Source organism: Balaenoptera borealis (genome assembly GCF_965194805.1).
Source record: "Balaenoptera borealis genome assembly, chromosome: X".
Lineage (NCBI taxonomy): Eukaryota > Metazoa > Chordata > Mammalia > Artiodactyla > Balaenopteridae > Balaenoptera > Balaenoptera borealis.
Window position 1 is genome coordinate 67,044,725 of NC_138881.1, and position 72,089 is coordinate 67,116,813.

General features: G+C 36.5%; 1 protein-coding gene and 1 pseudogene across 2 annotated transcripts; both read right to left on the minus strand.

The window, feature by feature from the left end:
• Positions 1-39,942: 39,942 nt before the first annotated feature.
• HMGN5 (high mobility group nucleosome binding domain 5) lies at positions 39,943-47,282 on the minus strand. The gene is made up of 6 exons (XM_082377449.1): positions 47,126-47,282; positions 45,350-45,379; positions 44,775-44,804; positions 44,473-44,526; positions 42,536-42,673; positions 39,943-41,215 (listed from the first exon to the last, which is right to left on the minus strand). The coding sequence occupies exons 1-6, from the start codon at positions 47,138-47,140 to the stop codon at positions 40,520-40,522; spliced, it is 963 nt and encodes a 320-aa protein (XP_082233575.1). The 5' UTR covers positions 47,141-47,282; the 3' UTR covers positions 39,943-40,519.
• Positions 47,283-50,323: 3,041 nt separating this feature from the next.
• On the minus strand, positions 50,324-50,783 carry LOC309620757 (small ribosomal subunit protein eS26 pseudogene; annotated as a pseudogene). The gene has a single exon. The product of its transcript is annotated as a small ribosomal subunit protein eS26 pseudogene (transcript).
• Between the last annotated feature and the right edge of the window lie 21,306 nt (positions 50,784-72,089).

The window sequence follows — 72,089 nt, forward strand, 5'->3', positions numbered from 1 at the left end:
ACCAGTGAAGGCATTCTATTCTCATGTGCATGACTTGCAGTTTCAGTTTTAGATGCACCTGCTTCTATATCATATCCCTAAGATGCTGTGTGAATTACATTATTTTCTTTCCCACCTGGGTTACCAGCCTTGAAACTGTTAAGTGCATTCTGTTCCTTTTCTCTTGACAACATAGGTTGCCAAGGATTTTTTTTAAATGTTATGTATTAAGTCATACAGGGATAATTGAAATCTGTCTCTATATGCTTCATTCAAATCCTATCCATAGTTGGCTGAGTGAGTATTAAGAAGTATTAAGGGTACTCTCAGTGGTAGTCCAAAATCACCAGACTTGGTATTGGAAATGCTGAATTCTAGTCCAGACTGACATCTACCATTTCTTTTTACTTTGGACATGTCTCCTAACTTCTCTGATTCTCATTTTATTTATCTAATAAATGAGTTTTAGAGACTACAAATCCCTCACAAGACCTTTGCCAATGCATGTGTATACATACATATGTACTTATTAATTTAATAGTTGTTGATTTCTTCCCCTGCCCACCCCCTCCCCGACTTAACACAGAACTTGCAACAAGTAGAGTTGTAAGGAATTCACACATAGTTTGAGATAGAATTAAAGCGACGGTATCTAGGAAACCAATTACTAGAAACCTAAAATAAAGGCGAGAAGTACCCTTGTGTTTTCACTAATCTCAGAGGTTGTGAAACAGTAGTAGAATGCTAACAATCACATATTTTCAAAGAATGTGGGGAAAAATTAATAAGGCCTTGTCCTTAGGCACTTTGAATACCTGGTAACATAGTCCTTGAGATGACAAAAGATTGTGTTTATTTTCATTGAGCTACCTTTCTGTTTTTTAGAGATTTATAAGGTTGTAAAAATGTAATTTCCTTCTCTAGCAGATTATCAAAATCAGTAAAAATGCACAATTCTCAGATAACAAGATGCTACCTCAAATGCAAGAATCAGTCCTCTGTTATTTCAAACTTGAAAGTTTTTCTAGTTAAATCTGTTTTGTTAACGGATTTTTTTCATGCTGAAAATCATTTCCTCATCTTTGCAAAACATTGTGTCATATTGGCTACTCAGCATGGTAACTGATTAAAAAATACTAGGTGAGAAACTGTGAAATGTCTTTATTAATGACATTAAATCTATATAATAAATTTCAAACTCAGTACATAGGTAGATGGCATATCGTCTCCTTTGCTGATTGGAGAAGACCCATCATGTTATTATTGGAACATATACTAGTCATCAGAGTCCAGACTTAATAAGTGACAGGAAGTGGGGAATTATAGCAATTGGCCATTTAGGTCTGGGAGAAATTCTTGCCTTAATTATCTGGCTATTTCAGATAAAGGATTTTTCCTCTGAATAGTGAGAAAATTACTTCATTTCTCCACTTCGCCCTGAAGGTAGGGAATTAATCTGTCTGAAATTTTAAGTTAGTTCAAATACTTGGTATATGATCTATTAAAACCTAATTTATTTTATGAAAATACTAGATTGGAGGATGGCCACTCTAGTGGCCAGTTATTAAATCAAATGAATTGCATGATGCATCCAGGTTTCTGAGAAATAATTGTTTAGATGAAACAGCCCAAGACTTGGCTGAACAATGTTAAATCATTTATTCATCACAATAGTCATTAATTGAGAGAACAATGGACTGGGAATAAAGAAGTCAGGGTTCAAGTCTCCAGTGCTGCCATTTAAGAGCTGTAGAATCTTGGACAATGTATTTAATCTCAGTTACCTCATTATAAAATAATATATTGAACTAAATGCCTTCAGTCTTAGTCTGTTCAAGCTACTATAACAAAATTCCAAAGACTCGGAAACTTAAGAACAACAGAACTTTATTTCTCACAGTTTTAGAGGCTGGGAAATAAAAAAACGAAGGTGATAAAATCATGGTTGCGTTCTGGTGAGGGCCCTCTTCCTGGTTCATAGCCAGGACCTTCCTACTGTGTCCTCACATGGTGGAAGGGACAAGAGATCTCTCTGAAGCTTCTTTTATAAAGGCATTAATCCCATTCATGAGGGCAGCCCTTGTGACCTAATCACTTCCCAAAGGCCTCCACCTCCTAATATCATCTCATTAGGTATTATGATTTCTACATGTGAATTTTAGGTAGATGCAAACTTTTAGACCATAGCATTCCACCCATGGTCCCCCCAAATTCTTGTCCTTCTCATGTGTCATCAACTCAAGAGTATACGTCCAAAATCTCATCTAAATATGATTTTAATCAGATATGAGTGACATCATTCATCCTGAGGCAAGCTGCTCTCCAGCTATAAACCTGTAAAATAAAGCATGTTATGTGCTTCTAAAATAAAGTGATGTGACAGGCATAGGATGAACACTCCTATCCTAAAAGAGAGAAATAGTATTCCCACCACAAAAAAGAAATGATAATTATAAGATGTGATAGAGGTGTTAGTTAACGCTACAATGCCAATCATAATACAGTATATAAATGTATCAAATCAACATGTTTGTTGTACACCTTAAACTTAGACAATGTTATATGTCCAATATATTTCAAGAAATAAGAAAAAAAATTAAAAAGCACGAAAGGGAGAAATAGGAAAGAGTAAAGGGATAATGATTCCTGAGCAAGTCCAAAACCTTAAGACCCACTGGGGTTGTCGTCTTGTAAGCATATAGGGTAGGGGGTCTCCAGAGGAAAAGAACCAGATATAACTTTCTTAACATGAGAGAAGCCATTTTAGGCCTAAGCCATTTTGCTATCTAAGCATAGCCACAATGCTTGCAGAAGAATATGTCTCAGTAGTTAATAATTTTAAGGGAATAAAAGAAGGTAAAAACAGCTATTACCAGGCCAGGGAGATAACGTAACCATATCGGATACAATATATCAGTTGTAAAGACACCCAGTTCTGTTTCAAAGGTAAAGATTAGCCCAAAGCACATTCTTGAGCTGTTTTGCAGAATTCAAACCCCCTCGAGCACTCAACCACCAGATTAACTGGAAATTAAGGAATGGTAATGCTGACCTTTTCTGACCCTTGTGACTTCAATCAACTAGAGCCTGGACACTGTCAACCTTTGCCTCAATTCTGTGCTGAATTCTCCTTTGCTTAAGCCCCTCCATGAATATGCATACACTCTTAGCTTAAAATTTCCCCAATTATGTCGTTCAGGGAGACACTGCTTTGGGAAATATCCCAGGTGTTCTCCTTACCTGCTGCAAGTAATAAACCCTTCCTTCTCCCACTCTTTGGCTTGGTTGTGTCTTTTGGCTCAACACCCACCAAGAGGCAAATCCAGATTTTTAGATAACAGTCCAAATTTCCAGATACTCTGGGGTGGTGGTGGGGCCCACAAGTTTTGCTGGGTGTACATACCAGTTATGGGTTGTAGTCCCGTGCCTGTGACTCTCCAGGTTGCAATTGCACAGGTGGCTCTACTGGTTTGTGGTCTCAGGGGTTGACCTGCCTGCTTAGCTCTGGATCCTCTGGGCATTGTCCTAGTGGGAGTTCTCTGTGGTAACCCTGTCCCTATAGTGGCCCTCTGCCAGTGTTGTGTGCCTGGAGCCATTTGTGGCTCTATCCTTTGAGATCTAAGATGAGATGGCCACACCCCTGGGCTTTGAAAGCTGCACCTGGGATAATTGAGGCTGGAGCTGGAATTTAAGGAGCAGAAGTCACAATGTAAGGTGGCACCTGGCAGAGACAGCCCATTCTTTGAAATCATTCTGCCCTGCAGGCCCTTGCACTATGGATCTGCGGTAGAAGGGGTAGTCCCAAAGATCTCTGAAATGCCCTAAAATAGGTCATTTTTCCATTGTCTTGGACAATAGGTCCTGGATTCTGTTTAGAAAGCCAGTCAATCTCTGCATTGTCTTGATGAATAGCTCCTAATTTCCACTGAAATGATCAATCCATACCAATCTCTTCATCAAATTTGGCACACCACTTGTGTTCTCTCTGAACAAGTTTTCTTATTTCTTTCAACATGAATAGCTCGAGAATTTTCCAAATTTTTAAAGTCAACTTCCTTTTTGATTAACAATTCCACCTTCAAATCATTTCTCTCTTCTCAAATTATAATATAAGCATTCAAGAGATACCAGACCCCTCCTTCAACACGTTGCTTATAAATTTCTTCAGTCAAATAGTCAATTTTATTGATCACAATTTCTACTTTCCACAACACACTAGGACATGAACACAATTCAGCCAATCTCTTTGCCACTTTATAACAAGGATTGCCTTTTCTCCAGCTTCCAATAACGTATTATTCATTTTCATCTGAGACCTCATCAGAATGGCCTTTACTATCCATATTTCTGTTGCAGGAAGAGGGACCCCTTCCAGGGCCCGAGAGTGGGCTCTTGTCTAGCACTCAAAAATGAATTGTATGAGGATACACACATGCCGACAAAGCAAGAGACTTTACTGGGAAGCGGTGTCCAGGCGGAGAGCAGCAGGGTAAGGGAACCCAGGAGAACTGCTCTGCCATGTGGCTTGCAGTCTCGGGTTTTATGGTAATGGGTTAGTTTCTGGGTTGTCTCTGGCCAATCATCCTGACCCAGGGTCCTTCTTGGTGGCACGTGCATCACTCAGCCAAGAGGGATTCCAGTGAGAAGGATTCTGGGAGGTATGGACATATGGACTCGTGTCTGGAACCAATCTCCTGCAGATATCAAGGAATGACTATACCTCAAAATTCTTCTAGCCTCTGCCCATTGCCTAGTTCCAAAGCCACTTCCACATTTATAGGCATTTGTTACAGCAGCAACCCCACTTCTTGATACCAATTTTCTGTCTTAGCCTGTTCAGGTTGCTATAGCAAAATACCACAGACTTAGTAGTTTATAATAAATAGAAATTTATTTCTTACAGTTCTGGAGGCTAGGAAGCCCATGGTCAAGGTATTAGCATGGTTGCATCCTGGTGAGAGCTGTAAACAAAAAATTTTGCCCACCATTCCAGTTCTACAAGGATCAAGTCATTAGTCACTGCAGTTGCCCACTGAGGGTGTATCCTGAGGGGAATTCAGGATGGAAGAAACAGGATGAAGCATTGTGTGCTTTTAGATATATGGACCCCTAGATAGTTAAGATGCATGTCTAGGGAAGCAATTCAATGACCCCAGATTCTTGCATCTTCCCATACATAGAAAAGCAATAAAATTATTAACTGAGATATCTGATCCTTGTGACTAGCAGTAATATTTTACCAAGATGTATGTTTGACTACATGCATTTCCCAGCCAAAAAAAAAAAAAAATTATATGTATACTAGCTCCTCCCCTAGTTATTTGGAGTGGTTCCTCAGAACTATCTGAGAGACTTTCTCCCAAGCTACAGTCTTCAGTAAGTCCCCAAATAAAACTGAAACTTACAGTTCTCATGTTGTGCTTTTTTTTTCCCGGTTGACAATTTTGAAGATCACAAAGGGACCCGGAGAAGACTTCTCACTTTCGCCTGAACTCTCCGAGGACTCAGAGCCTTGCTACTAGCAAAGAGTCCTTGTGCCTGTCCACCTCCTCAGTGAGTTTGGACAAATATGAATAAAACTCTCCCGGTCTTGGATCTCCCAATTATTGGTTAATGATTCTGAGCTTTATTTGGTGATAAATAAAAAGGTAACTGACTCCTCAGTTGAGAGACACTGAGGAGGATTTGCTCAGTTGAGAGATACTGGAAAGATTTGCTCGGATAAAAGACATTGAATGGTTTCGACTAGGTAAGAGGTTGGCTTAGTGTCTTTCCTCAATTTGGCTACCTTAACAGAATTCGTTGAAATAAAAGTGGAGATACCATATGAGAGCTCTCTGCTCCAAAGAAAAGGGACACAGCTCCTCCTGGCCAGTTACAGATTTTTCAGGCAACTGAGAAATATACAGGAGTGCTGGAAGTGAGTCCTCATACTGTGCAACAGTCCCATAGGGAAACCTACTCATTAATTTAAAACTTACCTATTCAGGGTTTCCCTAGTGGTGCAGTGGTTAAGAATCCACCTGCCAATGCAGGGGACACGGGTTGGAGTCCTGGTCCAGGAAGATCCCACATGTCGCAGAGCAGCTATTCCCGTGCACCACAACTACTGAGCCTGAGCCCTAGAGCCTGTGAGCCACAACTACTGAGCCCGTGTGCCACAGCTACTGAAGCCCTCGCACCTACAGCCCATGCTCCACAACAAGAGAAGCCACCACAACGAGAAGCCTGTACACCGCAGTGAAAGACTGGCCCCCGCTCGCTGCAACTAGAGAAAGCCGGCGCACAGCAACAAAGACCCAAAGCAGCCAAAATAAATAAATAATAAATAAATAAATTTATTCAAAAAAAAAAAAACAACTTAGCCATTCAGGGATGTACAATATAAGAGTTGGCCACTCAGTACTTCGAGCACCCATGGTGATTTTAGACTGCTGGAGAGGGAAGCTGAGACGCATAAAAGAGCTGAAATGACTCTAGGGTGACACCTAGAGGAGTTAAGCTCACAAACCGCACACTGGGACAATTTTATGAGCAATTTTATTCCAACAAACAGACGTTAAAATGGGGAATAGAGTTTCTCAAACAGAGAAATGAGGGGCGCTAGATAACCTCTGACTAATGCCCCAGCCGGGTTTATGTATGAACAGAACTTATACTTGCAAGTACTTACTTAATTGGGAATTAAAGGAAGTCCTGTCCTGAAATGGCCAAGATAGGGCTCTTTTGACATTCCAAAACTCTTTGTGTGTGTGTGTGTGTGTGTGTGTGTGTGTGTGTGTGTGTGTGTGCGCGCGCGCACACAGTTAGAGAAAGCCGGAAGAAGGTAAGAATTCTTACCATGTCAGTCAGTCTCCTGGAACTCTGCCCGCAGGGTCTGTTGGGAACAAGAGTGTTAGGAGTTTTTCATCTTTTCTAAAATTAGATTAGTGGGAGAAAATATTTGTAGGGCTAGCTCCTTGGGCTCAGCAATTCTTGGTTTGAAATTTGGTAGAGTACTCTAGGTTCGTTGATCCTTTTCCTCCCAGAAGAGGTCACTGTTTTTCTTTGTATCTATCTTTTGTGTCCTTTGTCATGAGGAGGAAAACCATTGGTCTGATTAGGTTTTCCTTTTGCCTTGTTATGTGTCCTGAGAACACGACTTATTGACCAGTGAGAATATTCTCTGGTCTCCACCATCTGAGAGGCACACATACTGGCATGCATTTAGTGGTCAGTTGAATAGACTGGGATTCCAAGCTGAGCATTCTTTGTCTGACAGTGTCACTTCTGAGGGGAGTTTGTCATAAGGGCTCTCAATGTATAAGAGGCCTTTATCATCTCAACCTTTGTTGTTTCTGCTGTAAAATGAAAGTCTTTTTCTTAGACTATCCTTGGGAGTGAACTTTCTGCATCTTGTGAGGGCTGCATCCTTTGCACTTTCTTGTGGGACACCACTTACATCCTTGGTTAAGCTATAAAAAGGCTTACTGGTTTGAGTTGCTATTGAGATCCTACTGGTCAATGGCCAAAGAATTGATCCTTTGAATTGCAAAGACTTCTAAATCATTAAAATTTTAGAGAGTGCTCATCTTAAACAATTGTACCTATTTAATTGGTATGCAAAAGCTCCAAAAGCCTTCAATATTCCAAAATAATTTCATTAAAGGATTTGTTATAGAAGGCTAATGAAAGCTTAAAGATATAAAAAGTACCTAAAACAAAAGACGATAAGACTGACATAGCTCTTACTGCTCCACTCTATCCTCCTTTATCTGAGTGCTTATTCTAGTAATCCTCTGTCTGGATTGCCTTTCCAAGCTGAAGAGACTATTAAACAGTTACCTTTAGAAACAGGACCACCTGAGTCTGGTCCTCTTCAGGTCAAAGGCCAAACTGAGGGCCATAATTAAATAATTTCTCAAACTCATATGTTTTCGCCAATGGATTTCCAAGATAAGAGGCCACTGGTCTGATTAAACTTGTGACCATAGCTAATCTTCAGAGCTAGATAGGAATTTTTTGGTCCTCTCCCTTAAACTAAATGTACCCAGAGGGAAAGAAAAACATTCTGACATAGGTGGATTGGTATGTCAGTCCTTCAATATCATTTAGGTGGTCACCCAACTCTTTGCGGAATTAAAAACAGCTGTCCTTGATTTTACAAATCTAGTATTTATAGGACCAAAGACGTGTCTTAAGAAACAATGTGTGTCTACCTGTGTGTGTGTGTGTGTGTGTGTGTTGTAGATGTGTGGTATTGCCAAAATTAATTTGTAAAAGAGCTTTATTCAGTTGGCTTAAAGAAAATTGAGTGCTTGTATAAATTCTCAGAAATATAAAAGAAATTGATAGATGAATGGATAAAGAAGATGTGGCACATATATGCAATAGAATATTATTCAGCCATAAAAAGAAACGAAATTGAGTTATTTGTAGTGAGGTGGATGGACCTAGAGACTGTCATACAAAGTGAAGTAAGTCAGAAAGGGAAAAACAAATACCGTATGCTAACACATATTTATGGAATCTAAAAAAATGGTTCTGAAGAACCTACGGGCAGGGCAGGAATAAAGACGCAGACGTAGAGAATGGACTTGAAGACACGGAGAGAGGGAAGGGTAAGCTGGGACGAAGTGAGAGAGTGGCATGGACATATATACACTACCAAATATAAAATAGATAGCTAGTTGGAAGCAGCTGCATAGCACAGGGAGATCAGCCCAGTGCTTTGTGACCACCTAGAGGGGTGGGAGAGGGAGGGTGGGAGGGAGAAGCAAGAGGGAGGAGATATGGGGATATATGTATACGTATAGCTGATTCACTTTGTTATACAACAGAAACTGACACAACATTGTAAAGCAGTTATACTCCAATAAAGATGTTTAAAAAAATTAGATGAATTTAAAGTTCATGTTATCTAGGAAATACACAGTATTAAATTAATACTTGGTATTAAATTAGTTTAAATTTCTTGGTTTAATACAGACAAGTCTTTAGAGTCATCAACATTAAGTATAATACTTTTATTGTGCCTAGCTTTACTAGAAGTCAAATAAGATCTTATATTTGTTGCAAAATTCGTCAGCAAGAGAAACGACTTGATATGATGAAATGCTTATAAGTAAATTAAAAATGTATTAAGAGATTTTAGCTGAACTCTTTAAGAATAATTATGTTTTATGGTATGTCTACTTAAAAATACTTACACCAGGGCTTCCCTGGTGGTGCAGTGGTTGAGAATCTGCCTGCTAATGCAGGGGACATGGGTTCGAGCCCTGGTCTGGGAAGATCCCACATGCCGTGGAGCAACTAGGCCCGTGAGCCGCAACTACTGAGCCTGCACGTCTGGAGCCTGTGCTCCACAACAAGAGAGGCCACGATAGTGAGAGGCCCGCACACCGCGATGAAGAGTGGCCCCCTCTTGCCACAACTAGAGAAAGCCCTCGCACAGAAACGAAGACCCAACACAACCAAAAAAAAAATTAATTAAAAAAAAAAAAAAGAATAGCTCTTAAAAAAAAAAATACACCAAATCTTTTTGATAACTTGAAACTTTAGAGTTTTGCTAAATTAAGTTAAATGATGAAAGTTTATTGAATAACTAGGTAATTCTCATATAAATGTGATTCTGAAGCATTAATTACTGAACACAGGTTTCCTTTTACAGAGAAACTAAAGATATTTAGGACTAGATATCTAAAGATATTTAATAAATATATTTGGTGCTACACTAAGACATTTTCTATAAGAAAGCATGTTTTTAAAAAAATTATAAATAGTATTTAGAAGTTTGCCAACCTACAGAATGCTAATATAAAAAACAGTTCATAATTGCTTACTTCTTAGTTTTTGCTAGAAATTAAGGCTTTTAAGAGTTGAGAATTGTAATTAAAATACGTAATTAAAATCATAAATATTAATAAGGAAAACATATTTGTATGTAAAGAAAAAGAAGGTATAAAGAATGGAAACACAGGTAAGGGAAGAGAAAGTAATTTTGTCCTAAAGAAAGGTTAAAAAGAGGGAGAGAGAAAAAGGGGAAACAGGACAAAATCTAAAGGTAAAAAAAAAGTGAGTTACAGAAGGTTTGTGGGTAAGAAAGCCTGAGAAAAATGTCCTCTACATGATCAGGACTGGCTAAGATTAGAACAATTTTAACTGAGTAAATGAATTTTAGTATTAAAGGTAAGATGGTGCAAAATCTGAATTTGGTTTTCTCTGTTAAGAGAACAAAGTTTTCATTAGTTATCTTTTTATAGCACAGGGAACTCCACTTCGCTGTACAGTAGAAAGGAACACAACATTGTAAAACAACTATACCCCAATTTAAAAAAAAAAGAGAGAGAACAAAGTTTCTTTTTTTTAATTTTTAAAAATTAATTAATTAATTTCTTTTTGGCTGCATTGGGTCTTCACTGCTGCCTGCGGGCTTTCTCTAGTTGCGGCAAGTGGGGGCTACTCTTTGTTGTGGTGCGCAGTCTTCTCATTGCAGTGGCTTCTTTTGTTGCGGAGCACAGGCTCTAGGCGTGAGGGCTTCAGTAGTTATGGCTCGCGGGCTCTAGAGCGCAGGCTCAGTAGTTGTGGCGCACGGGCTTAGTTGCTCCGCAACACGTGGAATCTTCCCGGACCAGGGCTCAAACCCGTGTCCTCTGCACTGGCAGGCGGATTCTTAACCACTTCGCCACCAGGGAAGTCCAAGAACAAAGTTTTAATGGAATATTGATATGCTCTTGACAACAGATTTTAAAGTTTCTTTACCTTTTAAGTTATGTGTTGTAACATTCTGTATTTGCCTTTAAAGTCTTTTGTCACTTTACTTGGGTGGATAACTAAGTATTGGTTCACAGTGAACTATGATCCTATTTGACCAAGTGTTTCTAAACTTTGATATCTTTGATTATCTTTCCAAATCAAATTCTAAGTGAAGTTCTTTTGACCTCTAGCTAACTTTGGGATGCTACAGAGGGCCCTGGAAACATCTCAAAGAGAGATACTAAACTAATTAGGCTTACTTGTTTTGTCAAATTACATGGGAAACGTTAAATGAATGATGATAAACCTTCTTAGGTTATGTTGTACGGATAAATGTCATTAATATAAATGTTCTAGAAATTATATGAAATTTCTAAAATTTAAATGTGTCCTGATATAATGTCATCAGTCATAATTCTAGTTATTATTTTAATATTGTGTCACAAAAATTACCGAATTTCTTTGGCAATTGCATTGTCATCAGATCTCTAATGGTGTGTTTTTAAGTATTTTGTCATTTATAGACAGTTATTGTTTTACCTCTGATGCTTTTACAAAAATTCTTAATCTTCAAAAACATTCAAGAAAGGACTCTTTGACAAGAACAGATTTCTGATAACTTTTGGATCATACCACTGAACTGGGTAAGAAATTAAAGAATTCTAATGAAAAATCTGATGGCAAGTCCTTGGTGTGGCTTTCCCGGCCTTGTGAGGCATTTTAAAAGTTCAGTCTGAGATTCCTTATGAGAAGTTCCAGCACAGCCAATTCAAAAGAGCCTATATGATCAATTACATTTATAAAAATTATCAGACCAAGTTTATTGAAACCAGACGTTTTGAAAACAAAATAGTCTTAATTTGGCTACATTTGGTAGAAATGAGGGTAACTTTAGAGAGAAAAAGTACTTATGTTTCAGTAGATACTAAGTTCTAGTGTTGTTAATTTCTTTGAAATTTTTTATTTACTTCCTAAGACTCACTTCTAAGATGGCTCTATGTTGCCATGTTACATTATTGTAAAGTTTAATTGAATTATTAAAAGAACATTCTATGTTTCTGAAGCTTATCACAGTAAACTATTTTTTGGATGAAGATCAGGTGTCCCATGTCCTGCAACAAGGAGATTATGCATACTGGAAAAGACATCATTTAAAGTGCTCTCTCCAACCTAGATTGAAGGACAATTATCAGGTATTCTTGACTAGGTCATGCACAGCAAACATGAAGGGAATTGAGTCTTGCATTCATACTTCCCACTTAAAAGGGCCCCTGCACTGTACTGGTCTATAGAGAGGACTGCTGACCTCAAAATAACCTTAAAACAATGGTCAAACAGAGGAGAAATTATACCCACCCTAAGACGAGAGGAAGACATCAGAAGCAGACAGCTATCCCAAGATTCCAGACATGACCTATATAATTATTTACAGTATTTTTTGATATTTTGGACGATTGCACATGAATCAAATGTTTTTCTATCATGGGCACAATCCTATGCAAATTTTAGAAATTAATCCAATTGTTGGGTTTATGGTCAATTACCTACATCCAGTACTTTGGTGTTACCTTGGTGGATTTCTACTCTCAAAGGCTGTAACTGAATGGCACTTAGGAAGTTTTTTCTAGAAGAAAGAAGTTACAGTTCTGTTCAGGCAACTATTGAAATTACTAGATGGGATCCCCCCCTCACCTGGCTAAACAATCATACTTTCTTTGACCATGGCCATATATATGAATTTTCTTTAAAGATTACTCAAGCTCAAGAATATAACTTCCTGATTATGGAAGGACTGTCTCTCAGTTATGAGATGGATTTATATGGCTAAAACCATGCTATGGTTATTTAAGCCTCCCCCCCCCACATGTTGGGAATAATTAAATCATACTAAAGATAATCAGTCCATCAACACTAGAAAATTAGGCTGAGTGCCTTATGAACAATGCCAGTATAGTTGATTTACAATATTGTGTTAGTTTCAGGTGTAGAGCAAAGTAATTGTTATATATAGATATATTTTTCACATTATTTTCCATTATAGGTTATTACAAGACATTGAATATAGTTCCTTGTGCTACATAGTAAATCCTTGTTGCTTATCTATTTCATGTATAACAGTTTGTATCTGTTAATATCATACTCCTAATTTACATCCCCTTTCCTCTTTGGTAACCATAAGTTTGTTTTCTATATCTGTGAGTCTGTTTCTGTTTTGTATATAGATTCATTTGTATTATTTTTTAGATTCCACATATAAGTGATATCATATAACACTTGTCTTTGTCTGACTTACTTGACTTAGAATGTATTCTCTAGGTCCATCCAGGTTGCTGCAAATGGCAATATTTCATTCTTTTTTACGGCAGAGAAATATTCTATTGTATGATCGTCTTAAGCCAATTGTCTGTTAATGGGCACTTGGGTTATTTCTGTGTCTTGGCCATTGTAAATTGTGCTACTATGAACATTGGAGTGCATGTATCTTTTCAAATTAGAGTTTTCATCTTTTTTGGATATATGACCAGGAGTGGGATTGCTGAATCTTATGGTAGCTCTATTTTTAGTTTTTTAAGGACTCTCCATACTGCTTTCCATAGTGGTTGCACCAATTTACATTCCCACCAACAGGGTAGGAGGGTTCCCTTTTCTCCACACTTTTTCCAGCATTTATTATTTGTAGACTTTTTTGATGATATCTATTCTGATAAGTGTGAGGTGATACCTCATTGTGGTTTTGATTTGCATTTCTCTAATAATTAGGAATGTTGAGCACATTTTCACATGCCTGTTGACCATCTGTATGTCTTCTCTGGAGAAATGTCTATTTAGGTCTTATGTTCATTTTTTGATTGGTATGTTTTTTTGATATTGAGTTGTGTGAGCTGTTTGCATATTTTGGATATTAACCCCTTGTTGGTTACATTGTTTGCAGATATTTTCTCCCTTTCTGTAGGTTGTCTTTTCATTTTGTTTATATTTTCCTTTGCTGTGCAAAATCTTTTAATTTTAATTAGGTCTCATTTGTTTTTTGCTTTTTTTTTCTCTTGCCTTGGGAGACTGATCTAAGAAAGTATTGCTATGATTTATGTCTGAGAATGTTTTGCCTATGTTCTCTAGGAGTTTTATGGTGTCATGTCTTATATTTAGTTCTTTAAACTGTTTTGAGTTTATTTTTTGTATGTGGTGTGACAGAGTGTTCTAACTTCATTGATTTACATGTAGTTGTCCACCTTTCCCAACACCACTTGTTACAGATTATCTTTTCTCCATTGTATATCATTGCCTTTAAAGAAAGGGATTGGTATGGGACAGACTGTGTCAGATGACTGGGGATATACTGGGCACACCTGATGGAAGTTCTTGGTTTAAATATTTACTTATGACCTTACAAGTGCTACTAGCTCTATTACTTATACACTGTCTATTTTATAAGATTATTGTTTCTTACATTACCCATTGTGCATATAAGTCTCTGACAAAAGTAATGATGGCTGAATGTATATATGATGAACATATATATGAATGTATATATGATGGTGAACATATATAGTTCTATATATAATTAACTGTAATAGTGCAATTCTAGATATGGAAGAATCAACAAGGGGAAAGTTTCTGGATAACAATAAACTAGTAAGAGAGATGATCCAGATACTTTTTAAGTTATTAACAGGGCTTAATCCAGAAATAGCCCATTGTGTGGCCTATCAAATTAATCCTCATCTGACCTAGGAATGAGCTTTCTTAGCACCATGGGACAAATTAGTCATGAAATGCCTCCCAAATTTCGGTCAAATTTATCACAAACAGGGGGCACTGTAAACAAAAATGTTACCTGCCATTTCAGTTCTACAAGGACCATATCATTAGCCACTGCGGTCACCCACCAACAGTGTACCTTGAAGGAAATTCAGGATGGAAAAAATAGGATGAAGCATTTTGTGCTTTTGGATATACAGACCCCTAAATAGCTAAGATGCATATCTACAGAAGCATTTCGATGACTCCAGATTCTTGCATCTTCCCATACATGGAAAAGCACTAAAATCATTAACTGAGATCACTGATCTTCATTCCTAGCCATGAAATTTTACCAAGATGTATTGTTGACCACAGGTATTTCCCAGCCAAAAGAAACTTCTCTATATACTGGCTCTTCCCTTACCTCTTTGAAGCAGTTCCTCAGAGCTATCTCCCATCTATAGTCTTCAGTATGTCCCCCAATAAAACTGAATCTTACAGCTCTCACGTCGTGCATTTTTTCAGTCAATGGAATTCTCTTTCTGGTTCATAGATAGGGCATTCTTGCTGTGTTCTCACATGGTGGAAGGGAAAGGGATCTCTCTGATGCCTCTTTTATAAAGACACTAATCACACGCATAAGGGCTCCATTCTTATGACCTGATTACCTTCCAAAGGCCCCACCTCCTAATATCATCATATTGGACATTAGGATTTCAACATACGAATTTTGGGAGGATACAAACTTTCAGACCATAGCATCCTCCACTTTTCTTTATAGCTCTAAAAATCTATCTCTAAATACAAAAATGAAATCAAGTAAATGTGTTCCTGAATTCCTGAAACTTTAAACACCTTTGGATTGTGTATCCTCATGCTTATTTTACTCTAAAAGCTCTTTAAAATAGGATGCCATATTCAGTGAGTTCAAAATTAACATGTAGTATGGGCAGTATGCAGTTGATGCTACTCCCATACCTTTAAGCCTTGGAAAAAATAACATTCCAAAGACAAGCCTACACCACATTCTCTATTCCTGCCTAGAACAGAGCCAGAGCAAGTGATACGAACACTCTGTGTTGAGAACAGAGGACTCATTTGACTATAAAATGTCATTGGGGATTCTTTGCTCTACCTTCTTGACCTTCCCAATGCAAGCCTCTTCCTAGCTGGTCCCTGGGATTAGTCAGGTGGGCAGAGGCAGGACTACTTCTTTCCAAAGACAGAATGAACAAGCCCATCAGGCCTCAGGGGCTTGCAGCTAAAGGATGCAGACCCTTTCACTTTTGACGAGAGGGCAACTCAGGCTTCTCTGTCCCTCTGGTTCTTTGAAACCTGGGTAAAGCTGTGTTGTGTTATTCTACTTTCCTGGGAAACCTACCCACCTTTCCAACCAAGCTCCTATTTTTAAATCACCCAAGCTATATCTCCACTGGACATCCCTGGATATGACTTAGCTCTGTATGTCTGGACTTAAAGGGTTAAGTTCACACTTTTCTCTCTTAGAATTACACCTCTCACACCACCCCTACAGGAAATAGCATGTGCCAATAAATGGACTCAACCTTTTTCAAAAAACAAAACTAACATGTAGAATAAATGTGTAAGTACACAGAATTTAATGAATATTTTGATGTTTCAAACACAGTAAAGATTTTTTTTTTCTTTTCTGTTTGGATACTTCAAAACCAATTGTCTCTAAAAGTTATTAATTTTTAAGTCATATAGTATGTATTAATTTCAAATTTACTCATCAGTGAAAACAAATCAATCCGTAACTGTGCCTTGTCAAACAAATGACTGAAAATATTTTAAAATTGAATGCCGAACATTAATAGAACATTGTCTTTATGCACATTTAAGCAAATGTGTTGTAGGTATAAACACTTGTAAAGAGGTAAGACTATTTGAGAATAAGTAATACTGTTAGCATGTATCTCATGGAAAATCTGTGGACTTTCAGAACACTTTTATACTTTTAGTAAGAGTAATTTCAATCTTTATTTCTTTTCCATTTGTCTCCTGCATAACAATTTATTAAGTGTTTAAGCAAATGATGTAAAAAGGCAAAACAACGCTACTGCAGCTTCGTGGATGCACCATAGGATGAATAAATTCTGGTGTCAAAGTACGTTATAATGAAGAGATATCACATTGAGTGTTTCAAAGCATATTATCTATACTAGCACCAAACATGTGGAAACTGAAATAAAATACACAGTAATATACACTTTCACTCCAAAAAATTAAAAGTAGATATCAATCTAATAAAACATGTACAGGATCTGTATGCTGAAAAGAACAAAATGCTGATGAAATAAATCAAAGAAGATAAATGGAGAGGCATATTGTGTTCATAGACTGGAAGACTCAGCATAGTAAAGATGTCAATTCTCCCCAATGTAACCTGTAGGTTTAACGTAATGCCCATTAAAATGCAAGCAAATTTTGGTAGACATTGAGAAGCTTATTCTAAAATTTATGCAAAAAGGCAAAGGAATTAGAATAGCCAAAATAATTTTGAAAAGTAGAATACAATGGGAATAATCACTCTATCTTATGTTAAGAATTTCTTATATTGCTACAGTAATCAACAGAGTGTGATATTGTGGAGGGGTAGACATATTGATCAATGTGACAAAAGAGAGAACCGAGGACTAGAACTATAAAGATATGCCCAGTCGATTTTTTATTTTACAAAGGTGCAAAGCAATTTAATGTAGGAAGGATAGTCTTTTCAACAAGTGGTGATGGAATAATTGGACACTATAGGCAAAAAAAAAAAGAACCTTGACTTCATCCTCACATCTCATACAAAAATTAGCCTATAATGTTTCACTGACTTAATTATAAAATGTTAAACTATAAAACTTTTACAAAAACTGGGACACATTTTTCAGGATCTAGGGCCATGCAGAGTTCTTAGACTTGATATCAAATGGATGATCCATAAAAGGTAAAATTGATAAGTTGGACTTCATCAAACTTTATAACTTTTGCTCTGTGAAAGACTTTGTTAATGGGGTGAAAAGATAAGCTATAGACTGGGAGAAAAATGTTTGCAAACCATATATTCATAAAAGTTCTTGTTTTTAGAACATTTAAAGAACTATATAAGGACTCAAATGCTTAAAAAAAACAATCTAATTAGAAATGGGCAAGACATGAAGAGACATCTCATAGGAGAACATACAAAATTGAAAATAAGCACATGAAGAGTTGTTCAACATCATTAGCTAGAAGAGAATTGTGAATTAAAACTACAATGAAATATCACTGAACTCATATCAGGGTGGCTTTGAAAAAAGAGTGACAACACCAAATTGTTGGAAGGATGTGGACAAACTGGATAACCCATACTTTATAGATGGTGAATGTAAGATGGTATAGCCACTCTGAAAAATAATTTGTCAGTTTCTTAAAAAATTAAACGTGCAACCACCATACAACCCAGCAATCACACTTTTGAACATTTGTCCCAGAGAAATAAAAGCCTATGTTCACACAAAAATATGTATATGAATAGTTATAGCAGCTTGGCTCATAATATACAAAAGGTGGAAAAACATAAAAATGAATGTCTTATTTTTTAAATTTCTATTCAATTTATTTAAACTAAACTAAAAAGAAAAGTTTAGCCATTTCTCCCATCTCCCCCATCACCCCCCCGCAACCTCTTAAAACCACTAATCTGTTCTCTGTATCTATGTACTTGCTTTTTTTTAGTTTATTTTTTTTAATTTCACATTTAAGAGAGATCATATGGTATTTATTTTTCTCTGTATGACTTAGTTCACTTAGAATAATGTCCTCCTTGTTTATCCATGTTGTTACAAATGACAGGATTTCCTTCTTTTCTATGACTGAATAATATTCCACTGTATGTATATGTGTGTGTGTGTGTGTGTGTGTGTGTGTGTGAATATATATATATATATATCACATCTTTTTTATCCATTCATCCATCAGTGGACACTTAGGTTGTTTCCATATTTTGGCTATTATAAATAATGCTGCAATGAACAAGTAGGTGCATATATATTTTTGAATTAGTGTTTTAGATTTTTTCAGATAAATACCCAGAAGTGGAATTGCTGGATCATATGGTAGTTCTATTTTCAACATTTGGAGGAAGCTTCATCCTGTTTTTCATAGAGACTGCACCAATTTATATTCCCACCAACAGTGTACTAGGGTTTTCTTTTCTCCACATCCTCCCCAAACTTTTTTTTTTTGTCCTTTTGATAGTTGCCATTCTCACAAGTATTAGGTGATATCTCATGGTTTTGATTTGCGTTTCCCTGATGATTAAGGATGTTGAGCATCTTTTCATGTGTCTGTTGACAACCTGTATGTCTTCTTGGAAAAAATGTCTACTCAGATCCTCTGTCCATTTTTTAATTGGATTGTTGTTTTTTTGATATTGAGTTGAATGAGTTTTTAACATATTTTGCATGTTAACCTCTTATCAGATATATCCTTTGTAAATATTTTTGAACAGTCAGTAAGTTGCTATTTTGTTTAGTTGATAATTTCCTTTGCTTTGCAAAAGCTTTTTAGTTTGATGTAGTCCATTTATATTTGCTATTGTTGCTCTTGCCAGAGGAGATAGATCTGAAAAAACAAAAAAATAATGACTGATGTTAAAGAGTGTCCTGCTTACGTTCCTTTTTAGAAGTTTAAGGTTTCAGGCCTTACATTTAAGTCTTTATATTTAAGTAATATGATTATAAAAATCATTTATGTGGTCTTTGTTGTTCCATACAAATTTTAGGAATATTTGTTCCAGATCCGTGAAATGTGCAATTAGTATATATATATTTTTTAACATCTTTATTGGAGTATAATTGCTTTACATTTTTGTGTTAGTTTCTGCTGTATTACAAAGTGAATCAGCTATACGTATACATATATCCCCTCCCTCTTGTGTCTCCCTCCCACCCTCCCTATCCCACCCCTCTAGGTGGTCACAAAGCACCAAGCTGATCTCCCTGTGCTATGAAGCTGCTTCCCACTAGCTATCTATTTTACATTTGGTAGTGTATATATGGCCATGCAGCTCTCTCACTTTGCCCCAGCTTACACTTCCCCCCACCCCATGTCCTCAAGTCCATTCTCTATGTCTGCATCTTTATTCCTGTCCTGCCCCTAAGTTCTTCAGACCATTTTTATTTTTTTTAGATTCCATATATATTGCACTGAATCTGTAGATTGATTTTGGTAGTATGAACATTTTAACAATATTAATTCTTCCAATCCATGATATGGTATATCTTTCTATTTATTTGCATTGTCTTCAATTTCTTTCATCAATGTCTTATAGTTTTTGAGTACAGGTCTTTTAACTCCTTGGTTAGATGTATTCTGAGATATTTTATCCATTTTGATGCAATTGTGAATGAAATTATTTTACTAATTTCTCTTTCTGATAGTTTGTTGTTAGTGTATAGAAACACAACAGATTTTTGTGTATTAATATTGTACCCTTTGACTTTACTGAATTCTTAATTAATTATAAAAGGTTTTTTTTTTGCTGGAGTCTTTGGGGTTTTGTATATATAGTATCATGTAATTTGCAAATAGTGACAGTTTTGCTTCTTCCTGTCCAAATTGGATGCATTTATCTCTTTCTCTTGTCTTATTACTGAGGCTACAACCTCCAATACTATTTTGAATAAAAGTGGCAAGAGTGAGCATCCTTGTCTTGTTCCTGATCTTAGAGGAAAAGTCTTTGGCTTTTCACCATTGAGTGTTATATTAGCTGTGGGTTTGTCATATATGGCTTTTATTATGTTTGAGTATGTTCCCTCTATACTCATCTTGTTCAGGTTTTTTTTTTTTTATCTTAAATAGATGTAGAGTTTTATCAAATGCTCTTTCTACATCAGTTGAGATGATTACATGGTTTTACTGAAATTGAAATATAGTTAATTTACAATGATGTGTTAGTTTCAGGTGTGCAGCAAAGGGATTCAGTTCTACATATATACATATATATATATTATTTTTCAGATTCTTTTCCCTTATAGGTTATTAAAAAATATTGAGTATAGTTCCATGCACTATACGGTAGGTCCTTGCTGGTTTTCAATTTTATATGTAGTAGTGTGTATATGTTAATCCCAAACTCCTAATTCATCCCTCCCCTTTCCTCTTTGGTAACCATAAGTTTGTTTTCTAAGTCTGTGTGTCTATTTCTGTTTTATATTTAAGATCTTTTGTATCATTTTTTTAAGATTCCACATAAAAGCGATATCATATGATATTTGTCTATGTCTGGCTTACTTAGTATGAAAATCTCTAGGTCCATCCATGTTGCTGTCAATGGCATTATTTCATTCTTTTTTATGACTGAGTAATATTCCATTGTATATATATATATATATATATATATATATATATATATATACCACATCCTCTTCATCCATTCATCTGTTGAGGGACATTTAGGTTGCTTCCTTGTCTTGGCTATTGTAAATAGTGCTGCAATGAATACTGGAGTGCATGTCTCTTTCAAATTATGTTTTTCTCCATATATAGGCCCAGGAGTGGGATTGCAGGATTACAGTAAGTCCCCTACATATAACGAGTTCTTTTCTGAGAGCGTATTTGTAAATCCAACTTGATTGTAAGTCCAACAAAGTTAGCCTAGGTACCCAACTAACACAATCAGCTATATAGTACTGTACTGTAATAGGCTTATAATACTTTTCACACAAATAATACATAAAAAACAGACACAAAAAATAAAGAAAACAGTTTTAATCTTACAGTTTAGTACCTAGAAAAGTACAGAGGTACCAGCTACATCACTGCTGCTTTAACCCTTGCTTCGGGACATCCTGGGCTTGAAATAAAGATACTGTACTACTGTACTCTATACAGTACTGTACAGTAAAGTACACAAAAGCACAACCACTTGTAGAGGGTACACACACATGACAACGTAAGCCAGATATATGAACTAGCTTATGTGATTTGACATGTGAACGCAGGTTCACATCTTTGAAAGTTTGCAACTTGAAGGTATGTGTGTAGGGGACTTACTGTATACGGTAGCTCTAGTTTTAGTTTTCTAAGGAACTGGATACTGTTCTCCATAGTAGCTGCACCAATTTACATTCCTGTCAACAGTATAAGAGGGTTCCTTTTTCTCCACACCCTCTCCAACATTTACTTTTTGTAGACTTTTTGATGATGGTCATTCTGACTGGTGTGAGGTGATACCTCATTGTAGTTTTGATTTGAATTTCTCTAACAATTAGCGATGTTGAGTGTCTTTTCATGTGCCTGTTGACCATCTGTATGTCTTCTTTGGAGAAATGTCTATTTAGGTCTTCTGCCCATTTTTTGATTAGGTTGTGTGTGTTCTTTTTATTTTGGATATTGAGCTATATGAGCTGTTTGTATATTTTGGATATTAACCCCTTGTCAGTCAAATAGTTTGCAAATATTTTCTCCCATTCTGTAGGTTGTCTTTTCATTTTGTTTATGGTTTCATTTGCTGTGTAAAATCTTTTAAGCTTAATTAGGTCCCATTTATTTATTTTTGTCCTTATTTTCACTACTCTAGGAGGTATATCCAAAACAATATTGCTGTGATCTATGTCAAAGAGTGTTTGGCCTATGATTTCCTCTAGGAGGTTTAGAGTATCCGGTCTTACATTTAGATCTTTAATCCATTTTGAGTTTACTTTTGTGTGTGGTGTTAGAGAATATTCTAATTTCATTCTTTTACATGTAGCTGTCCAGTCCCAGCACCACTTATTGAAGAGACTGTCTTTTCTCCACTGTATATTCTTGCCTCCTTTGTCATAGATTAATTGACCATAGGTGTGTGGGTTTATTTCTGGGCTTTCTATCCAGTTCCATTGATCTGTATTTCTGTTTTTGTGCCAGTACCATACTGTCTTGATGACTGTAGCTTTGTAGTATAGTCTGAAGTTAGGGAGCTTGATTCCTTCTGCTCTGTTTTTCTTTCTCAAGTTTACTCTGGCTATTTGGGGTCTTTCATGTTTCCATACAAATTGTAAATTTTTTATTTCTAGTTCTGTGGAAAATTCCATTGGTAATTTGATAGGGATTGCATTGAACCTGTAGATTGCCTTGAGTAGTATATTCATGTTGACAATATTGATTCTTCCAATCCAAGAACATGGTATATCTTTCCATCTGTTTGTGTCATCTTTGATTTCTTTCATCAGCGTCATATACTTTTTGGAATTACATGTATTTTACCTCCTTAGGTAGGTTTATTCCTAGGTATTTTATTCTTTTTGATGTGACAGTAAATGGGATTGTTTCTTTAATTTCTATTTCTGATCTTTCATGGTTAGTGTATAGAAAGGCAACAGATTTCTGTGTATTAATTTTGTATCCTGCAACTTGACCAAATTCATTGATTAGCTCTAGTAGGAGGATTTTCTATGTATAGTATCTCGTCATATGCAAACAGTTACAGTTTTACTTCTTTTCCAATTTGGATTCCTTTTTTTTTTTTTTTTCTTCTCTGATTGCTGTAGTTAGGACTTCCAAAACTACATTGAATAAAAGTGGTGAGAGTGGACATCCTTGTCTTTTTCCTGGTCATAAAGGAAATGCTTTCACCATTGAGTGTAATATTAGCTGTGGGCTTGTCATATATGGACTCTGTTATGTTGAGTTATGTTCTCTCTATGCCCGCTTTCTGGAAAGGTTTTGTATCATAAATGAATGTTGAATTTTAACAAATACTTTCTCTGCATTTATTAAGATGATCATATGGCTTTTATTCTTCAATTTGTTAATGTGGTGTGTCACACTAACTGAATTGTGGATATTAAAAGATCCTTGCATCCCTAGGATAAATCCCTCTTGATCATGTCATATGATCCTTTTACTGTATTGTTTGGTTCAGGTTGCTAGTAATTTGTTGAGGATTTTTGCTTCTATGTTAATCAGTGGTATTGGCCTATAATTTTCTTTTCTGTGTGGTATCTTTGTCTGGTTTTGGTATCAGGGTGAGGGAGGTCTCATAGAATATGTTTGGAAGTGCTTCCTTCATCCTCTGCAATTTTTTTGAGTAGTTTCTGGAGGATAGGTGTTAACTATTCTCTTAAGTATTTGGTAGAATTTGCATGTGAAGCCATCTGGTCCTGGACATTTGTTTTTTTGGAGTTTTACCTCAGGAAACAAGAAAAATGTCAAATAAACAACCTAACCTTTTACAGCTAAAGTAATTAGAGAAAAAAGAACAAACAAAATCCAAAGTTAGTAGAAGGAAAGAAATCATAAACATCAGAGCAGAAATAAATGAAATAGAGACAAAGAAAACAATAGAAAAGATCAATGAAACAAAAAGCTGGGTCTTTGAAAAGATATAAATATTGTTAAACCCTTAGCCAGACTCATCAAGAAAAAAAGGGAGAGCTCAAATCAATAAAATTAGAAATGGAAAAAGAGTAGTTACAACCGACACCACAGAAATACTAAGGATCATAAAAGACTATTACAAACAATTATATGCCAGTAAATTGGACAACCTAAAAGAAATGGAGCAATTCTTTGAAAGGTACAATCTCCCTGAACTAGGAAGAAATAGAAAATATGGACAGACTAATTACAAGTACTGAAGTTGAATCTGTTATTATAAACTTGATATAATTATCTTCCTTATATTAGATTTCTGAAAGAGTGCACAGGAGATTAAAATTTTGACTTTTCACATATGGAAGCATGCTTATTTTACTCCCATACTTGATTGATAACTTGTCTAGATATAGACTTCTAGGTAGTAAATTAATAATTCTGAAGTCATGATTCATTTTTTTCCAGCTTCCAGTGCTGTTGTTCAGAAGTCCTTTGCCATTCTTATTCCTTCTCCTTTGTATGTGAACTGGTTTTTATGTGTGTGTGTGTGTGTGTGTGTGTGTACACACATGCATGTGTGCTCATGCAAACAGGCATGCATGCATGTATGCATGCATCTGCACAAAAGACAGAAAGGAGGGAAGGAGAGAAGGAAAGGAGAGAGAATGAGAATTGTAAGTTTGAAGGTGTCCTTTTAATCCATAATATACTAAAACTTCCATATGATGTCCTTTGACATTTTTCTTTTTTAATTCATTATGATGGGCACTTGATAGATCATTTAAATCCAGAAATTTAGTCCTAAAAATGTTCTTGCATTGTTTCTTTGATAATTCATGTTCCATTTCTTTTTTAACAAATCATCCCCAAATTTAATAGCATACAGTAAATATTTATTATTATTTCTGAAGTTTTTGTGAGTTTGCAGAGATCACTTGAGTGGTTCTCATTAGGAGTCTTTCATGTGGTTACAGTCAAATAGTGGTAGGGGTTGGAGTCATCTGAAAACTTGACTGACTTACAGTCCATGATGACTTCTTCATGTATGTGTCTGGCAACTCAGCTGAGATGGCCGAAATATCTGAGTGTCAGGCAGTCATTTCCTTCCATACACAGGCTTCTTCAAAGCATGGTTATATCAAGGTAGTCAGATCTCTCACATGGAGGCTGGATTTCCCCAGAGCACACATTCCAAAGGTGAGTGTTCCAAGAATTAGGAAGCAAAAGCCACTCATCTTTTTAAATCAGTCATTCTCAGCTGGGGGTTATTTTGCTCCTACCCCAGGGGATATTTGGCTATGTCTGAAGATATATTTAGTTGTCACAAGAGTAGGGGGAAGGGAGGGTACAACTGGTTTCTGGCTAACAGAGGCAAGGGATGCTGTTAAACAGCCTGTGGTGTACAGGACAGCATCATACAACAAAGAATTATTCAACCTCAAATGTCAAAAGTGCCAAATTTGAGAAACTTCATCTTAAAGTTTAGGCTCAGAACTGGCACAGCATCACTTCTGCCACATTCTATTGGTTAAAGCAGCCATAGGCTAGAAGTTTGGTCACTAGAGACTTTGGCACAAAAGGGCTCTGAATTCAGTGATACCAGGTACAACTAAGGCTGAAGGTAAGGTGCTTTTTGAAAATATCACAGTGAATTAATTGAAAGAGTACATACTAATCAATGAGACCATTATATTTAATTTTATCTGTCAAATTGGAGAGTATTTTGGATGAGCTTAACATTAAACCCATGAACTTTGAGTTAGCAGATTGCCCTCCATAATGTGAGTGGACTCATTGCAATCAGCTGAAGAAAAATAAAAGACCGTCTTCCCTGGGGAAAAGGGAATTCTCTAACTGACTGCCTTCATCTGCACCATTGGCTTTCCTGGTTTTCCAAGCCTCTGGTCTTCAGGCTGAAACTGAAATGTCGACTCAGATCTCGAGCCTATCAGCCCATATGACAGATTTAGACTTGCCAGTTTCCATAATCATGTGAATCAATTCCTTATCTCTCATTCCCCTGCTCTTTCTCTCTCTCTCTCTCTCTCTCTCTCTCTCTCTCTCTCTCTCTCTCTCTCTCTCTCTCTCTCTCTCTCTATATATATATATATATATATATATATATATATATATATATATATATATATATATAAATTTCCTTCCTATTGGTTTTGTTTCTCTGGAGAATCCTGACTAATACAGAAACACACAGCACCCCTTTTTCTTGGGTTTTCAGAATATCTGTAGTCAAACTTACACATCCAGACAGGAGTTTGAATGATTTCTCTCCAGAGAAACTCATTAGCTGAAGAGAGAAGGCTCATAGAGAATGACATTGGTAGATCTTGCTCATGAAATGGTCAGACTTTTACAAATCATCCCATTGTGCCATTAATTGACAAGCTCCACTTAACCAGCTTTTTTAGCATCTCATTCTTAAATTTGAATGTTACATATTTTAAATCACCAGGAATTTGAGGAAAGACTTTAACATTAAAGGCAGATACTAAAATAAGCCAAAAATGAGGAGGGGAGGACCTTGGAGGAAATATAGTAACCCAAGAAATAGAAGAACACTTAAACAAAACAAAAGCAGAAACAAATTGTGGTAAAATTGATACCAGAAGACAGAAGAGAGAAAATGTTACATCAAGAAATAAGAACAGCGTGATATGAAAAAAAGAAAGAACAAGAAAATTAAAAAGTATAAAATTCAATAGACATTTTGATGAAAATATAAAGACATATCCCAGAAAGAAGAAAAAGACAGAGAGAAGAAAAATAGGAGAGAATGGTTCGGTTTTTTTTTAAATAGGGGATCAATCCAGAAGATCCAACATCCAAGTAGTGGGAATTCTGAAAACAGAGAATGAGGAAATGGAGAATTATGGTAGCTAATCTCCAAAGATGGCTCCCCCATGAGCCATGCCCCCCTGTATTCATGTCCTTGTTTATATTCCTTCTCTTGGATTTGGGCTGATATTTTCATTTTCTTTTTGACTAATAAAATGGGTAAGTAATACATGGCTTCCCAGGCTAGGTCATTAGAAAACTTGCAACTGGTGCCTGGGTTTCTTGCAACACACATTTTGGGGGTAGCCAGCCACCAGCCACCTTATAAGAAATTAGACCACCCTGAGACCACCATGCTGCATGGGTTAAAAAAAAATTCCAATAAGCTAACCATGTGAAAAACCATCCAAGCGGTATCCAAGCTGAAGTGTAGACAGGTGATTGAAGAAACCATCCTAAATGTCTGCTCAGTTAAGCTTTCAGTTGACTCCAACCCCAAACACTATGTGTCTATAATTACATGGGAAATCGTAAGTGAGAACCTCCCAGCTGAGTTCAATCAACCTATGTGTCTAGGTAAGTGGATTGACACCTCTAATCACCTACAAGCACTAGCTTCTCCCAGGTCTCTGCCATTCCATCTTTTAGCCACCTTACTATTCTTCTATAGCATTAACAAAAATTGTAATTATATAATTATTTATGTGATTAAAAAATATATTGGTTTCTTCTGGTGCACTGTAAGATCTATGAAGGCAAGGAAGATCCCTATTTTCTTCACAGATATAACCCCTGTAACCTAATTGACACATAGTAGGTACTCAACAAATATTTATTGACTAAATGAATTAAAGAATCTAAATTGTAACACTGGTGAGTGACGTCATTTCTCATTGAATTTCTAAGATTATATTTACAAAACAAACAAAAAACCTACTGTGTGGAAATTGCTTGTGGATTACGCCTATTTGAGAGATGGTATAACTTAGTTCAAATACTGGAAACCATGGATTTGCCACAAATAAAATAAAATGATTAGCCTTTGTGCTTAGTTTCCTTATCTATGAAAATGAGGATAATAATAGTACCTGCCTCATTGGGTTGTTATATGTAAATATGCTTCTTTACATATATGTGTAACATATGTAACATGCTTAAGAAAGTGCCAGGCACATAGTAAACACTTTCATATGTGTTAAATATTTGAAGAAGTTATTTCACCCTTGGTCAGAATTCCTAATCTATATGAAAAAATAGCCTTTTAAGCCACTGATACTAAAATATTTTGAAATCATTCATCTTGCTTTGTGATTTCCCCTTCCTCTCTTCTCTAGAAAACACACACACATGCATGTGCACACACACACACACACACACACACACACACACACACACACCCTCCTCCATTATCTGATCTGGAACTCAATTTCTATAACCACTGGAGTTCATTTATATTACTTAGTAAATTACGCCAAGCCTGGACTGCAGATTACAGTTACTAAGGAATTAAAGGCATATGTTGTCAAGTAACATAGTAAATCATAGTTTAGGTTTTTAAGGAATATTTAATTTTTATGAATTTAATTTTTAACTCTTCTAAAAGAGGAAAACCATTTTGATCTACACTATTATGTGGTACTTGATATAAATATGTAAAGATAATGTTCATGGGAAAAACAACATTTAAAAAAAGAGAGTTTATAAAATATGTAATAAACAACCAGAATGAACTGTAGTTACAGAGAAAATATGTGAAAGAAAATGATTATTGCTCCATATAAAGCTGGACTTTTGCCTACTTACTATTTTCCAACCTAAGAAAGTCAACATAATCTGAAAGACTATTCATGTCAGGCAAATGAATTGATAGGTAATAATATTAAATCCATGTATTTTAAGATAAAAAACAATCATATCTATTGTGTAAATATCACATTAAAAAGCCTCTTCTGTATTCTAGAAAAATACCTTCACACAAGTCATTTACCTACTGCACAGTTTAGATTTAACTTAATTTTAGCACAGGAGGTTCTAAACTGCAGCCGATTTGGTGGGCTTTTTCTCTGTTCCTTATATGCTAAGCAACTTGTTCCAACAGTTTTGTTTTTTTAATTTTAGACAATTGCCACAATAGTATCTTGAAGACAATTAAATTTTTAGGACCAAAGCATTATTATTTGAGGATTTTCAAAACCCGATTTTTAAAGATAATATCAAGATTTATCTGTGAGATCTCAGTAGGTAATTAATAACACCTATGGTTTATGAGATTAGACTCCAGCTCTGACATGCCTTTGTTCTATGTCTCCCTTTCTTCATACCACCCTAAACATGGAATTTTTATAAGGATTAATAATGTTCAGCATGAAACATTTTAAATATTAAGGGGAAGCATTAAGGGCAGTCCTTATACAGCAGATATGCCCCTGAAGAATTGTGTATAAATACTTGTTTTTTTTCATGGTATAGCAATAAACTGAATCAGTTTCCCATCTAATTGCAATATAATTTCAAAGTTTATTCCCATTAAAATTTTTTATTCTGAGGCACGCCCTCAAGCTTATGAATGGGGCAAACCCTTTAAAGTAACAACAGAAAAGTTTAGATGAAAACTTCAGCACTACATACTCAGAAAATCAATTATTGTGTTGAATCAATAATATGCTACCAAAAACTTGTGCTGCCAATCAGATACTTAACAAAAGATGCTTCATATTACTGAAGAAACTCCAAGTGTACTTCTTGAGCACCTTTTCTCTGTGGGGTTCCCTGAAGATTTTTTATACCCTCGTTTATTTCTCCCCATCTTTAGTGAAGATTGTTCTGTTTTGTAGATTTATAATTTATATTCGCTTTCACTTATAGTCATGGTGTGCTGTCTCTATAAATTAGCACTCCCCTACTCCACTCTTCCCCTCACCCCTTACTATTGTTGAGTCTTTTAGAAGAGAAATTGTGTGAAGCAAAGTTTTGATGATAAAGGGAAAGTAGGATCCAATTAAAACATCAAGAAATAAAACAATACAAGGCCCGAGGAAGAACATTTACTTTAGTATCATAGTGTGAAGCAATGATCCTCCTATAGTATACCATGGCATTTTGTCATATGAGCACTTTATTATAGAGTTAAGAAAATATTGTAAGGTGAAGGTGCCTACCTTCTTTATGTAGAGGGTATAATTTCACAGGAAAATTAAGATTACTCATTATCACAGTTCTGCCAGTCACCAGGGATGTGTTTTTAAAGAGGAATGCAGGATTGTTACTTTTATTTTAGCCTTAGCAGTGAAGGGGATCAAGGTGCTTAAAACAACTCATTTCTGTGCTGGAAGTTGAGTACAATTTTTGTGGTTGCAGAATATGGCTAGAAAGTGAAGAATCCAAACAAGTTACCTAGATATTTAACCAGCCCATTTAAGTTGGTTTTTATTACTGTAGCATTGTAGTAAGTTCTGAGACAGAGTAGGAAATGGTGCAGGGCCTGCCAGCCTTGGGAAAGAGGTAGAAGCAGAAGCCTATGCTTTGAAAACTGGACTTCTGAACTTGTGTATTTCCTTTTTTTATTCTTAATATTTGTGAAGCCAGGGAAATTAGGCAGAAAGAAATAAATAAAGGCATCCAACTTGGAAAGAAAGAGGTAAAACAATCTCTATATGCAGATGACATGATCTTATAAATAGGAAAAACTCTGAAGAAGCCACAAAATACCTGTTAAATCTAATATACAAGTTCAGGAAAATTGTAGAATATAAGATCAATATTCAAAAATCAGTTGTATTCTGCACACTAGTAATGAACAATAGTAAATTAAAATCAAGAAAACAATCCCAGTTGCAGCTTCAAAATGGATATAATACTTAGGAATAAATTTGATCAAGGAAGTGAAAGACATGTACATGAAGAACTACAAAATATTGTGGAAAGAAATTAAAGGCACCCTAAATAAATGGAAAGACATCCTGTGTTCATGGATTGGAAGACAATTTTGTTAATATGGCAATGTTCCCCAAATTTATCTGCATATTTATTATGACCCCTATCAAACTCCAAATACCTTTTTCCTTTTTTTTTTTTTGGTAGAAATGAACAAGCTGATCCTAAAACTCATAAGGAATTGTAAAGGACTGGGAACAAACTTGGAGGACACATACTTTCTGATGTCAAAACTTACTATAATGTTATGGTAGTCAAAAGTGTGGTACTGACATGAAGAAAGACCTATAGATCAATGGTATAGAATTGAGAGTCCAGAAATAAACCCATACATTTGTGGTCCATTGATTTCTGAACAGTGCCAACACCATCAAATGGGGAAATAGTCTTTTCAAGAAATGGTGCTTGTAAATGAATGAATTTGGGACCTACTTCATACCATACACAAAATTTAACATAGGATGGATCAAAACCTTAAATGCAAGAGATAAAATTATAAAACTCTTCATACGGGTATACATCTTTGTGACCTGGGGTTTGGTAACAGATTCTTAGATATGTCACCAAAAACACAAACAGCAAAAGAAAAAGTAGATAAATTGGATTTAATCAAAATAAAAAAAAATTCTCTGCATCAAAGGATACTATCAAGAAAGTTAAAAGACAGCCCATAGAATGGGAAAAATATTTTGCAAATTATTACATCTGATAAGGGACTTGTATCTAAAATAGATACATGTCTTACAACTCTGTACTAAAAAGACAATACAAGTAAAAAAGGGGTTAAGACTTTGTTAGACATTTCTCCAAAGAAGTTATCCAAATCACTAATAAGCACATGAGAAGATGCCCAACATAACTAATTACTAGAGAAATGCAAATCAAAACTACAATGAGGTATCACCTCACACTGGTCAGAATGGCCATCATCAAAAAAATCTACAAATATTAACCAAGATGGTGGAGTAGAAGGACGTACTCTCATTCCCTCTTGCAAGAGCACCAGAATCACAACTGGCTGCTGGACAATCTTCGACAGGAAGACACTGGACTTCACCAAGGAGGATAACCCATGTCCGAGGACAGAGGAGAAGCCACAGTGAGACGGTAGGAGGGGCGCAATCAGAGTAAAATCAAATCCCATAACTGCTGGGTGGGTGACTCACAGACTGGCGAACACTTATACCAGAGAAGTTCACCCACGGGAGTGAAGATTCTGAGCCCCACGTCAGACTTCCCAACCTGGGGGTCCGGCAATGGGAGGAGGAATTCCTAGAGAATCAGACTTTGAAGCCTAGTGGGAATTGATTGCAGGACTTTGACAGGACTGGGGAAAAAGGAGACCCCACTATTGGAGGGCACACACAAAGTAGTGTGTGCATCGGGACCCAGGGGAAGGAGCAGTGACCCTGGGGGAGACTGAACCAGACCTACCTGCTGGTATTGGGGGGTCTCCTGCAGAGGCGGGGGGTGACTCTGTTTCACTGTGGGGACAAGGACACTGGCAGCAGAGGTTCTGGGAAGTGCTCCTTGGCGTGAGCCCTCCCAGAGTCTGCAATTAGCCCCACCAAAGAGCCCAGGTAGGCTCCAGTGTTGGGTTGCCTCAGGCAAAACAACCAACAGGGAGGGAACCCAGCCCCACCCATCAACAGTCAAGTGGATTAAAGTTTTACGGAGCTCTGACCTCCACAGCAACAGTCAGCTCTACCCACCACCAGAGCCTCCCATCAAGCTTCTTAGATAGCCTCAACCACCAGAGGGCAGACAGCAGAAGCAAGAAAAACTACAATCCTGCAACCTGTGGACCAAAAACCACATTTACAGAAAGATAGACAAGATGAAAAGGCAGAGGGCTATATACCAGATGAAGGAACAAGATAAAACCCCAGAAAAACAACTAAATGAAGTGGAGATAGGCAACCTTCCAGAAAAATAATTCAGAATAATGATAGTGAAGATGATCCAGGACCTCAGAACAAGAATGGAGGCAAAGATTGAGAAGATGCAAGAAATGATTTACAAAGACCTAGAAGAATTAAAGAACAAACAAACAGAGATGATGAATACAATAAATGAAATGAAAACTACACTAGAAGAAATCAATAGCAGAATAACTGAGGCAGAAGAACAGATAAGTGACCTGGAAGACAGAATGGTGGAATTCACTGCTGCGGAACAGAAAAAAGAAAAAAGAATGAAAAGAAATGAAGACAGCCTAACAGACCTCTGGGACAACACTAAACGCAGCAACTTTCAAGTTATAGGGGTGGCAGAAGGAGAAGAGAGAGAGAAAGTACCAGAGAAAATATTTGAAGAGATTATAGTCGAAAACGTCCCTAACATGGGAAAGGAAATAGCCACCCAAGTCCAGGAAACGCAGAGCGTCCCATACAGGATAAACACAATGAGAAACACGCCGAGACACATAGTAATCAAAGTGGCAAAAATTAAAGACAAAGAAAAATTATTGAAAGCAGCAAGGGAAAAACGACAAATAACAGACAAGGGAACTCCCATAGGTTAACAGCTGATTTCTCAGCAGAAACTCTACAAGCCAGAAGGGAGGGGCATGATATACTTAAAGTGATGAAAGGGAAGAACCTATAACCAAGATTACTCTACCCAGCAAGGATCTCATTTAGATTTGATGGAGAAATCAAAAGCTTTACAGACAAGCAAAAGCTAAGAGAATTCAGCACCACCAAAACAGCTCTACAACAAATGCTGAAGGAACTTCTCTAAGTGGGAAACACAAGAGAAGAAAAGGACCTACAAAAACAAACCCAAAACAATTAAGAAAATGGTCATAGGAACATACATATCGATAATTACCTTAAACGTGAATGGATTAAATGCTCCAACCAAAAGACACAGGCTTGCTGAATGGATACAAAAATAAGACCCATATATATGCTGTCTACAAGAGACCCACTTTACACTTAGGGACACATACAGACTGAAAGTGAGGGGATGGAAAAAGATATTCCATACAAATGGAAATCAAAAGAAAGCTGGAGTAGCTATACTCATATCAGATAAAATAGACTTTAAAATAAAGAATGTTACAAGAGACAAGGAAGGACACTACATAATGATCAAGGGATCAATCCAAGAAGAAGATATAACAATTATAAATATATATGCACCCAACATACGAGCACCTCAATACATAAGGCAACTGCTAACAGCTATAAAAGAGGAAATCGACAGTAACACAATCATAGCGGGGGACTTTAACACCTCACTTACACCAATGGACAGGTCATCCAAAATGAAAATAAATAAGGAAACAGAAGCTTTAAATGACACAGTAGACCAGATAGATTTAATTGATATATATAGGACATTCCATCCCAAAACAGCAGATTACACATTCTTCTCAAGTGCGCACGGAACATTCTCCAGGATAGATCACATCTTGGGTCACAAATCAAGCCTCAGTAAATTTAAGAGAATTGAAATCATATGAATCATCTTTTCTGACCACAACGCTATGAGATTAGAAATGAATTACAGGGAAAAAAACGTAAAAAACACAAACACATGGAGGCTAAACAATACGTTACTAAATAACCAAGAGATCACTGAAAAAATCAAAGAGGAAAGCAAAAAATACCTAGAGACAAATGACAATGAAAACACGACGACCCAAAACCTATGGGATGCAGCAAAAGCAGTTCTAAGAGGGAAGTTTATAGCTATACAAGCCTACCTAAAGAAACAAGAAAAATCTCAAGTAAACAATCTCACCTTACACCTAAAGAAACTAGAGAAAGAAGAACAAACAAAACCCAAAGTTAGCAGAAGGAAAGAAATCATAAAGATCAGAGCAGAAATAAATGAAATAGAAACAAAGAAAACAATAGCAAAGATCAATAAAACTAAAACCTGGTTCTTTGAGAAGATAAACAAAATTGATAAGCCATTAGCCAGACTCATCAAGAAAAAGAGGGAGAGGACTCAAATCAATAAAATGAGAAATGAAAAAGGAGAAGTTACAACAGACACCGCAGAAATACAAAGCATCCTAAGAGACTACTACAAGCAACTTTATGCCAATAAAATGGACAACCTGGAAGAAATGGACAAATTCTTAGAAAGGTATAACCTTCCAAGACTGAACCAGGAAGAAATAGAAAATATGAACAGGCCAATTACAAGTAATGAAACTGAAACTGTGAATAAAAATCTTCCAACAAACAAAATTCCAGGACCAAATGGCTTCACAGGTGAATTCTATCAAACATTTAGAGAAGAACTAACACCTATCCTTCTCAAACTCTTCCAAAAAATTGCAGAGGAAGGAACACTCCCAAACTCATTCTATGAGGCCAACATCACCCTGATACCAAAACCAGACAAAGACACTACAAAAAAAGAAAATTACAGACCAATATCACTGATGTATATAGATGCAAAAATCCTCAACAAAATACTAGCAAACAGAATCCAACAACACATTAAAAGGATCATACACCACGATCAAGTGGGATTTATCCCAGGGAAGCATGGATTCTTCAATATACACAAATCAATCAATGTGATACACCATTTTAACAAATTGAAGAATAAAAACCATATGATCATCTCAATAGATGCAGAAAAAGCTTTTGACAAAATTCAACACCCATTTATGATAAAAACTCTCCAGAAAGTGGGCATAGAGGGAACCTACCTCAACATAATAAAGACCATATATGACAAACCCACAGCAAACATCATTCTCAATGGTGAAAACTGAAAGCATTTCTTCTAAGATCAGGAACGAGACAAGGATGTCCACTCTCACCACTATTATTCAAAATACTTTTGTAAGTACTAGCCACGGCAATCAGAGAAGGAAAAGGAATACAAATTGGAAAAGAAGAAGTAAAACTGTCACTGTTTGCAGATGACATGATATTATACACAGAGAATCCTAAAAATGCCACCAGAAAGCTCCTAAAGCTAATCAATGAATTGGGTAAAGTTGCAGGATACAAAATTAATGCACAGAAATCTCTTGCATTCCTATACACTAATGATGAAAAATATGAAAGAGTAATTAAGAAAACACTCCCATTTACCATTGCAACAAAAAGAATAAAATTCCTTGGAATAAACCTATCTAGGGAGACAAAATACCTGTATGCTGAAAACTATAAGACACTGATGAAAGAAATTAAAGATGATACCGACAGATGGAGAGATATACCATGTTCTAGGATTGGAAGAATCAACATTGTGAAAATGACTATACTACCCAAAGCAATCTACAGATTCAGTGCAATCCCTATCAAATTACCAATGGCATTTTCTATGGAGCTAGAACAAATCATCTTAAAATTTGTATGGAGACAAAAAAGACCCCGAATAGCTAAAGCAGTCTTGAGGGAAACAAAAGGAGCTGGAGGAATCAGACTCCCTGACTTCAGACTGTACTACAAAGCTACAGTAATCATGACAATATGGTACTGGCACAAAACAGAAACATAGATCAATGGAACAAGATAGAAAGCCCAGAGATAAACCCACGCACCTATGGTCAACTAATCTATGACAAAGGAGGCAAAGATATACAATGGAGAAAAGACAGTCTCTTCAATAAGTGGTGCTGGGAAAACTGGACAGCTACATGTAAAAGAATGAAATTAGAATACTCCCTAACACTATACACAAAAATAAACTCAAAATGGATTCGAGACCTAAATGTAAGACTGGACACTATAAAACTCTTAGAGGAAAACATAGGAAGAACACTCTTTGACATAAATCACAGCAAGATCTTTTTTGATCCACCTCCTAGAGTAATGGAAATAAAAACAGAAATAAACAAATGGGACCTAATGAAACTTCAAAGCTTTTGCACAGCAAAGGAAACCATAAACAAGACGAAAAGACAACCCTCAGAATGGGAGAAAATATTTGCAAACGAATCAATGGACAAAGGATTAATCTCCAAAATATATAAACAGCTCATTCAGCTCAATATTAAAGAAACAAACACCCCAATCCAAAAATGGGCAGAAGACCTAAATAGACATTTCTCCAAAGAAGACATATAGACGGCCACGAAGCACATGAAAAGATGCTCAACATCACTAATTATTACAGAAATGCAAATCAAAACTACAATGAGGTATCACCTCACACCAGTTAGAATGGGCATCATCAGAAAATCTACAAACAACAAATGCTGGAGAGGGTGTGGAGAAAAGGGAACCCTCTTGCACTGTTGGTGGGAATGTAAATTGATACAGCCACTATGGAGAACAATATGGAGGTTCCTTAAAAAACTAAAAATAGAATTACCATATGATCCAGCAATCCCACTACTGGGCATATACCCAGAGAAAACCGTAATTCAAAAAGACACATGCACCCGAATGTTCATTGCAGCACTATTTACAATAGACAGGTCATGGAATCAACCTAAATGCCCATCAACAGACGAATGGATAAAGAAGTTGTGGTACATATATACAATGGAATATTACTCAGCCATAAAAAGGAACGAAATTGAGTCATTTGTTTAGACGTGGATGTATCTAGAGATTGTCATACAGAGTGAAGTAAGTCAGAAAGAGAAAAACAAATATCGTATATTAATGCATGTATGTGGAACTTACAAAAATGGTACAGATGAGCCAGTTGGCAGGGCAGAAGTTGAGACACAGATGTAGAGAACGGACATATGGACACCAAGGGGGGAAAACTGCGGTGGTTTGGGGATGGTGGTGTGCTGAATTGGGAGATTGGGATTGATATGTATACACTGATGTGTACAAAATTGATGACTAATCAGAACCTGCAGTATAAAAACAAACAAACAAACAAAACAACTAATACTAAACTTTCATTGGGTTATTTGTATGGAAATATGTTAATATAAATGTTTCAGACATTACATGAAATTTCTAAAAATCTTATATGTTCTGGTATAATGTTGTAAGTCATAATCCTAGTTATTACTTTAAAATGTATATCTCAGAAATAACTAATTTTCTTGTCAACTGCATTATTATGAACTTTCATGAAATCTTTAACTGTGGTCATTTTTAAGTCTTTTGTCATTTATAGACAGTTCTGGGTGTACTCTGATCCTTTTGCAAATATGTTCCTATAAAAGGGTTTCATCTTCAAGAAATTCATGGAAAAGACTCTGACAAGTACAGGTTTCTGGTAACTGACTGTACTGCTGAACTGAATGAAAAAGCATTTTCAGAACTCTAATGAAAAACTGATGAACTCATAAAGGTGCTAACAAACGATCAAGATGAAAAAAAAATTAATTACATGGGACTGAGTGAACTGATGAGGATGAGTATAATTTTTGTGACTTTCTGTTTGAATTAAAAAAAAGAAATCCGACAAGGACTCAGAGGCAAAGAATATACAAATCAATTTTCACTGCAAAGTAAAGGAGCTGTTACAGTGGAGGATTACTGGACTGAATGTCAATATTATGACATAGTATGAATGTGTTTCATGTTTGGTAATTGCAATCATTGTTGCTTTTGTTGTGGTCATCCATGTACAATGCTTGGTGTCAGTCTATTTATCTCGTGTAAAAATAAAATACAGTGTGTGTGTGTGAAACAAAAAAAATATACAAACAATAAATGCTGTAGAGGGTGTGGAGAAAAGGGAAAGCTCTTGCACTGTTGGTGGGAATGTAAACTGATACAGCCACAATGGAGAACAGTATGGAGGTTCCTTAAAAAACTAAAAATAAAATTACCATATAACCCAGCAATCCTACTACTGGGCATATACCCAGAGTAAACCATAATTCAAAAAGATACATGCACACCAATGTTCATTGCAGCACTATTTTCAATAACCAGGTCATGGAAGCAAACTAAATGCCCATCGACAGATGGATAAAGAAGACGTGCTACATACATACAATGGAATATTACTCAGCCATTAAAAGGAACTAAATTGGGTCATTTTTAGAGACATGGATGGACCTAGAGACTGTCATACAGAGTGAAGTAAGTCAGAAAGAGAAAAACATCGTATATTGACACATATATGTGGAATCTAGAAATATGGTACAGATGAACCTGCTTGCAAGGCAGAAATAGAGACACAGACGTAGAGAACAAACATATAAACACTAGGGGGGAAAGGGAGGTGGGATGAATTGGGAGATTTGGATTATACACTAATATGTATAAAATAGATAACTGATGAGAACCTGCTGTATAGCACCGGGAACTCTACTCAATGCTGTCTGGTGACTTAAATGGGAAGGAAATCCAAAATAGAGGGGATATATGTATACATATAGCTGATTCACTTTGATGTACAGCAGAAACTAACACAACATTGTAAAACAATTATGCCCCAATAAAAAATTTAAAAATAATAAATAAAAGCCAATCCATAGAATGGGAAAAAGTTTTTGCAAATTATTACATCTGATAAGGTACTTTTATCTAAAATATATACATCTTACAACTCAGCACTGAAAAGACAGCCCAAGTAAAAAATGGGTTAAGGCTTTGTTAGATACTTCTCCAAAGAAGTTATCCAAATCACCAATAAACACAGGAGAAGATGCTCAACATCATTAGGGAAATGCAAACAAAAATTACCATGATTTTGATCACCCCCAAATCACCCCACTAGGATTTCTATAATAAAAATGACAGACAATAGCAAGTGTTGGCAAGGATGTGGAGAAAGTAGAAGACTCACACATTGCTGGTGAGAATACAAAATGCTGAAGCCACTTTGGAAAACTGGAAGTTCCTCAAAAAGTTAAACATAGAATTACTAAAATAATATAGTGGTTCTACTCCTAGGTATATAATCAGGAGAAATGAAAACATACATGTACACAAAAACTTGTACATAAATGTTCGTAGCATTATTCATAATTGACAAAGCATGGAAACAACTCAAATATTCTTCAACAAACAATGTAGTGTAATATATTATTCAGCCACAAAAAGAAATGAAATACTGATACATGCTACAACATGGGTGAACATGAAAAATTATGCTAAGTGAAAGAAGCCAGACACAAAAGGCCACATGTCACATGATTCCATTTATACGAAGTGTCCAGAATAGGCAAACCCATAGAGACAGAAAATAAATTAACAGTTGCCAGAGACCAGAGGTGGGGTCGGTTGGGGGGAATGGACATAGACAGCTAATTGGTACTTTGTGTCTTATTTTGGTGATGAAAATATTCTGTAATTAGATAGTGGATAGTGATAGTGTTTGCACAACATTGTGAATGTAGTAAAACCACTGAATTGTATATTTTGAAATGGTTAAAATGGTGAATTTTATGTTATGTTTATTTTATCTCAGTGCAAAAAAATTTTTAATGTTTTTGTGAACATCACAATAGAAAAAATGAAGCATTATAATATTTCACTAATTAGATTTTTGGAGTTATAACAAACTACAATAATCTTTGAAGATAATTTTTATTAAGATAAATCCAGTAAAATTTTGTGAATACACATATTGTCAGAACTGCCCTTCTGAAATAAACATTTGTATTTCTTTTAAAAATGGAATTACAATTTTATTTTTTCCCAAGCTAATATCAAAGTTATATTTGGGAAAGATAATTCTAATTCTTAGCATTACATGAAAATAGTTCACCTTCTTTATAAAAGTAACCTAGAGAACCACAAGAATGTTTGAGGAAATTCTTTTGGGATCTCTCCATTTTGTGAAATTATCACATATAGGAGTAAAATTAAAATTCAAAGATTTAACACATAACTTACAGAAAAAGTGTATTCACTGACAAAGTTGAAAACATATTTTTTCTATATATTCCACTATTATAATTACAAAATTTATAGATAAAGGTTTCATGTTAGGAAATTTGTGACTAATAACCAGTATGAAGATGTTTTGAAATTAAATTGATGCTAAAGAAAAGCTGTGTTTATAAAATAGTTGATAAAAATATTCATCTCTCTTAACACTACAACATGAAGGTACATATTACCAAAATATGAAACCATATAGGGCAGCTTTAAACAATACTCTGAGACTCTACTTTTTTTCCATTTTCTTTTTTGACCTCTTTTCTTTCAGCTATTTCTTTTCCAATTTCAGCCTTGCTTTCATCTTCTTTTCCATCTCCTCCATCTTTCCTGTCTCCTTTTCCATTTTCTTCCTCTTTTCCTTCTTCCTTTTTTTCATCTTCTCCTTTCTCTTTTTCATCTTCTTTCTCATTTACACCTTCATCCCCCTTTCCATCTTCATCCTCTTTTCCGTCTTCATTCTCTTTTCCATCTCCTTTCTCTTTTCTATCATCTCCCTTTTTTTCATCTTCTCCTTTATCTTTTCCATCTTCAGATTCTTTGCCATCTTCTCCTTTCTCCTTTCCATTTTCATTCTCTTTTTCATCTCCTTTCTCTTTTTCATCTTCTCCCTCTTTGCCATCTTCTCCTTTCCCTTTTCCATCTTCACCCTCCTTTTCATCTCCTGTGTCTTTCTTGTCTTCTTCCTCTTTTCCACCTTCATCTTCTTTTTCATATTCTTTCCCTCTTCCATCTTCTCCTTTCTCTTCTTCCTTGTTTTGATCTTCTCCATCTCCTTTCTGATCTTCTTTTTCATCTTCTTTTCCTTCTGCTGCCACTGTTTCTTTCTTTTCTCCTCTTTCTTCTTTGATATCTTCAATTTTTTCTTCTTTTATTTCCTCTATTTCTTTTTCAGGAGCTGGTGTCTATATGTATTGAGAAAAAAGCCAAGATTATATTTGTAAATTTGGAAACATTTCCCCTAAGTACTTAGGATTATATCTGTTTTATGGAAAAAATGATACTTCATCTATAAGAAAGTAATTTTCCTGTGGAAAAGGCCTCCTAAACAACACATCATAAGGAAACCTTATAAGAAATAGGATTAATTAAAATATCTCCACACAAACATGCACAAATAGATATTTGGAACAATAAATTCAGGGAAACTTGTTCATATAAATAATTTTCATTACAAATATGAGGAAACAGAGTAAATACAGAAAAAATGAGTAGCATGTATGTAAACAAAATATATTCCTTGAAGAAATAATACGTTTTATTTCTATAATGGTGAGATTTAGGTCTACTTTGTAAAAAGTTACTTGAAAAGTCTTCTACCATATATCATAGGATCACTTACAAAAGATTTTCCCTACATGCATAGGTCTGGTTTATAGATTTGGCACTAAATCCCATTCTCATTTTTTTTTTAACTACAATACCTAGAAATGTGGTATGCTAAATATGTAAAGCAAGACCTATTGGAAACATACATAATGATTTGTTTTGCAATCTGAAGAGGATAGAAGAAACATATATGATCTTGAAAAGGTATTTACAAATAGCCCATGTGCTGACAAAAGCAATAGAGGATTGGTCTGTATTTAATAAGACAGTGATTAGATTATTAATAAGTCATAATCTCTGGCATTGTTCTATTAATATCAATGCTAACCCACTGCTCCCACTACCCATACCTGTAAATTCTCAAATTTTAAATTTGCTTTCTTTCTTTTCCCCTTAGATACCATTATACTATATGTTATAAACAGAATGTTTGTGTCCTCCAAAATTCATATGATAAAACCTAATTTCCAATGTGATCATATTTGGAGGTGGGGCCTATGGGAGGTGATTAAGGTCATCAGAGTAGAGCCCTCATGAAAAGGATTTATGTCCTTATAAAAGAGGCCCCAGAGAGCTCTCTCACCCTTTCTATCACGTCAGGACACAGTGAGAAAACTGCCATCCATAACCAGGAAGCAGGTCTTCATCAGACACCAAAAATGCTGGTGCCTTGATCTTGGATTTCCCAGCCTTCAGAACTGTGAGAAATAAATTTCTGTTGTTTATAAGCCACCCATCTGTGGTATTTTGTTACAGCAGCCTGGACAGACTGACACTATGGAGCCATACTCATTTAATGTTTTTCAATGTTTAAACTACAAGACAAACAAGATTTCTTTCAGTTGCACCCATTGTTAAACTTTCAAGTGGACAAAATTGTTAATATTGGAAGATACCTCTATAATGTTGGCTTCTCCATTTTCAGCAGTTTCACTGTTGTATTCTTCTTTAACAACTTCTTTCTTGGTTTCAGCTATGGCTTTGGCACTTGCATCTGTGTTTTTTTCCATCATATCATTTTTTGTCTTCATTTTCTGTCCAGCAACACAGAACAATAAAAAAATAAATACACAATTTAACTAGTGTGTTGATTAAATGGCCCGTTATTTTACCAGCTGTTGTAATAATTTATGGAAAAGCTTTAAAATATCCATATAAACTTAATATCAACAAAATTATCACTTGACACTTTCAGTGTCATTATAAACCTGAAATGGTATTAAAATGAATAATATTCCTGATATAAATCAAAGAAAGTTTCTTTTAGGTGAGAAATAACAAGTTAGAATGCTGACCAGTGGCTACTCAGGGCCAATTGCTAGCATCAGGTTACACTTTGATAAATTGACTTTCTTTGACTAGAGGGGACCAGTTTATCCCTGTCATGTTTAATAATTAGCAACAGGGTTTTTGACTGCAGAGCCTCCACTGGTAATAATTAAGAGAAATACTATGTTAGAGAGAGCAGCAATTTAGATATATTTGAAAGAGGTCACCTGGGGACATTAGTGATTCAATATTTGGGTCTACAAGTTTCTGAATGACTTGAATCATAATTTCTTTACCAAGAAAGCTCTTTGGCTAAGTGTGTATGTAGTAGAAAGAGCACTGGGTTCAGGGGCCAGCTAACATGTGTTTTAAATCTGGATCTGTTTCTTACTTGATGTGATCCTGAGCAAAAGCAGAAATCTCTTTGTGTTTATTTCTTCATATGTAAGAGAGAGTAATACCACCTACCTACAGGGATGTAATAAGGAGCAAATGATAAAATATATGTGAAATTACTTTAGAAACTGTAAAATGCAATATAGATATGTTTTATTCTTTTAATACATGAGAAAATGAGAGCCAAGGAGGGTAAAGTGTTTTAAAGTCCATGATTATATATTATCTGTTTTATTCTATCACTGTCTTTTATTTTGAAAGGAAATAAACTATGTTTACTATTTTAACAACTTATAAATTGAGTACTTAATTTTATAAATAGTGACAAGGAAATGCAAAATAGAGAAAAACCAAAAAGAACCTTTCTCTTCAGTTGTCACTTACTATGATTACTAAACCTATGGCCATAGTTTTAGCAATATCTTGTAATGAAGTATTTCAAAGCATTTTATGAATACAACTGTAAGTTAGTTTCTTCAACCACAAAATGATGGGATTAGATGATCTCTAACGTTCCTCCTAGCTTTAACATTTTATGATGTTAAGAATTCAACTTATCCTTAAAACATCAATCATACCTCAATAAACCAGTTCTAAAAAAGAAATACAGTCATATTATATTCACACATATTTACACATAAATAAATAAATATAAATATAGGGGAAAAAGTGAACTTAATATTGAGGCTATTTCTAATGTCTTTAACCACAACATTAGAGCACAGAAGCCTATATGAGATCAACTGTGTGTATTTGAAAATAATGTATGTGAAAGCACTTTGCAAACTGTAAAGTATTATCAAATGTTAGTTACTATTATTATCACAAAGCATTACTTTGGTTACTAGAGTTTACACCTTTTGTTTCCCCAGGAGTACTGGTATTATGACTATATGACGTCAAAAGCACGTATGTTTTATGGGTCTAGCCAACTAAAATTTTGTTTTGTCTCTTCCTAATGAAAATGCCGAAACACAGCAGAAAACCACAGAACACAAACAAATATTTCTGACTCAAAGGGCTGACATGTACCATATGGTGTAATGTATAATGTAATATATCACTAACTGAAAAGAAAATAAAGCAAAATGATCAACTGTATGCCTTTCCAAAAAACTATTTCTGAAGAAAAGCAAGCTTCTCTCAACATTGCATGCTGAATATTTACCCTTGGAGTTGATGTTCTTTTGGACTTCAACTCTGGTGTAATGGGCACAGGCAACTGGGGGTAAAGAAGGAAGAAATCATAATTGAAGACAGATCACTAACAATGAAATTCAGCCTCGTAATTAAAATAAATGGGTATAGTTCAAACTGAACACTAAGATAAAAACATTTCCTTGGTGAGAAAGTTTTTCTTAAAACATCAAAAACAAATCTTGTATTAAATAACTAGTATTGTCTAGGATTCTCTGAATTTTAAAATTACATTTTACAATACATGGGCAGCTTTTTAAAAAGACTACTTACAGCAGACAGTCTGGCTGATCTTCTCTTTGGCTATAAGTTAAAAATAATTATCAGTTAAGAGAATTATGCATACACAAAACTAGAAATATTTATATTGTGGTGAAAATATTTAGTGTACCACTACGTATATATTGTCATTAAGAAGCATTGTGTACTTGATTAAAAAATATCATAGTAAAAATATAAGTTTTGATTTTTCCCTCCTCTGGACCCTTCATACAGCTAAGGAAAAAAGAATCCCAAATTAAATTTCAATTGCTAGGCTAAATGAACACAAATGGCTAGTAACAAGGAGTATATTTAGAAATGAAAATACAGCCCCTTCTTGCAAACTGACAAAGCAATTCTTTGGCTTAAAAGGAAGAAGCTCTCTCCAGATCTTAAGCACAAGGTCCTAAGTTCCATGGAGTTTGGAGTTTTCAATACCTACTATATTTCTGAGAGAGCTCACTGGCATACCATATCGGTACGCATATGGTACAAATATACTAACCAGCATTTAGTTTTTAGCTGCTTATGTGTCAAGTTTATAAACCAAGTGAATTTTTTCAGATTCTAAAACTAAAGAAACTCACCTCCTGCCTCATATCACCTTGACCTTCAACCTATACAGGGGAGAAAACCACACAGAAATAAGGTCATCGATATAAACATATACTGATAGATCCGAAAATATTGCCTATAGATTGCAATTGCAATATAACAGCTTGCCTTTTTCTTGGATTCCTGCTCAAGTAGCCACGTGTTAGTGCCTAGTAGCATGCTGTCTACTAAAGCGCAAATGTGCACCAAGATGCAAATGAATTCCCAAGACGTAAGTTTATACAACTGATAGTCAATTTCATCCTTTTGTGTAAATTGCATCTCCTAAAAACAAACCTTTTTAATTTTAAAATCCACCTGTTGTAGCCAGGGTTAAAGCCAAAAAGTGTGGGGGCGGGCAGAATGAAGGCGGAGCTTCATGCAATCTCCCTGTCTGTTTAGCTTTATGCTCGAGATGCAATTGTACTTATCTGATCCTCTCTTCTAAATGGACTATTCTCCCCTCCAAGTTGTGCATACAACAACTACAACCCCCACAATGCCCTGGTGTGGGGGGACCCTCTTTGTTACAACGTCAATGCGTTATTCTGAGAAGCCGGCTGCGGATTTTAAAACTTCCCGCCACTACCTGCTACAAGGTTGCTGTCAGCTCTGTAAAATAGCAAGACCCATTGCACAAGCCTAGAAAAGCGCAGCGGCGGGAATCTCAGGCAGGGGGATGTTGATTAGAAACCATTGCTTTCCGTATCTGAGCAGTCCTTTAGCCTGGGAATTATCGAGCTATTGCACGAGTCATACAGCGCCAGAGCACCGGGGAATTTCAGTCTTATTCCTATGTTCTAAAAATATGGAAGGCGGACGAATAGATAGGAATAGTACCAAAACAATCATAACGCCTTACTTAGCACAGTGTTTTACAATTTTATCAAGCAACGAAACAGCGATTGATTTCACTTCTAAGGGAACTCCCTCCCCCCCCCCAAAAAAAAACAAACCAACACCGAGCGTGAATTTATTTCCCGTCCAAGAGAGAAACCACGATCTTTTAAGTGAGGGTTTGCAGGAGACTTGTAGCCCTTGAATAGCTCATATCAATTCTGCGCGTCTAAAGTGAACAAATCCATGCTACCCTAACATCAGCAATAGTTTATCTGACCCATTTCTCTTATCATCCTTCCACCTTTAGACAGTGAGTGAGCTTGGAGAGTCCCAGATCTCTCAGCTCCAAAGTTGTTAATTACAGCTGTGAATCTCTCCCTTCTCTAGGACAGTTTGAAGTCTGCGCCGCCTAATGGCACAGGATTACCATTGCATAGCCATCTGGCATGACAAGAAGCGGAGGAGGGAAAAAAAGGAAAAAGAAAACGGGAAGAACAAAGGCAAATGCGGGAGAAAGCCATGGCTTTCGTTCCCCCAAACTGGACGGTTCCCGGAGAAAAGCTGGAGGCTGAGGAGGAAACTAGTGCCTGGAAGTGTGGTTGGGAGAAGTCTTCTCCAATAGGGTAAGCGGAGGAAGGGGGGGTGGGGTAGGAAGCGACAGCACAGCGCTATGGCTGTTTGTAATTCAGCATGGAGACACCTCTCAAGTGATTCTTACCCTTAAACAAAACAAGCCAAAAGTGAACTACTAGTTGCGTGAGAGACCATCCTCAACCTTACACCAACCGATATTTGCCCTTCCCTCCCCTTCCATTCAACACATCACAAAATCGAACTAGAAGCCAAAATGCTTTAAAAAAAAAACTCTGCCGATTAGGAAATATGTATTTCAGTCGCTAATCCCCCTTCTGTCTTCCTATTTCACTTACCTTTCTTTTGGGCATTGTTGCAGCTCTCTAGAGGAGATCTTAACAGCAGGAAAAAAGCCGAAAGCAGTCTCTACCCGACCGCTCAGAGAGCAACTGAGTTTTCAATGAATGAACTAATTGCAGCACGACCTGTGCTCGCCTCCAAAAAAAAAAAAAAAAAAACCCTCGTTATTGGCAACATTAAACGCACCAGACGCAACCGAACTACGTGAACGGTTAGCAGGAGTGGGACCCAAATTGGAGTGACAGGCTGTCAGGCCAATAAGGGGAGGTGACCAGCCCAGGGGGCGTGGCCCACGGACTTGCCTGAAGCCCTCGTACTCTGCCAGCTCCGACCGCTGGTGGGGTAGAGGAGACCCCAGACTTCGTGGATGCAAAGTGCTGAAGCATAAAACCGGCGGGAAAGCTGGAATTGTCTTGATCGTTTTTTGTTGTTGTTTTTGTTTTTTTCCTTTTATGTAGTAATGACAGGCGAAAGTCATTGCACTTGCTTTCTCCACGGTCTCTAAAAGCCCCACTTTACTTCCTGGAGACAAGGTGCTTTAGGGACATTATTGAGCCTAGGCTCCAGTCTTTCCATTCTACCTTTGGCAGAATGATGTAGATGAACTGAGAGGAGCACTCATTCAGAAAGTAGAAAAGAGTGGAGCTGTTTCTCAGGTTGTGGGAACTTTCCGCCAAAGCAGAATTGTAGTCCTGGCAGGATCAGGGTGCCAAACGGCGCGTCTTCCGCCAATGGAGAGCAACAAACTGGGAGCTGTACAAGCAGGAGGAACCTGAAGGTGGGGACATTTGATAGATACCATTATCCCACTTGGTGGGAGTCCACCAGGAATTCAATGGGACCCCGCGTGAGGTTTGTAATAACAGAGGTCTATCCCGAGGACAAGTGCTGATACAAGGATTATGAATCCAAAGGTGGCATTTAGTGAAGGGACTCGGGAAGGTGCCATACATGAAAGTGTTTAGGACTCAAGAGCCTGGACTCGGATAAAGCAATTAAAGCACTCACCTCTGGTGCAAATTTAAGTATGTGCCCCAAACTCAAGAGATTAGGATGAGGCAATTGAGGTGAATCATGCAAGTGCAGGGCAAGATCTTGATTTTATTTAAAATTGATAGTTTGTTCATCATGGACTTTTTTTGCATTAGTTAGGTCTTTAAAATAGTGCTTTAAAAATTTATCTTCATTATCGAGTTTTGGGGTGCCTCTTATAATTTGTGCCTAAGGAGAGTGCCCCCTAATGTCACCCTAGTCCTAGCCATCATTAGGTAGCTTTCTACTCTAAAAGAGGCTTCTATCTGCGTTCCCAAGTTAGTTTCTGAGACCTAAAGTTTGTGAGAGTGGGGGTGGGGATTGGTGAATGAGGTACTTGTGGATACTTATGCGTAAAAATGTAGGATCCTGAAGCACCTTTTCCCAATGCCTTACTTTGGTTTTTGTAACAGCTAATTGGGTTTAAACTTGTTTCAACCACAGACGAAATCCCTATGCTGGAAGGTTAATCAAAAAAAGGAAATTAACCCTTTGAACAGTTACTTAAAGGAATAAATCCATTTGTGTTCATGTGGATTAAAAAATTGCAATCATCAGTTTTAAAAATATTCATAGCTGCTTTAGAATACCAAACCATCCCTTCAAACTAAAATACAGCCTAACAGAAGAACCCATCATTTTTACCTTTACCCATTCTTCCCCAGCACCTACAGTGTGGAATTAAACAGATCAGGTAGTAAAGACTGTTTTCAGCTCAATTTCCCTCCTCCAACCTCATATTACATTCTGATTCAAGTAGGTAAATCAGAAAGACATTTAAATTGCTTCCTTTCCCCACAGTTATTGGGATCATCCCTAGATTCTCTAGATGCCTCTTTAACTCTTATGGTGAAGGCATTACTGGGTGAGCCTAGATGTGTTTCAATCATTTTATTTTCCAAGAGTTAGAAGGTAAACATAAAATTTGGGTTCAATATAAGGATTGCTTCATAAGGATAAGGAGAAACATGAAGAGAATGAAAAATGTGTCAACACTGGAACACACTCAACAAATTCGTATTTAGCATTATTTTGTGAGTTGGATTTTGATTTTATAGACTAGCCTATGAAACTGCAAAACGCTGTGGTATGCAAAGTTGCATTACATGGTTTCTGCCCTTAAGAACTTTTATAATTGTGTAGGATAAAGCAAGCAAATGCAAACATTTATAAATCAAGGTTGCTTGTATCATGTGAGTGGTACAATCTAAGTTCAATAATAAAACAGATGAGAACTATGGTTTAAGACTGAGATCACTGGAGAAGGTTTTTGTTGAGGAGGTAGTATTTGACTTGGCTCTGAACCGTTGGATAGACTATTATAGCAAATGCAGAGGCAGGAAATCTTTGTACTTGTTCAGTGAACAGAATGACTAGTCCAGGTGGATTGAAATAAATGATCGCGAGGAGTCTTGGGAGGTAAGGCTTAGTTTGGAGGCAAAGAAGAAACGTGCAGGTCAGTGGGGTCTAAGATTCCTCTTAAGTTTGTGAGCAATTTTCTTTTTTGGTCCATTTCCCTTCCTTGCAGTCTAACCTGTTGCATCTGTGATTTATGTCCTATCAGATTGAAACAATAGTCATGCATGCATACAAAAATTTTCTAAGGTTGAAACATTTCTCTAATTTCTGACCCCCACCACCATGTTCTTTTTTCCAACCATTAACCAGGGTAGTCTTTTGTAGAAACCAACCTGCCCTACCTAGGCTTTTTGCCTTTGCTATATTTTTACCTCCGATTGCAGCCCCATTGTCTTATATCTCTGCTTATCAAATGTCTATCAAACTGTTCAGACCCAAGTCAAATATCACTTCTTTGACAAAAGCCTTATCCAATCATTTCAGCCCTAAAAGATTCTACCTTCTTGTTACACTATAGAATTTAAATTGTACCACTCATATGACACAAGCAAGCTTTGATATTTTCTATTTTCTCCCCAACCACTCAGTCGTATAACTTCATGTTGATTTAAAATTTTGTATACTTATTTCTCCTTACCTAAATATTTTCTTAGCACATTACACTCTACATACCTCCTATAGAATTTGCTAACTTTAAAAACTATTTTTCTAAAATTGATAAATTATTCCTTAATTTTTTTTTTGTATAATTGTCAAAGTGAGAATTTTTTTTTGGCTCATTTAAAAAATACATTGGCTTATTTCTTTTTTTTTTTTAAGTATAATTTCCACTTTATTGTCTTTCCAGGGAACAGTATTTCTTTAGTCTTTAAGGACTTAGCTCCTTACATGGGCTTTGGTGGAGGTCGTGGGGCAGCACCAGCAGGTCTAAATCGGGATGGAGGTGTTTGGTCCTTCCGGGCTTTCTGAGAACGATTCCTGAACTACCTTGTTGTGAATGTCACAACTCATGCAGTAATGCAGTTTCACATACAGCTTTGGAAGCACATAGGCGTCGAAAACACTCGCTTCGGAAATGTCCCTGATGGCTGAGGCCTCTACGATGTTCCGAATGACGGACTTCTTAATAGCCTTATCCTTGGGCACGCAACGGGCACAGTTGGTACAACGAATAGGCTGCACGTGGCCGCGGCCCTTTTTGGCACTACCATTGTTCCTTCTTTTCTTGGTCATCTTGGAAGCGAGGAGGTGAAAGAGGAGCTATTTCTCTTTTTTAAATTATTTATTCATGACTATGAAGGTAATTGCTGGACAATTCTCCACAGGGCTCTCTAATTTCTCCTGGGTATTAAGAATGCCTACTGCCATCCTCAAAACTTACAGGAGCTGTAGCATGCCCATTTGGTAACCACTGGGAAATGACACAGGAAGATATGAACAATTATAAAGGAAAGACACCAACATTAAATTGTTTGAGACAGAGAATCCAAAAGAAAGTATTAAGTATTTATGAGAAAAGGGATGTTAGGCAGTTAAGGTAAAAGAGGTCATCAAATGTTCTATATATTCTAGCTTAAAATGATATATATGTTGCATAATTCAAAGTATTTCTCCATATACAGCTTTGCATGCAATGGGATCTCAAAAATACTGATTGATTAGTAATGAATATCTTCTTTTCCATATTAAATTATGTTTAATTTTGGCCTCATCCATTACCATTATTATTATTATATTTCTAAAAAATGAAAAAATGTCAGAAAACTACCTACTATTGTTTGAACATAATGAGGTAAGACTTCCATTATATAATTAAAAGCTGTGTTTTAAATACATTGTCACTTGGTATTTTCACAGGGCAAAATAAATGGTAAGACTACAGTGAGCCAAAATACATAAATACACTTATTTTGAGCCTTATATAAGATTGATCTGAGGAATTTGCTTAGATTGATGACAGCACTTACCTGAGACTCTGGAAAAATTATAATCCTGAAGACCCAAAGCTTCCCATATCCTATGTTTATTCACAGCAGGCCAGAGATTAATAAAATAGTGAATTAATGAGCAATCCCTGATATGAAGGATCTGGAAAGTATGTTTCCAAAGGTAAAAATAAATGAGGCTGCTTTCTAGGGGAAAAAGGAATATAATACAATTTTATGTTTTTAATTGCAAAATGTCTACCTATTTTTAAAGTAATTATTTGAGGAAATCCTATTTTTAGGCTCTCAGACCTTAAAGCTTAAAGGAGGCTGTTGAAGATTTTTTAGTTTAATCCCCTTGGAATACAGACGAATAAAATGTAGTCCAGGGAGTTAAATGACATGCCCAATATCATCTATTGAATTCACAGCAGGCTTTTTTGGTTTTGTACTAAAAAATGTATCTATGGTTGTGATATTAACAATTATACAACTTATACAGAAGTGTTAGTAACTATGTGGCATATTTGGTAAATACAAATTTTGTTCAATTGCTGGTCATCAGCCTACTTCAGATACTTTTTTAATGCTTATTCACTGGATCCTCCATTCATCTATAATCTTAAACTTGAATTCTGTAGTCAGTTTCAATTACCTCAAGAAAGTAGAAACCTTAGGGAAGAGAAATTATACTTTCACGTTTTCTTCTTTTTCCTTTTTGGTCTAAGGTAATTCCAAGGAATGTGGGTTTTTCTCCTAGAACTTGACAAATACTTGCCTATGCTGTCCTCTTTCTTTTGCCAGCAAAGAAGTTTTCAAATAAAATTGCAGATGAGCTTTCTCTTTGGCTAAAATTATTCAAAGATTTCCAACTTCCAGTAGGTGTCCTCATTTATTTGAAGAGTTTCAAAGTTTCTCACTTTAGGGATAAAGGCTTCTGGTTCCCTTAAATTTACTAAATTCTATCTATTGAACTTTTTTTTTTAATAAATTTATTTATTTATGGCTGCGTTGCGTCTTCGTTGCTGTGCACGGGCTTTCTCTAGTTGCGGCGAGGGGGGACTACTCTTCGTTGTGGTGTGCAGTGGCTTCTCTTGTTGCAGAGCATGGGCTCTAGGCACGCGGGCTTCAGTAGTTGTGGCATGCGAGCTCAGCAGTTGTGATGTGTGGGCTCCAGAGCGCAGGCTCAGCAGTTGTGGCACAGGGGCTTAGTTGCTCTGCAGCATGTAGGATCTTCCCCGTCCAGGTATCGAACCCGTGTCCTCTGCATTGGCAGGCGGACCGTTAACCACTTCCCACTAGGGAAGTCCTATCTATTGAACTTAATTTGTGTTTTGGTATGGTTAATATCTGTTTTTGCATGAAATATGAGACTTTTAAAATCTTAAAATTTTTTTAGTATTTTACCATCAGCTTTATATTACAGAAGCATAGATGTTAGTCCATAGCTTATAAACTACTAAAGGTATATTGGGACACTTCTACAAGTTGTGTGAGTATCATGGTATGCTAACACAGTGGCATCTTTAATTTAAAACAATTATCTTTTGGCTTTTTGTATTTTAATTTATCTTAATGCTCCAGGCTTCTTCTATCTCATTAGAAAGCTCACTAATGCTGGTTATCCTTGTAAAAATAATTTATTAAAAAAGAATTAACAGGGAATCCCCAGCAGTCCCGTGGTTAAGACTTGGCACTTTCACTGCCGTGGGCTAGGGTTGTATCCCTGGTTGGGGAACTAAGATCCCAGAAGTCATGCAGCGCGGCCAAAAAAAAAAAAATTAATCAAAAAATTGATAAATACGCTGCCCATATGAGACTACAGCCTATTTTCAAGAAAAGATAGATCAGGTTTTTGGTGTAGTCCAACTGTCCATCAATGAGGGTTGATTAGAAACAATCACCCTTCACAGAGAAAATAGTGGTGACCTGTCAAATAGGTTGTGCATCGAAAACCAGTGTATTCACTACTAAAAAATTCAATTTAGTAAACTGATACCATTTTAATCAGAGGTTAAAGTTAAATGCTGGATTTTTAAGATGCTCATAGAAATGATTCTCTTAACTTTGTGTCATGCTAGGTTTTTTCCCTCCCTTTTCTGTTTCTGGCCTTATATATCAGATTGCTCTATAGTAAGCACCATGTAACCCTCCAAATTGTTTTATTTTATTGTAAATTACTTGAAGCCATCAACTAAAACTCGTTTAAATTTAGACATATTTAAAGTGTGATAACATAAAGTTAAAACTAGTTTTCTTCAATTTTCAAACTGTAGATATAAATGTTCTGATGAAGTAGTAAACATCAAGTCAATTTTTGTTTTGGGAAATCGGCAACTATGTTATTGTACTCACTAAATGTATATGTCTTCAAGAGGATAAATAAACAAATAGCAGTACAACAAAGGTGCTAAAATGCTTTACAGTGTACAGCAAAGGAAGAAGGAGTGCAGGGAGGAAGAAAGAAAAGAAGATCCACTGGAGAAGAACCATTAAGAAATTATATCTTAAGAGTCATTTTGGGAGAATTATTTATACACATCTCTGTGTTCTTAAATTCTAAGGACATGGTGGAAAACATTTAATGCAAGGTTTTCCCTATTATTTTTAAAGGAATCATTCTTTATTTTGTTTGTTTGTTGCTATCTTGTTTTTATTGTCAGTCTATGTTCAATTAGTTTGTTAAACAATAGCTGACATGCTTCATTCATTTCCCATTTACTTAAAACCTAGGAAATTATAATTTATATTGAAATGAGTAACCATTCAAGCAAATGGGCATGCTCAATTTTTACACATTTTAGTGACAATAGTATAAATTTATATATATTCATTATTTTAAATAAACTAAACATATCTTTGGAACTTCTTCCCTTGGTTTCAGGATTAAATTGTCTAAATGCAAATAAGAAGATATTTTTAAAAATATGCCCATAGTTATTTGTTGGATTATATATTGTTTAGTCTATTTCATGTATGGATTCATTGCTGATTCAAAGTGAAGGGAAAATAGAATTGTTTCTTCAGTCTCCTTTTTTTAATGTTCTAGTCCACTTCTAAATATATTGTAACATTAATTGCCATTCAGCACTTGATTTCTCCTGTATAAGGCCCACACTGGAGATTTTTAGAAAGTAATAAAATACATGCTATTTTGGTTCATGAGGTATGTTTTGTTCTGTGAAAATTATTTGTGTAACTCTTAAAAACAGAAACATTATTTTTTGAGTTTATGCTAACTTTTGCCCATAAAAGTAGTATCCTATTATATTTAATCATATTAATTTCATATTTAAAATAACTGTGGCAGGATAATTTCTTTAAATATTAATTTGTATTTTGTTTCCATTTCAAGAATTTAGCAAAATCTTTGTGTTTCCTCCCCTCAGCCAGTTGCTGATGGCTATGCTTTGAAAATTACACTGGCTGAGTTCTCAGAATTTGTGGAACTTGTTTATCAAAGGGAAGAAGGGGTCCCAAAGAATAGAAGAGAGAGAAAGAACCATACTGTAGGAGACTTTGAACTTTCCTCAAAGCAGAGGAGGTGACAGGAGATGGAATAGTGAGACCAGACACTATTTGCACATAGTGTCCCAGATTAAAATGTGGCTGTGGGATGCCAAATTAGGTAGTAGGAATACTGTAAGAGGGGTATTTCTGAGAATGATTGGAACAGAAGCTCCTCAGAGACAGGCAGCAAGAATCAGCCCTGGAGAGCAGCACCACTTTATACTCTCACCAACACAGACGCATGAGCACTTCTTTTGCCTTGGCCAGCATTTAGTGTCTTAAAATGTATTAATTTCACGTCTTTAATTATGTGTGAAGTTGAACATCTTTATATAGGTTTGATGGCCATTCGTATTTTTTGTGTGTGAATTATTTGACCATATTCTTTATTTTTCTATTGGATTTTTCTCTTTCATCTTTTGAACATTTTATAGTGGTATGTTTTTCCAGACAAAAGATTTACGTTTTTAGGTAGTCTTATCACCTTTTCTATATGATTTCTTGGTTGTGTTTTTGTTTAGAACTTCGCCATTCCAAAATTATAAACATATCCATTCATACTTCTGCCTAGAAATTATATAGTTTCACTTTTTATATTTAAATATTTGTTCAGTCCTCTAGACCTTATTTTTTTAGAAGAGTGAGTGGTGATACAGCTTAGTTTTTTTCCAAAATATCAGCCAGTTATCTCAGCACAGAACTTATCTTCTCTAAGTATAGAAATTAAGGCCTAGAGCAATAAAGCAACTCACCTAAAATTTCTAAGTAAGTTATTAGCAAAGTTGAGAATAGAAATCAGGGTTTCTACATCAACTTTTGGCCTGTAATTTTTCCAACAAAGTACACTCACTCATTGTCACCTCTTCTGCTTAATTAAGTACTTTCCTGGTATGACAGTGGTATGATTTAATCTAACCCAGTAGAAATTGGATGAAAAACCTTTTTAATTATAAATAATTATCTGCTTGCCACCAGGAGTGTGTGAATTAGAAAATGATTTATTTCCTTGTATAGGGAAGATCTATACCAGGAACTTCAGGGAGAGAGACCAGCTGGGCTTTAGATTAGTGCTTGGCATAAGTTGGGAAGGTAATGATCACTACACTATCATAAGAGGGATTGGGGTGGGAATGGGAGCAAGATAAGAGGGGGAGATTCTTTATATTTTTCTCTTGGGTCAGAACTTCAAGGGTCACTACTTAGAGATTATTAATAAGATATTTCCTAGTTTTCTCCAGATTAAATTAATTATGACAGCTACCATTTATTGAAAGCTTACTATGTGTCAGGTACTATTTAGGCTTTATATGAATTATCTCTGGTCCTCAGTTTACAGACGATACAGCTAGTAATTGCTGAGCCAGAATTCAAACTCAACATGAGTTTGACTCCAGAACCTGTTCTCTTTTAATTACATTTTAGCTCTTTCAACCTTTATTTTATCCAGTAATTCTGCTTTTGAACCTTAGTTCAGAAATTCATTATTATAAGAAAACTCAGCACAAAAAATTTACTAATGTAATTAATTTGATAGAGAATTAATTGTGTTTGGTTTCCTGTCTTGCAGTTTTACACTTTCAATTCTCTTTGAGACACAGTGCAATCCTAACACCAACAGTGAAATAGCTACTAGATCAATGCTTGTAGAATGTAATTATCCTGACCACAGCTGTAATTCACATTCATTCATTACACAAATATTTATTGAGTACTTCCCAGGGCCCAGCCACTGCATTAGACACTGAGGATACAAAGATTTGGCTCTGGTTCTTAAGGAACTCACAATCTAGTACAGAGATAGGTGTGCCAACAAAAATTACAGTGTAATCTGTGATGTGATATAATCTGAGATGTGATAATGTGATATAATGTGCAAAATAGGGAATCAGAGTAAGAAGCAAATAACACTAAAAGTGGGGATGCCAGGGAGGTAAAGACAAAAGAAGAGAGATGGGTATTCCAAGTAAAGAATTACTAATAATTCCATATATATTTACTTACCCTAAAGAAGTAGTATTTGTTAAAATACTGACATGCTAATTATTTATTTTTCATAGCACACTTAAATAAATAACTATTAGAATACTTGCCAATGTATCCCACAAATTATCTTGTGGACTACCTGTGATACTGTGTCCACACTTTGAGAAACATTCCTCTATTAGAGGCACTGGTGTTGTTCCCAGAGCTCAGTGTAGATGCCTGGGGTTTTATACAACTGGACAATTCAATGACCATTGGGCTATGTATTTTTCAGGCAGCACTGAATGGGGAGTGTTTCTTTTTTCTTGCTTGATTAGAGAGAAGTGGGACTCTGCTTTGAGTACAGCCAGGTAAACCCCTGCAAAGGAACTTGCTGGAATTGAGGAGGACTATATAAGTGCCCAGCCAAAAAAGAAAATGTGATCATGGTCAGGTACTATTTTAGGGAAGCACAGGGAGGTGTGCAATAATTCAGCTTCCTTGTATAAGATGTGGACTAGATAAGACTGGCAAGCCTATGATGTGTATACCATTATATGTATACCACATAATTTCATTGACATATGAAAAATTAAAACCATTATCTTTTTAACTTAATAATTCTGTGTTTTGTTTTTGTTGCCAATTCACTTCAATATTTCAATTAAAATTTTAAATATAAAAATGGTTGTGATTTTGGTAAATTGGATTTCCATTAAAATTGTTTTATTATCATGAGCATGAAAATATCTGCTTGTTTTCAATGAGTACAAAATATGGATGAATCTATTGATGATGAATCCATGAATAAATTTACATCTGGTAAACAAGAGTTACACTAAAAAACAGTGTTTATGCATATTACAAAAGTTTACTATAAACATCAGCTGACTAAATATTGAAATCTAGCCTGTTTAAAATCATGCTATTAGCTGTAATGCCATTCCTCAATTGTGTTATTGGGCTCTTTGGTTACAAGCACTAATTACAACCAGTTTGGACCTTCACTTTGAATTTGAACACTATCATTTGGTTTCATACTGAACAATTTTTTTTAAATTGGGGTATAGTTGCTTTACAATGTTGTGTTAGTTTCTGCTGTACAATGAAGTGAATCAGCTATCTGTATACATATATCCCATCTCTCTTGGCTCCCTACCAACCCCCCCAAACCCACCCATCTAGGTCACCACAGAGCACTGAGCTGAGCTCTCTATGCTCTACAGCAGGTTCCCACTAGCTATATGTTTTACACATGGTAATGTATGCATGTCAATCCCAATCTCGCAATTCATCCCACCCCCTCTTCCCCCCCATGCCCACATGCCTGTTCTCTACATCTCTGTCTCTATTCTTGCCCTGCAAATAGGTTCATCTGTACCATTTTTCTAGATCCCACGTATATGTGTTAATATACAATATTTGTTTTTCTCTTTCTGACTTAACTTCACTCTGTATGACAGACTCTAGGTCCATCCACATCTCTACAAATGACACAATTTCATTCCTTTTATGGCTGAGTAATATTCCACTGAGTATATGTACCACATCTTCTTTAACCATTCATCTGTTGATGGACATTTAGGTTGCTTCCATGTCCTGGCTATTGTAAATAGTGCTGCAATGAACATTGGGGTGTACGTGTCTTTTTGAATTATGGCTTTCTCCAGGTATATGCCCAGTAGTGGGACTGCTGGGTCATATGGTACTTCTATTTTCAGTTTTATAAGGAACCTCCATACTGTTCTCCATAGTGGCTGTATCAATTTACATTCCCACCGACAGTGCAAGAGGGTTCCTTTTTCTCCACACCCTCTACAGCATTTATTGTTTGTAGATTTTTTCATGATGGCCATTCTGACTGGTGTGAGGTGATACCTCATTGTAGTTTTGATCTGCATTTCTCTACTAACTAGTGATGTTAAGCATCTTTTCATGTGTTTTTTGGCCATCTGTATGTCTTCTTTGGAGACATGTCAATTTAGGTCTTCAGCCCATTTTTTGATTGGGTTGTTATTTTTTTGATAGTGAGCTGCAGCAGCTGTTTGTTTATTTGAAGGTTAATCCCTTGTCACTTGTTTCATTTGCAAATATTTTCTCCTATTCTGAGGGTTGCCTTTTTCATCTCGTTTATAGTTTTCTTGGCTGTGCAAAAGCTTTCAAGTTTAATTAGGTCCATTTGTTTATTTTTATTTTTATTTCTATTACTCTAGGAGGTCAAAAAAGATCTTGCTGTGATTTATGTCAAAGAGTGTTCTATGTTTTCCTCTAAGAGTTTTATAGTGTCTGGTCTTATATTTAGGTCTTCAATCCATTTTGAGTTTATTTTTGTGTATGGTATTAGGGAGTGTTCTAATTTCATTCTTTTACATGCAGCTCTCCAGTTTTCTCAGCACAACTTATTGAAGAGACTGTCTTTCCTCCTATGAATATTCTTGCCTCCTTTGTCATAAATTAGGTGACCATAAGTGCGTGGGTTTATCTCTGGGCTTTCTATCATGTTCCATTGATCAATATTTCTGTTTTTGGCCAGTACCATACTGTCTTGATTACTTTAGATTTGTAGTATAGTCTGAAGTCAGGGAGCCTGATTCTTCCAGATCCGTTTTTCTTTCTCAAGATTGCTTCAGCTATTTGGGTTTTTTTGTGTTTCCATAAATTTTTTTTTTCTAATTCTGTGAAAAATGCCACTGGTAATTTGATGGGGATTGCATTGAATCTGTAGATTGATTTGGGTAGTACAGTCATTTTGACAGTATTGATTTTTCCAAGAACATGGTGCATCCCTCCGTTTCTGTCATCTTTGATTTATTTCATCAGTATCTTATAGTTTTCTGAGTACAGGTCTTTTACCTCCTTACATAGGTTTATTCCAGGTATTTTATTCTTTTTGTTGCAATGGTAAATAGGAGTGTTTCTTTAATTTCTCTTTTCGATATTTTGTTTTTAGTGTATAGGAATGCAAGAGATTTCTGTGCATTAATTTTGTAAACTGCAACTTTACCAAATTAGTTGATTAGCTCTAGTAGTTTTCTGGTGGCATCTTTAGGCTTTTCTATGTATAGTACCATGTCATCTGCAAACAGTGACAGTTTTACTTCTTCTTTTCCAATTTGGATTCCTTTTATTTCTTTTTCTGCTCTGATTGCTGTGGCTAGGACTTTCAAAACCATGTTGAACAAAAGGGGTGAGACTGAACATCCTTGTCTTGTTCCTGATCTTAGAGGAAATGCTTTCAGTTTTTCACCATTCAGAATGAGGTTTGCTGTTGGTTTCTTTTATATGACCTGCATTATGTTGAGGTAGAGTCCCTCTATGCCCACTTTCTGGAGATTTTTTATCATAAATGGGCGTTGAATTTTGTCAAAAGATTTTTCTGCATCTATTGAGATGATCATATAGTTTTTACTCTTTAATTCATAAATATGGTGTATCACATTGATTGATTTATGTATATTGAAGAATCCTTGCATCACTGGGATAAATCCCACTTGACCATGGTGTATGATCCTTTTAATGTGTTGATAGATTCTGTTTGCTAGTATTTTGTTGAGGATTTTGTGTCTATGTTCATCAGTGATATTGGTCTGTAATTTTCTTTTTTTGTGATATCTTTGTCTGGCTTGTTTGTATCAGGGGGATGGTGGCCTCGTAGAGTGAGCTTCAGAGTGTTGCTTCCTCTGTGATTTTTTGGAAGAGTTTGAGAAGGATGGGTGTTAGCTCTTCTGTAAATGTTTGATAGAATTCACCTGTGAAGCCATCTGGTCCTGGGCTTTTGTTTGTTGGAAGATATTTAATTGCACTTTCAGTTTCACTACTTGTGATTTGTCTGTTTATATCTTCTATTTCTTCCTTGTTCAGTCTTGGAAAGTTGTACTTTTCTAAGAATTTGTTCATTTCTTCCAGGTTGTCCATTTTATTGGCATAGAGCTGCTTGTAGTAATCTCTTATTATCCTTTGTATTTTTGTGGTGTCAGTTGTAATTTCTTTTTCTTGTTTTCTTATTTTATTGATTTGAATCCTCTCCCTTTTTTTCTTGATGAGTCTGGCTAAGGTTTATTAATGTTGTTTATCTTCTCAAAGAAACAGCTTTTAATTTCATGTATTTTACCATTGTTTTCTTCATTCGTTTTTCATTTATTTCTGCTCTGATATTTATGATTTCTTTCCTTCTACTAAATTTGGGTTTTGTTTATTCTTCTTTCTCTAGTTGCTTTAGGTGTAAGGTTAGGTTATTTGAGATTTTTCTTGTTTCTTGAGGTAGGATTGAATTGCTATAAGCTTTCCGCTTAGGACTGCTTTCTCTGCATCCCATAGGTTTTGGGTTGTCGAGTTTTCATTGTCGTTTTTTTCTATGTAGTTTTTATTTCCTTTTGATTTCTTCAGTGAGCTCTTGGTTATTTAGTAGTGTATTGTTTAGCCTCCATGTGATTGTATTTTTTACAGTTTTTTTCTTGTAAATTGATTTCTAATCACATAGTCTTGTGGTCAGAAATTTACCAAGGCTTGATTTGTGACCCAAGATGTGATCTATCCTAGAGAATGTTCTGTGTGCACTTGAGAAGAAAGTGTATTCTGCTGCTTTCGGATGGAATGTTCTATAAATAACAATTAAGTCTATCTGGTCTACTGTGTCATTTAAAGCTTGTGTGTCCTTATATATTTTCTGTCTGGATGATCTGTCCACTGGTGTAAGTCGGGTGTTAAATCCCACACTAATATGGTGTTATTGTCAATTTCCCCTTTTATGTCTGTTAGAATTTGCCTTATATATTGAGTTGCTTCTATGTTGGGTGCATAAATATTTATAAGAGTTATGTCTCCTTCTTGGATTCATCCCTTGGTCATTATGTAGGGTCCTTCCTTGTCTCTTGTAGCAGTCTTTATTTCAATGTCTAGTTTATCTGATATGAGTATTGCTACTGCATCTTTCTTTTGATTTCTATTTGCATGGAATACCTTTTTCCATCATCTAACTATCAGTCTGTATGTGTCTCTGTGTCTTAAGTGGGTCTTCTGTAGACAGCAAATATACGGGTCTGGTTTTTGGATCCATTCAGCCAATCTGTATATTTTGGTTGGGGCATTAAACCATTTATATTTAAGGTAATTATCAATATGCATACTGCTATTAGCATTATCTTTATTGTTTTTTTAACGTCTTTATTGGAGTATAATTGTTTACAATGATGTGTTAGATTCTGCTTTATAACAAAGTGAATCAGCTATACGTGTACCGATATCCCCATATCGCCTCCCTCTTGCATCTCCCTCAGACACTCCCTATACCACCCCTCTAGGTGGTCATAAAGCATCGAGTTGATCTCCCTGTGCTATGTGGCTGCTTCCCACTAGCTATCTATTTTACATTTGGTAGTGTATATATTTCCATGCCACTCTCTCACTTCATCCCAGCTTACCCTTCCCCCTCCCAATGTCCTCAATCCATTCTCTACGTCTGCATCTTTATTCCTGTCTTGCTCCTAGGTTCTTTAGAAGCTTTTTTTTTTTCTTTTTAGATTCCATATATATGTGTTAGCATACGGTATTTGTTTTTCTCTTCCTGACTTACTTCACTCTGTATGACAGACTCTAGGTCCATCCAACTCACTACAAATAACTCAATTTTGTTTATTTTTAAGGATGAGTAATATTCCATTGGATATATGTGCCACATCTTCTTTATCTATTCATCTGTTGATGGACACGTAGGTTGCTTCCATGTCCTGGCTACTGTAAATAGAGCTGCAATGAACATTATAATACATGACTTTTTGAATTATAGTTTTCTCAGGTTATATGCCCAGTAGTGGGATTGCTGGGTCATATGGTAGCTCTATTTTTAGTTTTTTAAGGAACCTCCATACTGTTCTCCATAGTGGCTGTATCAATTTACCTTCCCACCAACAGTGCAAGAGGGTGCCCTTTTCTCCACACCCTCTCCAGGATTTATAGTTTGTAGATTTTTTGATGATGGCCATTCTGACTGGTGTGAGATGATACCTCATTGTAGTTTTGATTTGCATTTCTCTAATGATTAGTGATGTGGAGCATCCTTTCATGTGTTTCTTGGCAACCTGTACATCTTCTTTGGAGAAATGTCTGTTTAGATCTTCTGCCCAATTTTGGATGGGGTTGTTTGTTTTTTAATATTGAACTGCATGAGCTGCTTGTAAAATTTGGAGATTAATCCTATATCAGTTGCTTCATTTGCAAATATTTTCTCCGATTCTGAGGGTTGTCTTTTCGATTTGTTTATGGTTTCCTTTGCTGTACAAAAGCTTGTAAATTTCATTAAGTCCCATTTGTTTATTTTTGTTTTAATTTCCATTTCTCTCGGAGGTGGGTCAAAAAAGATCTTACTGTGATTTATGTTGGAGAGTTTTCTGCCTATGTTTTCCTCTAAGAGATTTATACTGTCTGGACTTACATTTAGGTCTTTAATCCATTTTGTGTTTATTTTTATGTATGGTGTTAGGGAGTGTCCTAATTTCATTCTTTTACATGTAGCTGTCCAGTTTTCCCAGCACCACTTACTGAAGAGGCTGTCTTTTCTGCATTGTGTATTCTTGCCTCCTTTATCAAAAATAACGTGACCATATGTGCATGGGTTTATCTCTGGGCTTTCTATCCTGTTCCATTGATCTATATTTTGTTTTTATGCCAGTACCATACTGTCCTGATTACTGTAGCTTTGTAGTGTTGTCTGAAGTCAGGGAGCCTGATTCTTCTACCTCCATTTTTCTTTCTCAAGTTTGCTTTGGCTTTTTGGGGTCTTTTGTGTTTCCATACAAATTGTGAAATTTTTTGTTCTAGTTCTGTTAAAAATGTCATTGGTAGCTTGATAGGGATTGTATTGAATATGTAGATTGCTTTGGGTAGTAGAGTCATTTTCACAATGTTGATTCTTCCAATCCAAGAACATGGTATATCTCTCCATCTGTTTGTATCATCTTTCATTTCTTTCATCAGTGTCTTATAGTTTTCTGCATACAGGTCTTTTGTTTCCTTAAGTAGGTTTATTCCTAGGTATTTATTATTTTTGTTTCAATGGTAAATGGGAGTGTTTCCTTAATTTCCCTTTCAGATTTTTCATCATTAGTGTATAAGAATGAAAGAGATTTCTGTGCATTAATTTAGTATCCTGCTACTTTCCCAAATTCATTGATTAGCTCTAGTAGTTTTCTGGTAACATCTTTAGGATTCTGTATGTATAGTATCATGTCATCTGCAAACAGTGACAGCTTTATTTCTTCTTTACTTATTTGGATTCCTTTTATTTCTTTTTCTTCTCTGATTGCTGTGGCTGAAACTTCCAAAACTATGTTGAATAATAGTGGTGAGAGTGGACAAACTTGTCTCATTTCTGATCTTAGAGGAAATGTTTTCAATTTTCCACCATTAAAAACAATGTTGGCTGTGGGTTTGTCATATATGGCCTTTATTTTGTTGAGGTAAGTTCCCTCTATGACTACTTTTTAGAAGGTTTTTGTCATAAATGTGTGTTCAATTTTGTGAAATGCTTTTTCTGCATCTATTGAGATGATCATATGATTTTTCTCCTTCAATTTGTGAATATGATGTATCACATTGATTGATTTGCGTGTATTGAAGAATCCTTGCATTCCTGGGAAAAAACCCAGTTGATCATGGTGTATGATACTTTTAATGTGCTGTTGGATTCTGTTTGCTAGGAATTAGTTGAGGTTTTTTTCATCTATGTTCATCAGTGATATTGGCCTGTAGTTTATTTTTCTTTGTGACATCTTTGTCTGGTTTTTGAATAAGGGTGATTGTGGCCTTGTGGACTGAGTTTTGGAGTGTTCCTCCCTCTGCTATATTTAGGAAGAGTTTGAGAAGGATAGGTGTTAGCTCTTCTCTAAATGTTTGATAAAATTCACCTGTGAAGGCACCTGGTCCTGGGCTTTTGTTTGTTGCAAGATTTATAATCACAGTCTCAATTTCAGGGCTTGTGATTGGTCTGTTTATATTTTCTGTTTCTTCCTGGTTCAGTCTCAGAAAGTTGTGCTTTTCTAAAAATTAGTCCATTTCTTCCAGGTTCTCAGTTTTACTGGCATATAGTTGCTTGTAGTAATCTCTCATGATCCTTTGTATTTCTGCAGTGTCAGTTGTTACTTCTCCTTTTTCATTTCTAGTTCTATTGATTGAGTCTTCTCCTTTTTTTTCTTTATGAGACTGGCTAATGGTTTATAAATTTTGTTTATCTTTTCAAAGAACCTTCTTTTAGTTTTATTGATCTTTGCTACTGTTTCCTTCATTTCTTTTTCATTTACTTCTGATCTGATGTTTATGATTTCTTTCCTTCTGCTAACTTTGTTCTTCTTTCTCTATTTGCTTTAGGTGTAAGTTTAGCTTCTTTATTTGAGATGTTTCTTCTTTCTTGAGTAGGATTTTATTGCTGTAAACTTCCCTCTTAGAACTGCTTTTGCTGCATCCCAAAGGATTTGGGTCATCGTGTTTTCATTGTCATTTGTTTCTAGGTATTTTTTGATTTCCACTTTGATTTCTTCAGTGATCTCTTGGTTATTCAGTAGTGTATTGTTTAGCCTGCATGTGTTTGTATTTTTTACAGATTTTTTCCTATAATTGATATCTAGTCTCATAGTGTTTCGGTCGGAAAAGACACTTGATATGATTTCAGTTTTCTTAAATTTACCAAGGCTTTACTTGTGACCCAAGATATGATGTATCCTGGAGAATGTTCCATGAGCACTTGAGAAGAAAGTGTATTCTGTTGTTTTTGGATGGAATGCCCTATAAATATCAATTAAGTCCATCTTGTTTAATGTATCATTTAAAGCTTGTTTTTCCTTATTTATTTTCATTTTGTATGATCTCTCCATTTGTGAAAGCGGGGTGTTAAAGACTCCTACTATGATTGTGTTACTGCGGATTTCCACTTTTATGGCTGTTAGCAATTGCCTTATATATTGAGGTGCTCCTATGTTGGGTGCATAAATATTTTCAATTGTTATATCTTCTTCTTGGATTGATCCCTTGATTTTTAAGTAGGGTCCTTCTTTGTCTCTTGTAATAGTCTTTATTTTAAAGTCTATATTTTCTGATATGAGAGTTGCTACTCCAGCTCTCTTTTGATTTCCATTTGCATGGAATATCATTTTCCATCCCCTCACTTTCAGTCTGTATGTGTCCCTAGGTCGGTAGTGTGTCTCTTTTAGACAGCATATATACAGGTCTTGTGTTTGTATCCATTCAGCCAGTCTATGTCTTTTGGTGGAGTATTTAATCCATTTAAATTTAAGGTAGTGATCGATATGTATGTTCCTATTCCCATTTTCTTAATTGTTTTAGGTTTGTTATTGTAGGTCTTTTCCTTCTCTTGTGTTTCTAGAACTTCTACAGAAGTTCCTTTAACATTTGTTGTAAAGCTGGTTTAGTGGTGCTGAATTCTCTTAGCTTTTGCTTGTGTGTAAAGCTTTTAATTTCTTCATTGAATCTGAATGAGATTCTTGCTGGTTAGAGCAATCTTGGTTGTAGGTTTTTTGCTTTCATCACTTTAAATATGTCCTGCCACTCCCTTTTCACTTGCAGAGTTTCTGCTGAAAAATCAGCTGTTAAACTTATGGGGATTCCCTTCTATATTATTTGTTGTTTTTCCCTTGCTGCTTTTAATATTTTTTCTTTGTATTTAATTTTTGATAGTTTGGTTAATATGTGTCTTGGCGTGTTTCCGCTTGGATTTGTTTTGTATGGGACTCTCTGCACTTCCTCGACTTGATTGACTATTTCTTTTCCCATATTAGTGAACTTTTCAACTATAATCTCTTCAAATATTTTCTCCAGTCCCTTTCTTTTTCTCTTCTTCTTCTGGGACCCCTATAATTTGAATATTGGTGCATTTAACGTTGTCCCAGAAGTCTCTGAGACTGTCCTGAATTCTTTTCATCCTTTTTTTCTTTCTTGTCCTCTGCAGTAGCTATTTCCACTATTTTATCTTCCAGGTCACTTATCCGTTCTTCTGTCTTAGTTATTTTGCTATTGATTCCTTCTAGACAATTTTAACTTCATTTATTATGTTTTTCATCATTGTTTGTTTGCTCTTTAGTTCTTCTATGTCCTTGTTAAAGGTTTCTTTTATTTTCTACAATCTATTTCCAAGAATTTGGATCATCTTTACTATCATTACTCTGAATTCTTTTTCAGTTAGACGGCCTATTTCCTCCTCTTTTGTTTGGTCTGGTGGGTTTTTACCTTGCTCCTTCATCTGCTGTGTGTTTCTCTGTCTTCTCATTTTGCATAACGTACTGTGTTTGGGGTCTCTGTTTTGCTGGCTGCAGATTCGTCATTCCCGTTGTTTTTCATGTCTGATCCCAGTGGCTAAGGTTGTTTCAATGGGTTGTGTAGGCTTCTTGGTGAAGGGGACTGATACGTGTTTTCTCTTGGATGAAGCTGGAATTTTTCTTTCTGGTGGGCAGGACCATTTCCTGTGTTGTATTTTGGGGTGTCTGCAACCTCATTATGATTTTTGGCAGGCTCTCTGCTAATGGGTGGGCTTTTGTTCCTGTCTTGCTTGTTGTTTGGCATAGCGTACCCAACACTCTAGCTTGCTGGTCATTGAGTGGAGCTGGGTCTTAGCGTTGAGAATGAGATCTCTGGGAGATTTTTGCCATTTGTTATTATGTGGAGCCGGGAGGTCTCTGGTGGACCAATGTGTTGAACTCAGCTCTCCTACCTCAGAGACACAGGGCTGATCCCTGGGTGGAGCACCAAGACCCTGTCAGCCACACGGTTCAGAAGAAAAGGGAGAAAAAAAGGAAGAAAGAAAGAAAATAATAATAAAATGAAATAAAGTTATTAAAATAATAGAAACAAGTTATTAAAAATAAAAAAAATTAACAAGTAATAAAAAAAAGAAAGAAGAGTGCAAGCAAACCAAGAAACAAATCCACCAGTGATAACAAGCACTAAAAATTGTACTAAAAAGAAAAAAAATAATAATGGACAAAAAGAACCCTAGGACAAATGGTAAAAGCAAAGTTATACAGAAAAAAATCACACAGAGATGCATACACATACACTCAGAAAAAGAGAAAAAGGAAAACAATAAATATATGCCAAGTCTACAGTGGTTCCCAAAGTTCACTGCCTCAATTTTGTGTTGATCCTTTGTCTATTCAGGTATTGAAGTGATGCAGGGTGCATCAAGTTGATTGTGGAGATTTCATCTGCTGCTCCTGAGGCTGCTGGGAGAAATTTCCCTTTCTCTTCTTTGTTCACACAGCTCCTGTGCTTCAGCTTTGGATTTGGCCCCGCCTCTGTGTGTAGGTCGCCTGAGGGCATCTGTTCTTCCCTCAGACCGGAAGGGGTTAAACTAGCAGGTGATTAGGGAGCTCTGGCTCACTCAGGCCTGGGAGAGAGGGAGGGGCATGGAATGGGGGGTGAGCCTGTGGCGGCAGAGGCTAGCATGACGTTGCAACAGCTTGAGGCATGCTGTGTGTTCTCCCAGGGAAGTTGTCCCTGGCACACTGGACCCTAGCAGTGGCAGGCTGCACAGGATCCTGGGAGGGGAGGTGTTGATAGTGACCTGTGCTTGTGCACACCTTTCTTGGTGGCTGCAGCAGCAGCTTAGCATCTCATGCCTGTCTCTGGTGTCTGTGCTGAGAGCTGCAGCTCGGGCCTGTCTCTGGAGCTCGTTTAGGTGGTGCTCTGAATCCCCTCCCCTTGCGCACCTCGAAACAATGGTCTCTTGCCTCTTAGGCAGTTTCAGACTTTTTCTCGGACTCCCTCCCAGCTAGCTGTGGCACACTAGCCCCCTTCAGGCTTTGTTCGTGCAGCCAACCCCAGTCCTCACCCTTCAATCTGAACTCCAAAGCCAGAGCCTCAGCTCCCAGTTCCCACCCGCCTGCCGGGTGAGCAGAGAAGCCTCTCAGGCTGGTGAGTGCTGGTCGGCACCAATCTTCTGTGCTGGAATCTCTCCACTTTGCCCTCTGCACCTCTGTTGCTGTGCTCTTCTCTGTGGCTCCAAAGCTTCCCCCCCTGTCACCCCCTGTCTCTGTCAGTTAAGGGACTCCCTAGTGTGTGGAAATTTTTCCTCCTTCACAGCTCCCTCCCCGAGGTACAGGTCCCATCCCTATTCTTTTGTATCTGTTTTTCTTTTTTCTTTTGCCCTACCCAGGCACGTGGGGGAGTTTCTTGCCTTTTGGGAGGTCTGAGGTCTTATGCCAGCATTCAGTAGGTGTTCTGTAGGAGTTGTTCCACATGTAGATGTATTTCTGATGTATTTGTGGGGAGGAAGGTGATCTCCACGTCTTACTCCTACACCATCTTGAAGGTCTCCAGCTTTTTATTGTTTTGTGTTTGGTTTTTTTTTTAAACATCTTTATTAAAGTATAATTGCCTTACAATGGTGTGTTAGCTTCTGCTTTATAACAAAGTGAATCAGTTATACATATACAATATGTTCCCATATCTCTTCCCTCTTGCATCTCCCTCCCTCCCACCCTCCCCATCCCACCCTTCTAGGTGGTCACAAAGCACCGAGCTGATCTCCCTGTGCTATGCGGCTGCTTCCCACTAGCTATCTATTTTACATTTGGTAGTGTATATATGTCCATGACACTCTCTCACCCTGTCACATCTCACCCCACACCCTCCCCATATCCTCAAGTTCATTCTCTAGTAGGTCTGTGTCTTTATTCCCGTCTTGCCACTAGGTTCTTCCTGGCCTTTTTTTTTTTTTTCCTTAGATTCCGTATATATGTGTTAGCATACTGTATTTGTTTTTCTCTTTCTGACTTACTTCACTCTGTATGACAGACTCTAACTCCATCCACCTCATTACTACTGGGCATATACCCTGAGAAAACCATAGTTCAAAAAGAGTCATGTACCAAAATGTTCATTGCAGCTCTATTTACAATAGCCAGGACATGGAAGCAACCTAAATGTCCATCGACAGATGAATGGATAAAGAAGATGTGGCACATATATACAATGGAATATTACTCAGCCATAAAAAGAAATGAAATGGAGGCATTTGTAATGAGGTTGTGTTTGTTTTTGTAGTCTTTTTTCTTCTCTTGTGTTTCCCGCCTAGAGAAGTTCCTTTAGCATTTGTTGTAAAGCCCGTTTGGTGGTGCTGAATTCTATTAGCTTTTGCTTGTCTGTGAAGCTTTTGATTTCTCCATTGAATCTGAATGAAAGCGTTGCTGGGTAGAGTATTCTTGGTTGTAGTTTTTTCCCGTTCATTACTTTAAATATATACTGCCACTCCTTTCTGGCCTGCAGAGTTTCTGCTGAAAAATCGGCTGATAATCTTATGAGGATTCCCTTGTATGTTATTTTTTTGCTTTTCCCTTGCTGCTTTTAATAGTTTTTCTTTGTATTTAATTTTTGTTAGTTTGATTAATATGTATCTCATCATGTTTCTCCTTGGGTTTATCCTGTATGGGACTCTCTGCACTTCCTGGACTTGGGTGATCATTTCCTTTCCCATGTTAGGGAAGTTTTCCACTATAATCTTTTCAAATATTTTCTCAGACCCTGTCTCTTTCTCTTCTTTTTCTGGGAACCCTATAATTTGAATGTTAGCACACTTACTGTTATCCCAGATGTCTCTGAGACTATCCTCATTTCCTTTCATTCTTTTTTCTTTGTTCTGCTCCGTGGCAGTTATTCCACCATTCTGTCTTCCAGCTCACTTATTCATTCTTCTGTCTCAGTTATTCTGCTATTGATTCCTTCTAGTATATTTTTCATTTCACTTATTATGTTGTTCATCACTGTTTGTTTGTTCTTTTGGTCTTCTGCGTCTTTGTTAATCATTTCTTGTATTTTCTCGATCTGTGCCTCCATTCTATTTCTGAGATTTTGTATCTACTTTTCTGTCATTACTCGGAATTCTTTTTTCAAGTAGGTTGCCTATTTCCTCTTCATTTATTTGGTCTTGTAGGCTTTTCCTTGCTCCTTCATCTGTAACATATTTTCTTTTGTCCTTTCATGTTTTTGATGGGTGGAGCTGTGTTCAAGTCTTGCTGGTGGTTTGGCCTGAGGCATCCAGCACTGGAGTTTGCAGCAGTTTGGTGGAGCCAGGTCTTGGTGCCAAGATGAGGACCTGCAGGAGACCTCACACCAAATAATACTCACTGGGGCCTGACGTTCTCTGTTAGTCCAGCAGCTTGGACTCAGAGCTCCCAGCACAGGAGCTCAGTCCTGACATCTTGCCTGGGAGCCGAGACCCTGTGAGGCACACAGTGTGGCCAAAAATAAAAAAGCAACAAAGAGGAAAGAGCAGAACAATAACAAAGAGTGAAAAGCTAAAAAAATTAGAAAAATAAAAAATATATTAGAGAAATAACAATAATTATGAAACAATAACAACAAAACAAAAAAGAATCACAGCAAAAAAATTAAAATAAAGAAAATAAAAAATAAAAAAAATAACAGAAATAAAAGGTAAAAAAATAACAAGTAAAAAAAATTTAAAAATGAAAAATTCCCTGGTGCCTCCTCTATCAGTGTCCTTGCACCCATGGTGAGCTACAGCCTACCTCCGCCTCACCAGTAGGCCTCCAAGACCTCCAGGTAGGTCTCTGGACACACTCTGTCAGCTCCACCTCTGCATTTGCTCCTCTCACCAGCATCTGTTCCTGGAGCTGGCCCAGAGCACACAGGCCCAGGCAGGCCAGCTGAGGCACAGGCCTCCACTGGTGTGCCTGCAGGGGCCGGTGCTGCCAGAGGAGACCTTAGAGGGGGGTGGTGCTCAGCCTGCCTTGATCCACATGGTCAGAGGATTCTTTGGCTGGTTGGGCTCAGGCCCAGGCCTTGCACAGCTGGAAAAGGCCTTGGTTGGGGGGACCTCAGGCCCAGAACCTGCACGGCCAGAGTGGGCCCCAGGGAGTGAGGGTTCAGGCTTGGGATCCCAGCAGGCTCGCCAGAGCCCAAGTGTGGGGGGAGATGCTGGCTGCATTCCCTGAAACTCCTTCTTCCTCCCTGCTGATCCCCTCCCTGACAGTGCACCCCTTTGAGTGGAGGAAACTCTCCCCTCCCCCAGTCTCCCCTCAGGGGCACCAGCCCCATCCCACCTCCACTTTTCTTCCCCACCTCCTTCCCTCACACATCCTATCTTGTCATGTAGACATTCCTCCTGTCCCCCTAAATGTCCGAGGTCCCCCACCAGCACATAGTAAGT

Excerpts from the sequence above, each read along its gene's own strand:
- HMGN5 (XM_082377449.1), bottom strand. Across the intron at positions 44,805-45,349 it reads AAGGTGATATGAGGCAGGAG|CCAAAGAGAAGATCAGCCAG; the intron begins GTGAGTTTCTTT and ends TTTAACTTATAG. Across the intron at positions 41,216-42,535 it reads GAGAAGCCAACATTATAGAG|ACACCAGCTCCTGAAAAAGA; the intron begins GTATCTTCCAAT and ends CAATACATATAG.